This window comes from Perognathus longimembris, chromosome 3 (assembly GCF_023159225.1).
Source record: "Perognathus longimembris pacificus isolate PPM17 chromosome 3, ASM2315922v1, whole genome shotgun sequence".
Classification (NCBI taxonomy): domain Eukaryota; kingdom Metazoa; phylum Chordata; class Mammalia; order Rodentia; family Heteromyidae; genus Perognathus; species Perognathus longimembris.
The window spans coordinates 70715474-70787562 of NC_063163.1; the positions used below are offsets into that span (position 1 = coordinate 70715474).

The 72089-nt window shown below is 41.1% G+C and overlaps 2 protein-coding genes and 3 pseudogenes across 3 annotated transcripts; 2 read left to right on the top strand and 3 right to left on the bottom strand.

Moving 5' to 3' along the window:
- Positions 1-5527: 5527 nt before the first annotated feature.
- LOC125348707 (olfactory receptor 18-like) lies at positions 5528-48110 on the top strand. 2 transcript variants are annotated; one of them, XM_048342164.1, is made up of 2 exons: positions 5528-5586; positions 47240-48110. In XM_048342164.1, the coding sequence occupies exons 1-2, from the start codon at positions 5528-5530 to the stop codon at positions 48108-48110; spliced, it is 930 nt and encodes a 309-aa protein (XP_048198121.1). The 2 variants fall into 2 exon arrangements, with proteins under 2 accessions (XP_048198121.1, XP_048198122.1); XM_048342165.1 differs by lacking the exon at positions 5528-5586 and adding an exon at positions 36011-36020 and having other exon boundaries at positions 47212-48110.
- On the bottom strand, positions 23258-25251 carry LOC125349722 (annotated as a pseudogene).
- LOC125349723 (olfactory receptor 7G3-like) lies at positions 30363-41295 on the bottom strand. The gene is given in 5 exon segments (XM_048344100.1): positions 30363-30693; positions 30695-31239; positions 32288-32354; positions 39363-39491; positions 41111-41295. Coding segments are annotated over 5 exon segments (1257 nt in total).
- LOC125348708 lies at positions 46120-46465 on the bottom strand (annotated as a pseudogene).
- A 7520-nt stretch (positions 48111-55630) lies between the features above and the next one.
- On the top strand, positions 55631-56781 carry LOC125347947 (annotated as a pseudogene).
- The last annotated feature ends 15308 nt before the right edge of the window (positions 56782-72089 follow it).

Genomic DNA, 72089 nt, shown 5'->3' on the forward strand with positions numbered 1-72089 from the left:
TCTAGGAGTTTGGGGACTGAGTTTTTTTGGTTCTTCAGAGGTAAGATCATGTTATCTGTGAATAGGGATAATTTGATTTCTTCTTTGCCATTGTGGATCCCTTTGAAGTCCTCCTCTTGCCTTATTGCTATGGCTAGGGATTCCAGCACTATGTTGAATAGAAGCGGGGAGAGGAGGCATCCTTGCCTTGTTGCTGAGCTTAGGGGAAATGGTTTTAGTTTCTCCCCATTTAATATGATATTAGCAGTTGGTCTGTTGTATATGGTTTTTATTGTTTTAAAGAATTTTCCCTCTATTTTTGTTCTCTCCAGGGCTTTTAACATGTATGAGTGTTGTATTTTGTCAAAGGCTTTTTGGGCATCGGCTGAGATGATGATATGGTTCTTGGTCTTAGCTCTGTTGATGTGGTGAATTATGTTTATTGATTTGCGGATGTTGAACCATCCTTGCGTCTGTTGGATGAAGCTTACTTGATCGTGAGGTATGATTTTCTTGATCAGTTTCTGGATCCTGTTAGCTAATACTTTGTTGAGGAGCTTTGCATTTGTATTCATTAGTGATATTGGTCTGTAATTCTCCTTTTTGGTTGGGTCTTTGAGTGGCTTGAGATGAGTATAATATTAGCTTCACAGAACGAGTTTTGGATTTCTCCTTCTGTTGCTATTTCTCAGAAGAGTTTGAGGAGTATTGGTATTAGCTCCTCACTCTTCAGTGAGGAATATAGAATTCATTGGTGAATCCATCCGGGCCTGGGCTTTTCTTTGTTGGGAGGCTCTTGATTATCTCCTTTTTCTCCCTGTAAGTTATTGGTTTATTTAGTTGATTTATTTCTTCTTGATTCAGTTTGGGCAGTTTATACTTCTCTAAGAATTGATCCATTTCTGTAACATCTTCATTCTTTAGTGATTAAAGGTTCTGGAAATAGTTCCTTATGATTGTTTGAATATCGTGTTTATTTGTTGTAATTTTTCCAGTGGAGTCCCTGATCTTACTGATATGAGTCTCTTCTCTTCTATTTTTTGTAAGTCTTGCAAGGGGTCTGTCAATTTTATTTATTTTCTCAATGAGCCAGCTTTTAGTTATGTTTATTTGTTAAATGGTCTTTCTATTTTAAATCAGATTTATTTCTTCTTTAATCTTTGTGATCTCTCTCCTCCTAGTCGTATTAGATTAATTTTTTTTCTTGTTTCTCTAGTCATTTTAACTGCATCATGAGGTTATTTACCTGTTCTGAATCCATTCTTTTAATATCTGTGCTGGGGGCAATGATCTTGCCCTTCAGCACTGTCTTTGTATCCCATATGTTTCTTTGTGTTGTATTTTCATTGTCTTTGTGGATTATGAACTTGTTAATTTTGGCCTTAATTTGTTCTGTGACTCAAGTGTTAGATAACAGTGAGGGGGTTTAGCCTCCAAGTATTTGTGTAGTTTCTGTGGTATCCTTTGTTATTTAAGATTAACTTGATTCCACTGTGATGTGATAGAGTACATGGGATAATGACAATACTCTTGTATTTGCTGAGGTTCTTTGTGTGGACTATGATATGATCTATTTTGGAGTGTGTTCCATGGTCTTCTGAGATGAATGTGTATTTGGTCTCTGTAGGATGAAAAACTCTGTACAGATCTGTCAGATCCACGTGGGATATGGTGTTACTTAGGTCTTCAGCTCCCTTCATAATCCTCTGTGTCTTCGATCAGTCTCTTGGAGAGAGTGGAGTATTAAAATCTCCCACAATGATTGTATTTGGGTCTATCCTGTTCTGTAGTTCTGAAAGAATTTGTTTAACATATTTAGGGCCTCTTTTGTTAAGTGAGTATAAATTTGTCACCATAATATCTTGATTCTGGATTTTTCCTCATATTAAAATGTAGTGTCCTTTATCTTTTTGAGTTGATTTTAATGAGAAGTCTATCTTGTCTGAAGTCAGGATGGTACCCTTGCCGTTTTGGTAGGTGCGTTTTCCTGGAAGATCTTGCTCCATCCTTTCTTTGAAGCCTGTTTTTGTCCCTTGCTGTAAGATGGGTCTCTTGAAGACAACAGATAGCAATTTTTTGTTTACGGATCCACTCTGTCAGTCTGGTCCTCTTTATCGGAGATTTAATGCCATTTATGTTCAAAGAGATCATGGATAGGTGTGTTTTTTTTTCCCCTTCCATTTTCCTGTTAGGCTTTGTTTCCTTTCCCTTCTTTCTTGTCTTTATTGAGCTGTTCTTCTTGTTGGGCTCTGGCTATTGTAGTTTCTTTCTGTTTCTATCTGGAGGTCCTGTACCTTTTCTGGTGGGTGGGGGTCCCCTCTTAGAATTTGGTGTAAGCTGGATTTTTGTTCACATATTTCTTTAGTTCCTCTTTGCTATGCAAAGATCTGGTTTTTCCCTTGAAGTTAAATTCTAATTTTGGTGAATATCTAATTCTGGGTTGGCAGTTGTTGGCCTGCAGGACTTCGATTGTGTTCTTCCAGGCTCTTTGTGCATTGTTAGTTTGTGTGGAGAGGTCTGTCGTGATTCTGATCTTTTTTTTCCATTGTAATATAATTCTTTCTTTGTTTTGACTGCATTCAAAATATGTTCCTTGCTGTTGAAATCTGAGGCCTTGATGATGATGTGTCTGGGGGTGTGTCTTCTAGGGTCTGGTCTGTCAGGTGTTGTATATGCTTCTATTATTTGGTTTAGGTTTTACCTTTTGATATTGGGGAGATTCTCTGTAATAATTCTATGGAATATGTGTTCTATCCCTCTGCTCTGATGCTCCTCTCCCTCATCTATTCCAATGATGCGCAGATTATATCTCTTCTCTCTGCCCACTATTGCCTGGATTAGTATGCCCTGGAGTTTGACAGTCTCTTGTTGTGCGGTAGTCTTCTGGTCCTTTTCAGTTGAATTGTCATCAAAAGACGGACTTGAGATTCAAGATGATCAATTCTTTGTGATGTGGCTTAGAGTGTGGTTTGCATTGAGGCAAGTGAGCTGTTTATGGTTGCCAGATCAACTCTCATTATAATAATTTCTTCTTTTAATGAGTTGTGTTTTGAATCTATTTTTTCATGCATTTCACTTCTCAGGATGTTAAGGTATTCTTTAATGGAGGAGTAGACTATATCTATTTTTGCTTCTACTTCTTTCTTGACTTCCTGAAGGTCCTTCGAGACTTCCATTCTAATTCCTGGAATTGTTTGAATTCGTTCAAACAATTTTTGATCATTTCTGCTATCTTAGCCTCAATTGTTTTTTTATTCTCCATCTCCTCTTCAGTCGTATTCCTTTTTGGAGCTCGCAAGTTGGCTGGACCTTTCATAAAATTTGTAATATTTCTTTGTGATTTCTGCATCTGGAGTGAAGCATTTATGGATTCTTGCACTTCCTTTCGGGAGCCTGTAGGTGGTGGTCTTGACTTGGCTTTGTGCTGTTTCCCGCTGGTCTGCCAGCAAGGACTTATTTGTGTCCTGTTGAACCTTACTGCCCTATGGGTGAGCATGAACATTTCTGTTGTTGCCAATGCGGTTACCCTCACCGCAGTTAGGGGTGGGTAGGTTCTGTGGCTTTCTCTGTGGGACCATGCTCTGCCGCTGTATTGTGCTCACCTTTGTGGGTCTCTGTTGGGGGTTCACGGGTCAGTGATTCAACGTGGCGTGATGACTTTTCTCTTCTTTGATTCTTTCCCCACTAGTTGCTGTGGGTCAAGAGAGCTTGCCTCTCAGATTGAGTATTGCTGCTGAAGGGCAGCTTGCCCACTTGTGTGAAGTGTTCTGGTCCTGGATTGTGTGTGTGTCCTGAGATGCTGTGGGGTTTTCCAGGCTGGGGTGTGGTGATTGGCGGTGGCAGCGGCGGCCCTGGCTCTCCATATCTGCAGCGCCAGGCTCCCTTGCTTTTGTCTGGTCCTGGCTGTTTGGTCCCGCACTGCCGGTTCTGAGCCGGTGGTCCCAAGCCACCGTCTGGTTTGGTCCAGTCTGCACGTGTGTTGGAGAATTAAAGTCTCCAACCAGTGGAAAAATTTAGCCCCTGCATGGTTACTCCGATGCCTCATTAGCACACTAATAGGCCCTTGGGAACACATTCCCAGTAAGGAGTTTCTGGTGTCTGTGGGCCAAAGGAAGCCACCAGTTGTTGTGAGAATCTCCTTTTTCCCCCTGCTTAGCAAGTCTCCTCAGGGAGACTCCCTGAGGAGACTTGCTTGACCAGGTGCCTTTAGTGTTAGATTCTCACTATAAACAGCAAAGTCTCCTCACTGTTATTTTCACAAGTACTTGGAGAAGTCAAGATTGAGATAGTAGCTAGTAGATAATTATAGTTCTACCTAGGTTGTATACAGTTCCTTGCTTTGATATCAACAATCTTTGTAGTCACTACCTCCTGTAATTAGAAAGGCATTTGTATCAAGTTCCTGCCCTCACAGTAGGAAATTTCCTCCACTTCTGTATTTGAGATAAATGTCATGCTGTATTGATCTTTTACCCTGTAATTGTAAAATTGGTTTCTAACCCTATATAAACCCTGGCCCTCTTGGAATAAAGTATGCATTGGTTCACTCGCCTTTCATCCCCCGTGTCCTGATTTCGACTGCAGTTACCCAGGTTCAACACACGTGGTCTGGGGCCTGTGGCTCTCCTGCTTGTCTGGTCTCTGCACTCATGGTGGGACTTTTCTGCTGTTGCTTCTGTGGTCATTGACGATCTGTGGTCCTGTTTGCTGGCACCATGGCTGCTTTCCCAGCCTGGCCCTATTCCGGCTGGGGTGGGGGCAGGTACCCTAGAGATTTTCTGGCCTCATGCAGATTATTGGCTTTTCTTTCTTTGTTCTTTTTCATTTCCTGTGTTTCTCTGTTTGTTCTGGTTGTTGGGTTTGCCAGTCTCTTGATGGGGCATTGGGTGTTGGAGTTCCCACCTCACTATTTGGTTGGAGAGAGTTGGGGTGCCTCCCTATTGTTTTGGTGCCATCTTCCTCCTCCCCTTATTTATTTATTTCTTAAGGGACAAAGGATTTTATTTTTGCCAGTCCTGGGCTTGGACTCAGGGCCTGAGCACTGTCCCTGGCTTCTTTTTTGCTCAAGGCTAGCACTCTGCCACTTGAGCCACAGTGCCACTTCTGGCCATTTTCTATATATGTGGTGCTGGGGAATTGAACCCAGGGCTTCATGTATACGAGGCAAGCATTCTTGCCACTAGGCCATATCCCCAGCTGGGACAAAGGATTTATTCTGATTCATTACTTCAAAGGATTCTATTCTTAGTTTCCTGAGTCCTGAACTGGGCAGAACAGGATGGCAGTGGGGAAATGGAGCACACTTCACACCAGCCAGGAAAGGCAGTAAGGGAGAGAGGGAAACTCTGTGTGTGTGTGTGTGTGTGTGTGTGTGTGTGTGTGTCTGTGAAAGAGATAGATTGACAGAGAGATATTGAGAGTTTAGGAATTATTAAATCTGGATTACTTAGCTAGAATTTGTGTTTCCATTGTGTGTTCAAGAGATCTTGCAATCTGCCTTTGTCAACATTTCATGTCATCCCATATTTCCATTAGATTCACCAACAACATGAAAAGTAGAAACCAAACAGGTGTTTCACAATTCTTTCTCCTGGGACTATCAGATGACCCAGCACAGCAACCACTCATCTTTAGCCTATTCCTGTCCATCTACCTGGTCACTGTACTTGGAAATCTGCTGATCATTCTGGCCATCAGCCCTGACCCATACCACCTCAACCCCATGTACCCCCATTTATAGAATGATATTTCAATGAATCTATACTACAATGTGTAACGGACTGTGCAACTATAATAGCTACCACCCCAGTTTCTACTGGTCATGAGTGGCTTTCACTTGAATTCCTAGATATTCAGGAACCTGAGATCTGAGGATTGTGGTTCAAAGCCAGCCTGGGCAGGAAAGTCCATGAAATGCTCATCCCCAATTAACCAGAATTAAGCTAGAAGTGAAGCTGTGGCTCAGATGGTTGAGTGCCATTCTTGAGCAAAAAAAATTAGGGATAGTGCTCAGGCCTCAAGTTCAAGCCATAGGTCTGGCATAAATATATACACATAAAAACACAAATAATGGGAGAGGATAGGAGGGAAACACTGGCAGAGAAGGAGGGAAGGGGTGACATTGTCCAAAAAGAAACATATTCATTACCTAAGTATGTAACTGTAACCTCTTTTTACATCACATTTATAATAATATTAACAAAAATTTTAATGCGAATGAAGTACTGTTACTGATGAATGGAATTGTGAAATGAGTCTTGTGAGATATGGCAGTGGTTTGAAGGAGGTGGGAGGAAAATAATTGCAAATGGAAATGTGCTACTGTGTTCATCCTGGGATATCTTCAGATATTATTTTTTGTATTGTGCAATTTATTTTGATAAACTGTCAATTAATTGCTAAAAGGAATTCACAACACTGGAATCCACTCCTATTTATTTATTTTTGTTATTCATGCGCTTGAACTCTGGGCCCCGGACACTGTCCCTGAGCTCTTCAGGTCAAGGCCAGGGCTCTACCACTTTGAGCCACAGTGCTACTTCTGGTTTTCTTGTGGGTAATTGGAGATGTCTCAATCCTCAGATCTCAGCCTCCTGAGTAGCTAGGATCACAGGTCTGAACCACTGGCACCTGACTCCACTCCTATTTTTTTTTTTTTTTGGCCAGTCCTGGGCCTTGGACTCAGGGCCTGAGCACTGTCCCTGGCTTCTTCCCGCTCAAGGCTAGCACTCTGCCACTTGAGCCACAGCGCCGCTTCTGGCCGTTTTCTGTATATGTGGTGCTGGGGAATCGAACCTAGGGCCTCGTGTATCCGAGGCAGGCACGCTTGCCACTAGGCTATATCCCCAGCCCTCCACTCCTATTTTTAAGTTAGTTATTGATGCTTAAATTTTTCAGAAAGCTATCTTTCTCTGGGATTTTAATACAAAGTTTGTCTAATATAATTTTTAATACTAATTTTGCTTATGTACTCACTTTACTTTTCTATATTAGATATTCTTTGCCCTTTAGAGTTACTATGTACATAGGAAAGTAAAACAGAGACAATATTTGTACCATACTTTAGTCAAATTGTGTACTTATGTAGATGGCTCTGCATATGATTTCACATATGTTCATAATTTAGATTGAATAGACATATGAGAGAAAACATGTGTGCTTTGTCTCTCTGAGCCTGGATTACTTCACTTAACATCTTTATTTTGTCTTCAACACCATCTGTTTTGCTGCAAATAAAATAATATCATTTAAATGGATACATAGAACTTGACACAATAGTGGTGGACAGTGAAATCAGGATAGAAACATCAAGTTAAACTATGTAGAGACAAGATAACCTAAAAGATATTTGCAGAATATTCCACTTCATGAATGCAGAACACAAATGTATTTTTTCCTTCAGCACATAGAACACTCTTGTGAACTAATAATAATCATTCAGGCCAGAAATTCATTTAAAAAATCACATGTGAGGGCTGGGAATATGGCCTAGTGGTAGAGTATTTGGCTCCTATACATGAAGCCCTGGGTTTGATTCCTTAGCACCACGTATATAGAAAAAATCAGAAGGGGCGCTTTAGCTCAAGTGGTAGAGTGCTAGCTTTGAGCAAAAAGAAGCCAGGGATGGTCCTCAGGCCCTGAATTCAAGCCCAAGGACTGACAAAAAAAAGCGCGTGTGGTAACTTTCCTGACCAAAATTAAATTGAAGTAAGCACTTATGGGAGCACAGAACAAATCCAAGGAAAGCTACTGCAGCATTCCCATGAGAGTAGTGATGTATGCCCCACATGCTATTCCATAGAACAAGAAAACTGACAAGTGAACCCCCAGGTGGTAAAGGCTTTGCAATTTCTCTCTGAGGATGGCATTCTCAAGATGGGGGCTGCAACATGAATATAAGAGAATGATTCCTGCCACTGAATGTAATAGCAGATGATAGAGGAAGGTGTCTGAATAGGCCAGTTTGAGGATCTGAGTAAGGTTGCAGAAGAAGTGAGACATTTCCAGGGTCTATGCCAAAGGACAGGTACAGCAGCTGCAGGGTGTGGAGCAAGGCCATCAGGAGGCTAATGGAAAATGAGAGCAGATTCAGGAGGACACATAGTTTTAGACCCATGATGGCCATGTACTGCAGTGGATGGCAGATGGCTATGTGCCGATCAAAGGCCATGGCTGCTTTGTAGAGGTTTTCCCATCCAATAAAAACCATGACAAAGCAGACCTGGCTTAAGCTGGACTGTGGCAGTTCTCAAACAGATGTCATTAAAGGACTGCAAAGGAAAGTCAACACTGACAGCTAAGATGATGAGTAAGTTGCCCAACATGGTGATGAGGTAGATAGACAGAAACAGGCAGATGAGGACAGATTATAGTTTGGGGTCATCTGTCATTTGCTGACGAAGGAATTCTGAAACTCCTATTCAGTTTAGAGCTTATGTAATGCCAATGGTCCTGACGAGGATGATGGTTTAAAGAATACATTGGATAATGTGGACATTAAGGGCTGGTGGCTCATGCCTGTAATCCTTGCTATGCAGGAGTCTGAGCTCTAAGGATGTCAGTTCAAAGCCAATCTCGGCAGGAAAGTCCATGAGATTCTTATCTCCAGTGAGCCACCAAAATAGCCAAAAGTGCAGCTATAGCTCAAGTGGTAGAATGCCAGCCTTATGGGGATGGGAACTGCTGAAGAACAGTACCCAGGTCCTGAGTTCAAGCCCTGATTCCCCTACAAAAAGCAAACAAGCAAAAAACAACAAACGATGTGTGGGCAGCTGCAATATCACTTGAAAGGTTTGGAAATTCAAATTTTTGTTCTCCACTCCAGACCTACAGCTGAAATGCCTTGAGGATAAAGAAGAGGAATCTATGGCTCAACAATTTTGCATTTAGTTTGGACACAGTTTGGATACTGGGAACCTCTTCACTCAAACACAAGATTTTTCATGTCATTTTTGAGAACTCAGATGAACATTCAGCCATTCTCTTCTAGTGTTTTTCCCCCATTTCTTTCTTCCCACAGCTCTTCCCTCTTCATTAACCTTCATTAACCTGAATTATTGATATCCAACTCTGCTTCAATAATTGGGCTAAGTATCAAACTTTTTTTTCAAAGTAAAAAGTATGGCCTTTGATTCCATGATTTCAGGCCTCAAAACAAATAAAGAGTTGTGAAAAAAACACTTTGCAAAGAAAATCTTTCTGAGCGAAAGTTCACACACTTGAAAATTCTGTTGTCTTTTACACTTGTTAGTTCTTATTATCTATCCCACTCTATTTATCTCTGAGGACATTCAGATAAGGCAGGACCTGTAATGGATATAGATTACACAATTCATTCTTGGTACACTGGGTAGGAGATCAGACATGGGGATTGTGTGTGTGTGTGTGTGTGTGTGTGTGTGTGTGTGTTTGTGTGTGTTGGTTCTGGGGCTTGAAGTGAGGACTTGAGTGCAATCTCTGAACTTTTGTGCTCTAGGCTAGCATTCTACCACTTGAGCCACAGCTCCACTTTCAGCTTTTTGCTGGTTATTTCAAGATAAGAGTCTCATGGACTTTTCTGCCCAGGGTGAACTTTGAAACATGATCCTCAGATCTCAGCCTCCTGAGTAACTAAGATTATAAGTGTGAGCCACTGGTGCCCGGTGATTTGTTTTAAAATTCTGACTGAATAAGAGACTTTTAGCTAGCTTCCACTTGGGAAGTAGAAGAAAGAAGAAACCAAGTTAACATCCATAGCATGACTGATTAAGTATGAGGACAGCCGTTTATGTTGCTGAAACTAAGACTAGGTAAAGCTGTTGTTTACAGTAAGAAAAAAAACTCACTAGGGAACAATAACATCAGTCATCACAATATTTATTCTACACACTTACATGTTTCAACACATAGCCACTGACCTGAATTAAACAGCAAAATGGTAAGAGCTATGAAACTATCTGACCTTACTCCTTATACGTTGACAAAGGGGCATTTGTGTGACCTGGTTAGTTTCTAGAGGAATAATGTCCAAAGTAAATATCGTAAATGTTGTGTAAATATGTGTAAATATTGATGAATGAAAGAAGATATGTATTCCAAGAACACCCCAGACTTACTGAGTTTTATGCTCCTTGTCAAAGAGGAGATTCTGTCTAGAAGATTCCTGTATGGCATGGTCACAAACCTATTGTTCAGCCTCCCAATTCCCAGAGGCTCAAAGCCCACGGGTCCTTATTAGAGAAGGAACTTTACTACCCTGGTAATCCCAGGAGTGCACCAAGCAGAGATGAGGGTTACAAGAGAGAGGAGCTCAGTGAAGTTGTGCCCCTAACTCCAGAAGCCAAGGTGAAGTCATGCTATGCTCTGCATTGTTTCCACTCACCTCTGTTTCTAGTACTTTCTGCCCGTAATGGAGTGGGGGGATACCTTTTCAGTAAATTCTAAACCTCCCATAGTAGCTATGAACAACTCTATTTCTACTTCTTGTCAGAAAAAGAAGTGGACTCATTTTAGGTGTGTAAATACAGCATATCTAACCTATCTAAAATACCTTTTCTCTATCTTCATCTATATCTATCATCTATGTCTCTTCAATACATCTATCCACTTATCACCTCTCTCCTATCTGTAGCCATTTCTTTAGGTCTATCTATAATCTATGATCTATCATTTCTCTCTTATCTACATTTTTATCTATTTCTTATTTATATAAGCATCATTTATCTACCTGTTGTCTAGTTCTTTTCTGTTTATATCTATAACTATCAATATAGTTCCCTTATCTATATCTATTTATATATCAATTCATCTATCTCTCATCTATCTATATACTAGTCATTTATCTTTCCTATCTAAATCTATTTATATCTCTTCATTTATCTGTATCTACCTTTCATCTCTATCTATATCTACCAGTCTCTCCTATCTGTATCTATTTACCTATAAACATCTATTATCTATCTTTCTAGCATCTATCTCTCACCTATTTATATCTATTTATCTATCTAATCTGTGAGCATAAGTTCTTTTATCAGCACAGCTAAGACATTATAAAAACACAAACACCTCTCAATTCTGGTGGAGGATCTCGGTTCAAAGCGAGCGTGGGCAAGAAAGTCTGTGAGACTCTTATCTTCAATTACCCACCAGAAAACCGGAAGTGGCACTATGACTCAATATATATGACTCAATATAGTAGTATAATGCTAGTCTTGAGGTGAAGAGCTCAAGGACAATGCTGAGGCCTAGAGTTCAAGCCCCAGGACCAACAGCAACAACAAAAAATACAAACAGTGACAGTGTAGAGTTGAAGTAAACCCCATTTTTGAGGCAGTAGCCATTTTGTTGACTGTTTAAACTATGAGTAACCCAGGCCACCAATTATCCCGGCTAGCAGAACAAGCTTATTAGGGCCCATCTGGTCAGGAAACTCCCTGCTTAACTCTAACCACCTGCGAATGCTTAACTCTAACTGCCCTGGAATGTCTCTAGCTCTGAGCCAATCAGATTTGTATCTGTATCCTAATCTTGCTTGAACACCTGATTGCTGTAACTTTGTGGGTTTTTTGCCCTTACAAGCTCTGTGAAATTTCAGCTCAGGCCTTCCTCCTAACCTCTGCTGTGTCGGAGTGTAGGACAAGGCCCGAGCTGCACCCCGCCTGAATAAAGCCTTGCTTTTGCATTTCAGAATGTCTGGCTCTTGGTGGTCTTCTTGGTGGTCGTCTCGCGACTTGGGCATAACAAGAGGCGCATCTCTTTTTAAGTGTCATTAACATTACCTGTACTTTAACATTCATTGTGCACAAAAATGTTTAATTCAGTTCCTGTGATCACTACCAACAGTAAAATATAGTCAGGAATGTTATCACCTTTGTGTGTGTGTGTGTGTATATGTGTGTGTATAAACATATATACACACATGTATACATACATATATAAATGTCCTTTCTTACTCCATCATGATAAGAAGTACTCTTACAATTTTACATCCATTGTGGGATTGTGAGTGGAAATGATTCTACTTCAATTTAAAATGACTCTTCAGCTACCAAAGCTTCAAAAGTCAGTGGAATGAAGATATGTAAGGAGGATTATTTTTCAAAGAACACAGTTGTTCCCTATTAATATTCATTGTGATTTAAAAACATGTTATATTATTTTCTTTAAGTAGTTATGCAAAGGAATTTTAGTTCAACAAGTCAGTTTATGAGTACAATGCATCTTGTGATCCATGTCACCTCTTCCATCTTTCTCCCTCATTTCTGCCAAACCCACCAATCCCAAAAAGTTACCTAAGGTCCACTTTTACAGATGTATATTAAATATTATGACTACATTTACCTAGCCTTCTTTGCTCCATTGTCCCCTTCACATCAGATAAAACACATTTAAGCTTCCCATGGGAGGCCTTTTTTCTATGTAAGGAACCCAAGGTTTTATAAATGTAACTATTTTATAACATATGTTGTGATTCTCTGTGAGTTTATAAGTCTGTAGGACATACCATCTTAACTAAATGTGATTTTTTGTCTTTATTTCTCTCATTTGAGATATGAATAACTCATGAAATCGACAATAATAGGCTTGCAAGTGTGTTGGTACATGTCTCCGTGTACCATAAAATGAATAATAATAGAGAAAACAAAATGTTTTCCCAGATTCTTCCCCAGTACTGGGATTTGAACTCAGGGTCAAATGCTCTTGGTTGGCTTTTTAAATCAGAGGTGACATTCTACTACTTGAGGCACACCTTCCACTTTGGGTATTTTGCAAGTTAATTGGAGATGTGTCTCTTGGGATTTTCCCGCCAGGGCTGGCTTTGAACCTTGGTCCTCAGATCTTAGCCTCCTGAGTAATCAGGATTACAAGCCTGAGCCACTGGTGCTGTGCCCAGGATGAAATTCTTGTTTTTTTCAAGGTTGGTGCAACAATGAGTGATTTATTAGCTTCACAATGGTACAATAGCATTTTGGAGAATAGAGGAAAAAACAAGGATGTTAGAGAACTTTTTACATAAAAAGGAAATGGAATTTGTAAGGGGATAACTTTCAATAAAGTTACTTATAGAGATGGAAAAATGAATTTGGCTGAATGTCAGTCCTTTTTTTTTCTGAAAGAATGTGATTGTTGTTAGGTCCTCTCCCTGAGGGCTACATGCAGATGCCCCCACCTCATTAAGTCTCCACCCAGTTACCTGGGTAACCAGCAGACCTGGAGGCAGTTACCTCCCCTTTCCCTGAGGTCACCTCCTAATCCACCTGGCCACACCCCTTGCCCCTGCCCTAAATAAAGCAGGGCTGGGTGGGGGTCTCTCTCTCTCTCTCTCCCTTCTCTCCGGCCATGGATCATCTTGGCCACAGGCCAGCAGTTCAGAGTATCCCCAGTCCTGACGGCCCTTTTTCCATGAACCGAACTGCTGCGAGACGCCACGTGGCACTTTTCACTAATACCATTGCTGGCCTCCACCTCCACCTCCACCTCCACACCACTTGTCTACCCTGGTGAGTGAAACTGCTGCTGCTCGGGTTCTCTGCCGCTCCGTCCGCCGCTTCTGCCGCTTCTGCCTGCCGCTTCTGCCCAGTAAGCTCATCCACTCACCAGGAGCCTCCCTCCCGTGCTTTTTGGGTTTTGCATCACAGTCACACCCGAGCCGGGACGCTGCTAGCACGCCTCTTGACAATGAGGCCTGCTCGAAATACTCGCTCAGATACAGTTTTTGCCACTGCAATGAAGACTCTGCTAGCACGCCTCTTGACAGTGCAATGAGGCCTGCTCGAAATACTCACTCAGATACAGTTTTTGCCACTGCAATGGTAAATGGTTAGAAGTCACTTATATTCAGGCTCTCTCTCTCTCTCTCTCTCTTTCTCTTTTCCTCTCTTTCTCTTCCTTTTTCTCCCTCTCTCTCATCTTCCTGCTTACTTGCTTACTTTATAAAATTTCCAAGTTGTACCATCGTTGTGTGCCTTGCTCACAAAGCTGCCTCTTTTCACAGACCTCTTAAACTGAGGCTTGACCAGCAGTGTGCTTTGTCAGCAAAGATATCTAAAAGTTCTTTTCTCTAGCATTGACCACGTGGTGGATGTTGGGTTTAACAGTCATCAGCTCAGGCGCCATTATGCCATGCCATGTGTTCTCTATTAGAGTGTTTGTGTCCTCCTGCCTCCCCCCTCAACATGGCATCCCACTGGAGTTTATCAAAATATGGTTTCTTCATTTGATAATCTGAAAATTGTTGTTTGCTAGCAAAATTGTTTTTCTAACCGACTACGTGGTTCTAAAATATTGGGAAAAAAAAAAGAGGTCATTTACTATTGGAATTTCAAAAGAGTCTACTGCTGAAATTCATTTTTGCATGCTGTAAAACCTATGTGCACAGTGTGTATGTCTGTGTAAATGTCATTTGTTAATGTGTTCATCTAGCTATATATCTGCGCTAAAACTCATCACATCTACTGAGTTTTGTCATTGCAGAATTCTGGCAAGTATTTGGTCAGTTCTTGACAAGGTACAGGTAAGCTCTAGTCCCCTTGGTCTCCTTGTTGTTTTAATTGGAAATCAAAAGGGCTTTTGTTGCAAAGACTCCTTGGATTGCAGTTCGAAGCCAGCCCGGGCTGAAAATCTCTCTCAAACTCCATCTCCCAATTAATCAGCGAAGAGCCAGGCTGGAAGCATGGCTGAAGAGACTTATCTCTAACCAGCCAAATGCTGGAAGGGGAGCTCAAGTGGTAGAGTACTAGCCTCGAGCAGAAGTGCTCAGGGACAGTGCCCAGGCCCTGAGTTCAAATCCTGTGAATGCCATCGGGGACAAGCCATCCCAGCAACAAGCACCTAGATCCCTGGGACTCAGCCAGTTCAGGGAACAAGGATCATGGAGAGGAGTAAGAGGAGAATTATATCAGATCCTAAATGGAGTCACTTTGTCTCGCCCTTTCAAAATTAATCAGAGCCGGGGGATCAAGAGGTAGTAGCTTGTCCATCTAATGTCCATGCCTGAGTATAAGAACTGTCCAAGTCATCCAATTTTTAATTTTGTGCCCTAAACTCTTCCTTTTGCCTTAATTTTTTTTTGTCCAGCCCCTGCCTCATGAGACTTCTTCCAGGCTTCATTCAAGGACTGGCATCTACCACCAAGGGACCCTGCTGCTCGCCTTCTCCAGGAGAGCCACATTCCTGCCTTTTACCCCTAATGCCGACGCCCCTTGCCAGCAGGAAGCAGCCAGAGAGAGTCTTCGTCCTTTTTCATTACTATTAAAAGGCTGGAATGTTAGGTCCTCTCCCTGAGGGCTACATGCAGATGTCCCCACCTCATTAAGTCTCCACCCAGTTACCTGGGTAACCTGCAGACCTGGAGGCAGTTACCTCCCCTTTCCCTGAGGTCACCTCCTAATCCACCTGGCCACACCCCTTGCCCCTGCCCTAAATAAAGCAGGGCTGGGTGGGGGTCGCTCTCTCTCTCTCTCCCTTCTCTCCGGCCATGGATCATCTTGGCCACAGGCCAGCAGTTCGGTAATAAACTTTCTTTCCTGCCTGAATACCGCGTGGCGTTCTCCTTTACCGGCTACCTACTTTAAAAACCTAACAATTGTGTGTGTGTGTGTTTACATTTCTTTGTTTTTTTTTGGGGGGGTTAAGTTATTACATATATTTAACAGTATACATTTTGACATTCACAATGATGAAAATTGTTCTACTCTACATAGCTTATGAAGTCTATGATCTTTAACAATACAAACTCTTTCTCCATTGTGGGGATGCTGGCCGTATATGTAGAGGGGTGGTCCCCGATTGACCTCCCTTCCTCCCGCCCTGGGACCGAATGGCCAGAAGCCACTCCTACGCCTTCCGAGTCCAGAACCGGAAAGAGTAGTTCTGGCTTGGCCCACCTCCCGTCTCGATCTCAGATCCACGTGGATGCCTCCAAGATGGCGCCGCCGGTGCCCAGGAGTGGTCCTATTGGGGCATGACGTCAGCCCGTGGGGGGAGTCCCAAGATTCCACTCTGGCTGAGACAGCCCGGCTCAGCCAATTAGCAAAGCCTGCCTTCCCGCCTTCCCCACCATAATAAAAACCTTCCCCCGCCCCTTGGGCGAGGAGTTCGGTTCATAACCCCAGACCATCTCCCTGGAGTCTTCTTTTCTCTGCGCCACTCGCCGACATGTGAGAAGCTGCAGGGGCGGGAGATTTCAGTATTTCACTTTCCTTGGCTAAACGCAGCCCAACGAGAGCATGCCTTCACCTTCTGCGGGCAGAAGATAAGGCCTGTCGGGATCTGAACAATCCCCTTCTCCCCGATCCCATGGGGAGAATGGTGAACCCTTAAATCTATGAAAGAGCACTCGGCCTTGCCCTCCACCGGCGGAAGGCCAAAGGCGTACTCCCATGGACCTGCGCTAAGTTGAGGAAAGGTTGTTGAAGCCTCCCCTCCCCCTGTCCCCTCACATGTTACCAAGGGCGGGAGTGAAAAGGAAGGCATCAGTGACACGCTGCGGTGGTGGGATGCATCTCAAAAACTTTAATAGGGAAAGGCACTTATATAGAAGTGATGGCAGGAAAGAAAGGGGGCTGGCCAAAGGGCCAGTCATAGGCTAAGGACCATGTCCATCAAGTGACATCACGAAACTTCCTTTGTGGGCGGGACAACCCCATCATGGTGGCACGCACGTGTTCACCTCCCAAGGGGCAGAGGCCAGAAGGTGGGAGGGACTTCCATTGTCCCAAGGCTGGTGGAAGGGCAGCCTTCCCCCAAGGCCATAATAATCCCCAACATCTCCCCCTTTTTGTTTTTTTCAATGAGCAGGGGATGCTGTAAACATATGGCATGTGTGGGCATAGGGAAAATGCTGACATGAGATCTGTGGGGCCCCTTCCACAAAACTGGGGTGAGGGGTAGGTAAGGGTTCATCCGTCTGGCTTTGTCCAGAAGTCGGAATCCTCAGCTGGTTTCTGCCAAGTGCAGGAAGGTGCAGACATCAGCCCTCTTTTGCTGGTGAGGTAGAAGCTGAAACTCTGGCATTCCCGGCAGTTCACAGTAGCTGATAACTCAAACATAAGTGATTAGTAAAACATTCTTTTATATAAACATTGAAGCCAAGGTGCTAAACCTTTGCGTTTACTTTTTTAAACATTTCTATCATAAAACATTGGGGTTGAGTGTCAATACCCTCAGCTCCTATTTTCTTTCCAATGGGACTCCCCAAGTCTAGCAGCAGGGGGAGAGGAAAGGAAGAAGCATGGTGCAAAATTCCTTTAGTTTCTTTGTGTGACACTGTAGACAGTATTGCCACAGCAAAATATTGAGCCATGAGATGCTCAAGAAGGAATCTAGAAAGCAAACAAGGAAAGGAAGCTTGGTTGCCTCCTACCGTATGCAGTCCTACTTTCCATATTTTTATGGGAGAGCAGAAGTCCAACATGGTCCTCCTTTTCCTGGAGAAAACAAGAAAACATTTCTCCAGAGCGGGTGCTCTGGGTTTAATTTTCCAATCTGGAAAAACACATATACAGTACTCCATCCCACACTGAATCGGGATGATTTAAAATTTCTTGATAATTAACATAAGCATAACCATCCTTAATTAATCCTGGGGAATACCCCCCCCCCCTTTTTTTTAAAATTATGACACCAGCGGCCACCAGGCAGGGAGTATGGGTGGAGGTCTCGTCTTCTGTAGCTACTTCCTGCTGTCAAGGGGGCGACGTAAATCAAGGGCCCCTGGTCAGCCTGGCAGTCCAGTGTAGCTGGCATCATTACCATGAGGATGGTCACTGGGGCCAGAGAGTGCTATGGTTTTCTCCAGCCCCTCCTGCATCTTGGGCATACCCAGAAGTTTCCAAGGCTAGTGTCTCCAGGGTTCAGGCCTGTGTTAGGGTGACGGCTGTGAACGGCAAATTCCCAATTGGTGATCTCAGCAAGAGATGTTATTCTGTCAAAAGACACTTTTGAAAAGGTCAGGCAAAGTATTGACAAGTTCTCAGAGCTGGTTGGCATGAATGGCATAGAACATACCCTGGGCATAAGTCAGGAACGGTTCCTTTTGGAGCATAAACCCAATTGTAAAGTGAACAGATAAGGAGAAATGACTGAAAGAAGTGTTTAATGATAGAAAACTGGTTTGGCATAGCCAGTCAGAGGCAAAAAAATAAATATATATATACACCTATATACAACTGGCAGAAAAGGAGAAAATGGACAGGAATTATCTCTCTCGATTTCCCGGCTCTGATCCATTTTGAAAGGGTGAAGCAAGGCAGCTCCCTTTAGGATAATGTGGCACCATTCTCCTCTCACTCCACTCCACCTTTCCGTCTCCTGGACTGGCTAAGTCCCAGGAATTTAACGTTTGTGGCTGGAATTGCATTTTCCCACCCGCGTTTGAACTCAGGGCCTGAGCACTGTCCCTGAGCACTTTTGTTCAAGGCTAGTGCTCTACCACTTGAGTCACGGTGCTGCTTCAGCCTTTTGCTCGTTCTCTGTGGTTGAGTTCTCAATCTGGCTCTTTGCTGTTTAACTGGGAGGTGGGATTTTAGAGAAATTTTTTTCTTTTTGCCTGGGCTGGCTTTGAACTATCCAGGCAGTCATAGTCATACCTGCCCTTTTTTTATCTCCAATTGAGCAACAAGGAAAAAACAACAGAGATAATCCATTTGTAACTCATTGAGACTGACCAAAAACTGCTTGTTAAGGTTTTGCTATAACACTTAGAGAACATGAGATTTATATGCCATCAACTTGAATCATGCCATTGAATCCCACTGGCAAGTGAAAGAGAACACAGACAAATGACAACCAAGGGCAAAGGGTTAAAGCAGTGTGGAATCCTCAGTTTTGGCAGTGGCTGCATCCCTCATCCCAATTTAGCAAGTTCCATGCCATGTGATGGAGAAATCTAGGCAAGGCTGCAGTGGCATCTCTGGATAGACTGTCACATCTCGCTCTGGGTTGCCTGCAAAATTTCTATATAGATTGGTTAGGGTGTTTAAAATTTTTTCCCAGCACTTCTGGCTCTGGTATACTGATGCTCTTCTGGTTTAAGCAGGGTGAAAAGACTTTCTTAATCACAAAATTCACCTGGCTAGCTCTGTGGCCACTAACATAACTATGGTGATTTAACCTGGAGTAACTGTTAGGATGGGGCTATTCATATCCTCACAAGGCTCATAAATCATTCGAGCAGCTTCCAATGCGAGAGAGAGCAAAGAATCATTAGTAGTGAAACCAGGCAGTTTGGGAACAGACTGTGGTGGCAGCTTCCTGTACCCACAGGCTGCCACCGTCCATGTGGCTAGAACATATGTCCACCTGTATCCTATAAAGCAATATATTAATCCTGGGTCAGGAAAGTTGAGGTTAATAGTCACATTTGTATGAAGCAATCCCAATTCCTTGATCTTGAGAGTTTATGAGAACACAGGAGAGAAAAATGGGAAGGTAAAATCTTAATTTATGCCAAAGAGTTGTTAAGACTAGATGCACACTTTTAATACACTGAATATAAAATAACACACTGGTTTTGTACCATTGTACTTTTACCACATGTTGCATATTTGAACCTTATGGAATTTTTATAGACACCTTTGTTTGCATCAAACATTGGGCTGAAAACCTATTGTTATGCTTTTAAATCTTACCAACAACCACACACGCGCGCACACCCACCCACAAAAATACCTGAGCGCTCTTAAAATTGCTTTGATTGGCCATTTAAATTTTCTGGAATTCCAGTGGCAAAAGGTATTAATTTGCCCATAATAGAACCACGTGGTTGAATAAAAAACAAAAAGGAAACCTGTTAATTACACACTCCCAACATGACAATTTTTAAGTCACAGTGGACAAGCAAACCCTTTTATCCATCTAGAAAAACTCCAGTTGATTTTGTATCTTTGAACTGGTAAACATGGAAGTTTAATCAAATTACCTATTGTCGTATCAAAACTTTGTTTTTCCCTTTAATATTTTGTTTTGGTTCCCAATTTGAAGCTTTCCCTGGCTTTAACCCCACCTGCAGTCATAAGTCCGACACAGAGCGAAAACGTGCAGGCAAGCAGGCAGGGTACTAGCCCCCCCATCAGTTATCACAATTGCTGGAGGCTTGTTAAGTCTTAGTCCCCGCCCAGCCCAGAGGAGTCTGGCACGCCCATCACCTGGGGGGAATGGGTGGGACCCCGCCTTCAATATGGGGGACCCCATTGCGCTCCATGTGTGTGTTAAGTCAGAGAAATCAGGATTCAACCAACTCACCCGAATTTCTGAGCTTAACCACCATCGGCGGGCACAAAGTAGTTTCTGACCAAAACCACGGTCGCAGGGCTGTAGGACTCCGGGCTGCTGCCGCAGCTTCTGCCGCCCGCGCACACCAAGGGGGACGCTGGCCCATGGCCCTGCAGAGCCTAAACTGCACGCCGCGCCTAGCCCGCAACATGACTTCCCAGCGCTGTTCCCCAGGGGCAAAGCCCCACTCAACACTGCCCACTGTGTCCATTGACCAGCTAGAGAAAACTTAACACTAACTCCTTTAACATTAACTCCTCTTTTTTTTTTTTTTTTTTTTTTTTTGGTTTTAACTCCATCCCAAGGCTGGGGCCGCAGGCAGGCTGCTGGCTCCACCCAGCCACTGTAAGCACCTCAGCCTGGCCACAAGGCAGCAATCTCCTGAAAGCTCTGCCGCCGCCATGCCACGGCTTCCCACGTGGCGGAACCGCGCTTCCGCCGCGCTGTGCTCGGCCCACCATACTCGGCTGCCCAAATGCTACCGCAAAAGACGCCCTGTGCCACCCAAGGCCACGCGGGCCCCAGCGCACGCAGCTCGCAAACCCGGGGCCGCGCGGAGCCCAGACTGTACTCCGCGCTCAGCCCGCGAACGCCAAACCGCTCCGGCGCTCGGCCACCCACTGCTTCTCAAGCACCACTGCGAGTGCCGGGCCGTCTGGCCCGGGGTGCGCAGAGCAGAACCGACCCCAGCCCGGGGTCGCCGTCCTCTTGCTCTGGCCCCACTGCTCCACTGACATGTTTCTGCGGGAGGCACGCCCCGCTCCCTCCCCCGCCTGGCGCCAAATCGCCACAGCGGGGCAACTCTCTCTGGCGCCGCGTCCCGCGAGCCCATGCCTGGCCTGTCTTGTCTCCATGCTTCTCCCCATCTGGATGGGCTTGACCCTCCTCTAAAACCCTACTTAGCACAATCTGTGGGGATACTGTACCCCGAAATTCCCGGCCATGTGATTCGCCCCCATCTGGGCGCCAGATGTTGGGATCTGAACGATCCCCTTCTCCCCGATCCCACGGGGAGAATGGTGAACCCTTAAATCTATGAAAGAGCACTCGGCCTTGCCCTCCACCAGCGGAAGGCCAAAGGCGTACTCCCATAGACCTGCGCTAAGTTGAAGAAAGGTTGCTGAAGTCTCCCCTCCCCCCAGCCCCCTCACATGTTACCAAGGGCGGGAGTGAAAAGGAAGGCATCAGTGACACGCTGCGGTGGTGGGATGCGTCTCAAAAACTTTAATAGGGAAAGGCACTTATATAGAAGTGATGGCAGGAAAGAAAGGGGGCTGGCCAAAGGGCCAGTCATAGGCTAAGGACCATGTCCATCAAGTGACATCACGAAACTTCCTTTGTGGGCGGGACAACCCCATCATGATGGCACGCACATGTTCACCTCCCAAGGGGCGGAGGCCAGAAGGTGGGAGGGACTTCCATTGTCCCAAGGCTGGTGGAAGGGCAGCCTTCCCCCAAGGCCATAATAATCCCCAACAAAGGCCGAGTGCTCTCTCATAGTTTTTTGGGTTCGGACCATTCTCCCCAGGAATTTGGGGGGGGGAAAGGGATCCTTCAGATCCCAACACTCCATTTGGGATGATATGCTCTTTATGTTTCTTTTGTTTAGCTACCTCAGTTTCCTGCTTCATTCCTTTTTTCCTAATCCCACCCATGAGATGCTTGGTGCCCTTTCTTCAGTGTCCGATGTAGAGTTGGTTCCCTCTGCTATTTTATTGTTGTTTTATTATTGTTATTATTCTCACACACTTTCCACTCATTCTGTGTCCTCTTTGCTTTTTACTGTGTTTTGGTATTTTGAGACCTGTTTACTTTGCTCTATCTCTTTGAACTTTAATTATAACACCTGCATATCAGGGAGACCATATGTCATTTCTCTCTCTACTCTTGGCTTGTCTCACTCAGCAAGGTTTGTCCTAGTTCCATCCATTTTCCAGTGAATGCTAGGATGAAATTCTTGTGGTCCTAATCACACATTCATTTGGAAGCCATTTTCTATGTGAGACGAGATATTTTCTTTTTGTAAGCCTATACTTTATTTATTGCTATAAAATTTAAACATCGAAGTATCAAGATACTTTTTCTAGATACCCATTAAGTTCAAGTCCTATTTCACAATGTCTACTTTTTCCTTCCCTTTAGTTGCTTCAAGTACAAATCAGACTTGAAAATTTTGAATAAGTTCCATTTAGTCTCATTTCTGGAGGCCCACTCCACACAATCCCAATTTTTCTTCCCTCTTAACTTAAGGCTTATGTAAGCATGCAGCATCAGAAAGTATCCTTTTCAGACTTAAATTTGTTTGCAGTGATTCAATTCTCAACATGACTTCAGGGTTTCAGCAGACCCTTTAATTCCTATATTAAGACGACATTGACTTGCCTACTTGTGGACATTCTCTGAATTTCACATGTAGGTAAATTGAGATTCCACCTCACTCCAGTTAGAATGACTATTATCAGGAAAATGAACAAGAAATGCTCATGGGGATAAGGCCAGAAGGGAACTCCATTAGACTGTTAATGAGAATGTAAATGTGTTCAGTCACTCTGGAAAGCAGTACGGAGGTTCCTCAAAAGACTAAACATAGAGCTCCCATATGACCCAGCATTCCAGCCCTGGGCATTTACCCAAAAGACCACAAAGCCACACTAAAACCACCAGCATAGCCATGTTCATTGCAGCATTGTTTACCATAGTTGAGATTTGCTAAAAAAAACAAGACCTTTCCTGACCTCTTTCTATTTACTTCTTAGCTTTCCAGATTTTACCCCCACACAGACTTACTACACCTTGAGCCACAGCTTCAGAATCTTCCTGGGGGAATCCTGAACAACCAAATTGCATCAAGAGAATGGAACTCATGTGTGAACTGTCAAAGATATGCCATGATTAAACCAAGTTAAAATGTCTCTCAACAATTACATTACCTTATTATTTTAGAAGAATTTAGTGCCAATGAATAGTCAGGCATTCTGAATCACTATAAATCTTGTTCTAGAAATCCAAATACAAAACAAATGACACATCATGGAAGAAAAGCTATCCTACCCATGAGTTTCCCTAAGGCTTCCTTCATGTCTTTGTTCCTCAGGCTGTAGATAAAGGGGTTCAGCATTTGAGGTACCACAGTGTAAATCACTGAAGCCACTGCATTCTTCTGAGAGGAGTCAGTAACTGCAGAGCTGATGTACACCACCAAACCTGTCCCATAGAACAAGGAGACCACACACAGGTGAGGGCCACAGGTGGAAAAAGCTTTATACTTTCCTACTGCTGACATTCTCAAGATAGAAGAAGCAATGTAAGTATAGGAAATAGGATGCTAGATAGAGGAACACACCCAAACAGTCAAGCTCCACCATATATCATCATTTGATCAACGAATGTATCAGAACAGGCCAGTTTGATGAGTTCAGCAAGTTCGTAGAAGAAATGGGGGATTCTCGAGGCTGTACAGAAGGAGAGTCTCAATAGCATCAGGCTATGGAGCAGGCCATCCATTGTGCTAATGTACAGTGAGGCCAGAATCAGCAAGATGCAGACATAAGGGTTCATGATGTCTGTATACCTCAAGGGGTGACAAATGGCCACATGGCAGTCATAAGCCATCACTGCCAGGAGACATCTTTCCATGTCACAGAAAACAAGATGAAGCCAATTTGGGAGATACAACCCGCATAAGAGATGCTCTGATCCTAAGCCTGGATGTTCATTAGCATCTTTGGTATTATGCTGGAGCTTAAACAGATATCGGTGAGTGATAGATTGGAGAGGAAGAAGCACATTGGGGTGTGGAGTTGCATGTCTGAGCCAATGGCCAGGATGGTGAGTAAATTGCCCAGAATGGTGATCAGATACATGGACAGGAACAGTCTGAAGATGACCGGTTGTAGTTCTGGATTATTCTTCAATCCCAGAAGAAAGAATGATGATGTAACTGTTTGGTTTTTGGCTTCTATGATGTGAATGAATCTGAGGAGACAGGAGTGAGAATATATGATCTATCTATCTTGGTGGTAATATAGCATGGTGAGGTGCAATTACCAAAGTGATAGACATTTTTTATCTTTGGAGTTTAGATTCTAGTATCATCATAAAAATCCTTATAGCTTGTCAAGCCCCCAAACTAGTATGTTGTGCCCATATATGGGAACCACAGCAACTACAATGTCACTTTCCATCTTCCACACCAGAACAAGAATTAAAAAAAAATAAGACCATTTTGCAGACATCATCATGTTTGAGAAACAGACAATTTCTGCTCTGAAAAACAGGTGAAGGCAGGTGCTGAGGACTCACACCTGTAATCCTAGCTATTCAGGATACTGAGATTTGAGTATCCTGGTTGAAAGCTAGCCTATGCAAATAAATCAGAGAGACTCTTACCCTCGATTATTCCAGCTAAATGCCAAAAGTGGAGCTGTGGCTCAAGTGGTAGAGTAACAAGCCTTGAGTGGAAAAGATAAAGGACAACATCCAGATCATGAGTTCAAACCCCAGTGCTAGCTTGTGGGCACACACACAGACACACACACACACACACACACACACACACACACACACACACAATAAGTGATTCATTTGATGTAGAGTATGTAATCAGGAGAATGAGAGCCACGTGCCTATATGTGCAAAAGTGTATGGGAAACTATTGAGGGAATAAAAGGAAGTCGACAGGAGAGACACCAAGGACATTTTATTTCTTTTAGCTATGGACTCTCCTCTCCTCTAGGTTGAGAGCCTCCTACAATGTCCACTCCTATTTCCAAACAACTAATGAAGGAGCTTTCTGTGCCCTAGAATGAGTTCAAGGAAAATGATGTTGAACATCCTACCTGATTATTGAAAATGGAGTATTTGGTCCTCAGGAGCTATAAACAGATTGAAAGAATGAGTGTCGGGACCCCTTTCACCCTCGCGCGTTTCCCGCCCCGTCCTGCTGGGCGGAAAGCTGGAGTGGGGCCCAATGTGCAAACCTTGGCGGTGCGTAGTCGTGAGATACTCCTCCTCCCCTCGCATACCTAAAGAACGACACGGGAGTCATACAGGCTGTCTCGAGGTAAGCTTCTGGAACTTCCACCGGATTTACTCAGGGGAGGGGTTTATATAACAGTAATGGTGGCAGAAAGGGAAGGGAGTAACTGCATACTAGTGATAGGCTGATAAGCTGCCCATCACAGTGATGTCACAGAACTTCCTCTAGAGGAGGAGATCACAGCCCACAGAACCACCATCTTGGACTCAGCTCAGCGCTATTATGATATCCACATGTGGCCGAGGCAGAAGGCAGGGCTGGTTTGCTATCTCTTCTGGTTCTGGACCTGGAAGCGGGTAGGAGTGGCTAACAGCCAAGTAGCCCCAGGGCGGGAGAAGAGGCAGGCCTCTCGGGACTGCCCCTTAAAGGTATAGCCAGAGCCCAACAAATGAGTGCCTTACTCACCTCAAGGAAGGAGACCATGGGTTGCTTCCTGACTAGTGTAGGGGTGTCAGAGGAGGTGGCATGACAATTAGTGGAGTTGCTAGGATCTATGGGAGTTCAAATGTCCAAAGCTCCTCATTATATCAGCTATTCTTCTAGCAGCCTAGTCCCAAGAGTACATGTCCTGAAAGACCAAACTACAGAGAGAGAAACCAGGATAGCAGGATAGACAATCTCCTGGCTCTTGAGGACCCATTTACAGAGTGCAATTCACTTCATGTATTTCCCCTAATCTCTGTGTATCTCTCTGTCTCTATCTCTCTCCTTCTCTTTGTGCTAGAACTGGGGATTGAACTCAAGGGGCTTGCTTGCACTCTTGTTTTTTGCTCAAGGCTAGTGCTCTACCACATGAACCTACAGCTCCACGTCTGACTTTTTGCTTAGTTGGAGATAAGAGTCTCATGACCTTTCCTGTCCTGGGTGGCATCAAACTACACTATTTAAGATCTCAGCCTTCTGAGTAGCTAGGGTTACAGGCATGCACTGCTGACAGCTAGTCTTTTTATTTTATTTTTCCAATTTTGACTTCACAAACCTTGGTTATAACACATACTACCTCTACAATCATTTTTACTGTTCCATTTAAACCACAAACTAAGCCATTTCTGTCTATTTCATAATATGCACAATGCTAGGGTTTATTATAGGTTTGAAAATGCGTTCTACCCAAGAGGTTGTAATAGAAATATGTAGAAGGTTAATCATAGTCTAAGATCACAAGCACCTGGAAGGGATGAGGCCAAAGGGAGCCCTACTATATCACTGGTGGGAGTGTAAACTTGTTCAACCACTCTGGAAAGTGGTATGGAAGTTCCGCAGAAGGCTAAACACAGAGCTTCCTTATGACCCAGCAGCCCCACTTTTGGGCATCTACCCTAAAGATTACAAGCAAGACCACTCTAAAGCCACCAGCACAAATATGTTCATCGCAGCACAATTTGTCATTGCTAAAATATGGAACCAACCCAGATGCCCCTCAGTAGATGAGTGGATCAGGAAAATGTGGTATATATACACAATAGAATTCTATGTCTCTATCAGAAGGAATGACACTGCCCTATTCATAAGGAAATGGAAGAACTTGGAAAAAATCATACTAAGTGAAGTGAGCCAGACCCAAAGAAACATAGACTCTATGGTTTTCCTCATAGGGAACAATTAGTACATGTCTAATAGACCTAACAGAAGAGCACAATAGCTCAATAGCTATGCCTGTATGAACATATGACATGATGCTAAGAGAAATGAACTTCAAGTTATGGAAACAAAGGATATATCACTGTTGTAGTTATTTTCAACATGCCCTGTGAAACCATGCCATTCTACTTTATTATTAATTTTTTTGTATTCCCTTCCCATGGTTTTACTCCTGATATCACTGTAACTGATTTTAGTGCCCTGGATATTGTATATACGTGTATTGGAATTAGGAAAGGGAAAGGGAATACCCAAATTGAGAGACAAAGGATAAAAAGACAAACCATTTCAAAAGCAATACTTACAAAACTATTTGGGGTAAACAAACTGTACAACTCATGGGGCAGGGGATGGAGAGAAAAGTGGGGAGAGTGGATGTGGAGAAAATGAGGGAAGAGGTAACAAGTTGGATGAAAAATATACTCACTGCCTTACATATGAATATGTAACCCCTCTGTACTTCAGTTTGACAATAAAGAAAAAAATACAGGGGCTGGGGATATGGCCTAGTGGCAAGAGTGCCTGCCTCATATACATGAGGCCCTGGGTTCGATTCTCCAGCACCACATATACAGAAAATGGCCAGAAGTGGCGCTGTGGCTCAAGTGGCAGAGTGCTAGCCTTGAGCGGGAAGAAGCCAGGGACAGTGCTCAGGCCCTGAGTCCAAGCCCCAGGACTGGCCAAAAAAAAAAAAAAATAAAGAAAAAAAGAAAAAAAGAAAAAATACACACAGAAAAGATCACAAGCACCTGTAAGTTTTCTTTGGGGGCATTTAATTGTGCAATACAATAGACTTCATTATGATATTATTATATATGTGGATAATGTACTTTGAATATATTTATTCTACCATAGTATCTTGAGTCTCCTCCCTCTTCTTCCCAAATAGTCTCCTTTCTGCTTTTCTCTACTGTAAAATAATCTACAGTGTGCATATGAGAAAAAACATGATATTTGTCTTGCCAAGTCTGGCTTATTTCATTTAACATAATTACTTTGTCCTTGAAGATACAGGAATAGGTGATGTATTTCTTAAAGGGACAACACTCACACAAGAAGTAAGAGTAAGAACTGACAAATGAAATTGTATTAAAAAGTTCTACACAGCAAAAAAACTTTCAGCCTCAAGATCCAACCAACAGGAGGACATTTTTACCAGCTACTCATTAGATAAAATATTAATATCCAGAATATAACATAACATAAAATCAGCTCCAAAACTTAAACACCCTAAAGCACAATTTATTTGATAAATGGACACATAAATAAATTGAAGACATAGTTGTTGGAACAAATATAAATGGTGATAATACTTGAAGAAAAGTTACCCATCTTTATCCTATAAAACAAACAAACACAAAAGGCAGATGAAAATTACACTGAGCTGGGTGCTGGTGGCTCACAGCTGTAATCCTAGCTACATAGAAGGCTGAGATCTGAAGGCGTCAATTGTAAGACTCATCTCCAATTGACCAACAAAAAGGGAGAAGTGGAGCTGTTGCTCAAGTGGTAGAGCACTGTTCTTGAGGAAAAAGCTCAGGGACAGCACCTAGGCTTTGAATTCAAAGCCCAGCACACATACACACACATACACACACACACACACACACACACACACACGAAATCTCAAAGTACTCGTATATATTCACTCTCAAGATATCACAAATGTAATACTAGTAATGAAAATTAGAAGAAAGTATATTAAATGAGTTTTAATTTTATTCCTGGCATGCAGGTGTGCTGGGCTAGATTTACCTCCCCTGGTGCGGGGATGCTAAGCTTACTCCCTTATCAGTGCTCCCCTTTTCACCCTCTCCCCTGGGCACCCGACCAGCGGGCAGCCAAGGTGGAGCAAAGGGACACGGGCTAGCCTAAGGTGCACGTGGCTGAACGAGATCCCCTTTTCCTCCCTCCTTACCCACCAAGGAAGCCAGGCGCAGACGGATCTTGGAGATGCTTCGGAGAGCAATCCAACCCTTCTGAAGATGTACATTTGAATATACCATACAACAGGTAAAGAAGACAAAACCATCAAACTAAAAACTGGAACAAAAGAAAGAAAAAAAGAGGTCCCTTTTTCCCATATCTTGGAGTTCATTTCAGTATGTATATTATTTTATATAAACATTAAGAGGCACTTAAGCATTGGGCCTTTGTGTTTCTCTCCTCAGAGTATCCTTTATTTGATCTCACTGTATGTAAATATCTAGAATCCTGTTTACTTGATCATATCCTAGTGTCTTTTAGATCTAACTTCTGCATATCAGCGAGAGCATATACAGTTTGTCTTTCTGATCTTGGCTTACCTCACTTAAAATGATTTGTTCTAGTTCTAGCCATTTCCCACAAATGATGTTATTTTATTTTTCTAATGACTGTGTAAAATTCCATTGTGTAGGTAACACATTTTTTGGATCCACTCATCTTTTGTGGGGTACCTGGGCTATTTCCATATCTTGGCTGTTGTGAATAGTGTGGCAGTGATCATGGATGTGCAAGTGTTTTTGTGGTTTGTAATGCTCAGGGTAGATGCCTAGGAGTGGTATGGCTTGGTTGTAGGGAAGATCTATGCTTAGTTTTTAAAGGAACCTCTAGACTTCTGTCCAAAGTGATTGTACTAGTTTACACTCTCACCAACAGTACAGCAGGTTTCCTTTGTCCCTATAACCTGGCCAACACTTGTTGTTGTTCAAATTCACAATGTTGGCCAATATAACTAAGGTGAGATGTAATCTCAGTGTTGTTTTGATTTGCATTTCCTTTATGGTCAAGGATAATAAGAATTTCTTCATGTGTTTCTTTGCCATTCTTACATCTTCTTCTGAGAAGTCTCTTCTTAGATCCCTTGCTCATTTAGTGATTGGTTTGTTAGGTTTTGGAGGTGTTAGTTTCTTTTCTTTTTAAAAAATTAGAACAAGTTGGTCTACTTGAGGATAAGACTCTCAAGCACATATCAGTTCTTTTTAAGTTATTAGGTGTGTATAGATCTAGGATGGGAGTTGGGACATGAGGAAAAGGAATTTTGATTATTTCCACTAGTTGTGGAATTCTAGCAGCAACATCTCAATGTGTCAGGGTTGTTTTGCCTCCAATGGAACCTGATGGGAACACTATTGTATAGAGAGGGTCCATTGTTGATCAAAACCTCTCTATGCCTATCCATAGCCAAATAGAGAGTGCATGACTTTATGTGAACTGATATAATGAGCCAGCATCAGAGATGAATACACAGAGCTTGGCAAAATTGAACAGATGCTCAAAATACACAGAGTTCTAACACCCCTCTGTGCCCCTCCGCCCCCCATGCAGGTAGCATGATACCTAAGTCATCAGATCCTGAAATCCTAATCTATTCCATTTCTGGCTTTCTTCCATGCCAGGGAGTTGACCAGGCTTTCTGAATCATTTGTTATTTGTTTATTTTTTCCTAACATAATTAAGCAGTGTCAACATGTCAATGGAAGGAGACGAATTTCCTCAGAGCTCCTACCATATCCTTGTTCCTTAGGCTATAGATAAAGGGGTTCATCATGGGGGTCAGCACAGTGTACATCACTGAGGCAATGGCACTCTTGCTGTCTGAGTGAGTACCTGCAGAACTGAGGTACACCCCAAAACCTGTCCCATAGAACAATGATACAACGGTTAAATGTGATGCACAGATGGAGAATGCTTTACGCTTTCCTCCAGCTGAGGGAATTTTCAGGACAGAAGAGACAACTTGAATGTAAGAGAAAACCATCCCAGAGAGTGGAATAACACCCAACAGGCCAGTCACTAAATAGCAAAATGTTATTGATAAGAGTGTCAGAACAGGCAAGCTTGAGGATGTGAGCTAACTCGCAGAAAAAGTGAGGGATTTCTGGATGCATACAGAAAGACAATCGAAGTTCCATCAAAGTGTGGAGCAGAGCATCCAGAAAACTAATGAGAAAGGACAGAGCAATAAGCATCCCACAGAATTTGAGGTTCACTATGACATTGTATCTCAAGGGATGACAGATGGCTATAAACTGATTATATGCCATCATGACCAGAATTCCATTTTCCAACCCAGAAAAAAGTGGAACAAAGCAGATTTGCGTGAGACAGCCTGGATAACTGATGGATTTGCTCTGTACCTGGAAGTTGGCCAGCATCTTGGGGATGGTGGTAGAGATGAATCAGATGTCAGTGAAGGAGAGGCTGGAGATGAAGTAGTACATGTGGGTGTGGAGACGGGGGTCATAGCTGATGGCCAGGCTGATGAGCAGATTTCCAAGCACAGTGATCAGGTAGATGGACAGGAATAGACCAAAGAGGAAGGGCTGCAAGTCTAGCGGCCATGTGTTCTAAAAAATGAGGAAAGGATGTTTCTTCCTCATGGTATTCTTTGTTCCCATCTCCCATGTTTTCCCCTTTGTATTAACAACTCTTAGGCCTTAACGTTTAGCATACTAGATGTAAACATAACAATACGCCAGTGAGTTCTATGCAGTTTAATAGAACCGACATTCCAAGGGAAGAGCAGCTCAGAGCATGATAGTCATTGTAGTATGAAACATATGGAAACATAAACACCCCTTAATACAAATAGCTATTGTTGTGTTTTTAATGTTGTACATTAGGCATCATTAAAGTGATAGAAGAGTGGAAGTCTTGGTCTTCCCTCCTGAAGGTACAACCATGGCAATGACCTTCACAGGCATTCAGGAAGATGTTCTATAACATGACACAGCCATCAGCATCATATGCCACATTGCACATATATCATTATATATTAATAATGCATAATATATGTATGAAATTGTATATGAATGACATATAATATACTATATGGCATAATATATAATATACAGTAGGGAATATATTATGTATAATATATGTTATGTAATATAAAATAATATATAATGAATTGCATTATATTATCATATAGTATAACATTATACAATAAATAATATTGCATAAAAATATAAAATATAATACATAATATATTATAAATCTATACCATATATTATATAATCTAGTTATAGATAATATAGTAATAAATAACACATATTATATAATATATTTATACATTATATATAATATAATATATCGTACATGTCATGTTATGTATTATGTATGTTATATATTATATAAAATATATTACATATAACTATATGTTATATATAAATATGAGTCATATTTAATTCAGCTGTTGAATTAAAAGCAGTGTATTATCATGTCATATATAATACATATTATAAGCTTTGTGTAAACATTGTGCTTCTTATATTTCTCAATATTAATGTAAACAGCCCAATATTCATTGTAATAGAGAGTTTCACACTAGTGGTAATCTGTATTTGCTAAAAATATTTTTCTGTGTTGTCATCACCTGTACATCATTATCATCACCTGTACATCATTATCCACAAGTAAGCATGGAGAATTGTTAGCAAATTCCACCCAGTGATGACAGCTCCTGATGATAGGAATCAAAAATAGAATTAAAAGAAAGGACTTTAAGAGTAGTGTATTATTATTTATTTTTCTTCTAAATTTCTAAGGAAGCCAGTTGCCACTGGCTCACACCTTCTGAGATTGTGGCTCCAACAAAGTCAGCCCAGGCAGGAAAGACTCTTATCTCCAAATAACAGCCAAACAGCTGGAAGTGGAGCTGTATTTCAAGTGGTAGTACAGTGCTAGCCTTGAACAAAACAACAACAAAAACCCTGAAGGACTGTGGCCAGGACTTGAGTTCAAACCCTAGTAACAGGAACCACACACACACACACACACACACACACACACACACACACACGCACACACATATATGTGGCTATATATGTAATACACATACATGTACACACATATGTGTGGCTACATACATGTACATATGGCTAATAGAAAAAACACAGAGATGTGATTTCATGATTGAATATTTTATTGCTCAGTGCACTTTTCAGTTGGTTAAAATATTTCCTAATAGCTTGCTATTCAATTTTAAGAGACACAGGACCAAATTGTACTGTGTAGCTCCACAAAGACTCACCCTCCTCTCTTGGCGTCTTCTCAGTTAGTAGCTTCTCTTTGGTTGTACAGCAAGGAGAATATAAATATCAACAAGATTGGAATCTGTATTGCAAAAAGTTTCCTTTTTATGGAGGATGTTTACAATGTGCTTGGTAGGTAGAAGTTCTAAATGTATGTATGAAGTTCTAAATGTGTGTATGTAGTGGTAGGTTTGTAATTGTCCTAATGTGTACACAGTGTGTATTCAGTTTGAATCACCACACTCTATCCCATAAATATGTAGGTTATTTCATATCAATAACATTTAAATAAATAGTGAAACAGGCATGGTGGTACATGCCTATAATCCCAGCTCTCAGGAATCTGAGGCAGGAGGATTGAGAATTCAGAGACCACAGGGGTTGTATCACATGACCCTGTTTCACAAATACTATATACATCTACCCATAAGTGTATCTAAATGTATATATATGTATATGTATATATATATAATCCTAACATCTATATATCCCATTTTTCTGTCATCTCTCTGACTATCTGTCTATTCTATCACCTATTTAACTAATACGTATTTTCTCATCTATCCTATCTTTGAATATGTCCATCATCTTTCTATATATCTATCATCTATATGTATACACACACACACACACACACACACACACACACACACACATATAATCTAGCTGTCTAGACAATTTACCCTCTAGCTATCTATTGAAGTAAGGAGACTGGGTCTAAGCAAAAGGCCTTGATAACAGAGGACATTCTTTAATTTACAAATGTGTTTTGAGTTGGTAAGTTCCAGGAAGGTCTTAATCTCCTTAGATGATTGGTTCTTGATTTGCCTTGATTGTTTCCACATTTGATTTGTTTGTCCTTATGTTTACTATCTTTGTGAGATTTGAGTCTTCCTGTTTTTTTTTTCTTATTTACTATGATTGTGTTCACATCGCATTTGCTTTCTACTTTATTAAGATTAATTCCACCCACCTTGTGTGGTTTTGGACTATATAAGCTGTGTGTTAGTTGTATTCAGGGTGGTAGGGCTTTGTGACAGGAGACCCCTTGCTGTCCACTAGCACTCCAATAAAGACTCCAAATTCAACCTATTAATTGGTGGCTTCTCTGTTCGCATGACTGGATCTACCATTTAACACTATAATCAGAACATTCTCTCTTATCCATCTATCATCTACTTATCTTTCTGACTAGAGTTTGTTAAGGGCAAATTAATTAATTAATTAAATCCATACCAGAAATTAACTTAAAAGGCTAAACTCACTCCACGTCAATCTCTCAACACCTAAAGAAGGAAAACACCAGAGAATTCTTAAACGTTTTTAGAAGGAGACAGTTCATACTCAGGTGGGAAAAGTCTTTTGGTGTTTGGACAACAGAGCAGCAAGGTGACTCTGGCGAGAGATGATTGTACAGTGTCTGAAAGGAGGAGGGACTTTAGTAAGAACAGGATCAAAAATTAGTTGGAGACAGGTTTTTAAGTTTAACCCATGGATGATCTTGAGAAGAGAGAGAAAATGAGAGGCAGAGATAGAAAAATGAATATTAAAACCAGAGAGAGAGAAAGAGAGAGGAAGGAGGAAGAGGAGGAGGAAGAAGAAGAGAAGAAGAAGGATGAAGAAGAGGAGTAGGAGGAGGAGAAGGAAGAGGAAAGAGAAGCAACTGGGTGCTGGTGGCTCAGGCCTGTAATCCTAGCTACTCAGGAGGCTGGTATCTGAGGACTGAGGTTCGAAGCCTGCCTGGGAAGAAAACTTCATGCAACCCTTATCTCTAATTGACTACCAGAAAACTGGAGGTGGTGATATGGCTCCAAGTGGTAGAGTGCTAGCCTTGGATGTAAAAGTTCAGAGACAGCACCCAGGCCCTGAGTACAAGCCCCATGACTGACAAAATACAAAAAATAAAAAATGGAAAAGGAAAAAAGAAACAGAAACAACCTCTTACAGTAGTTTGGGGGAGAACATTGGATTGCCTTGAGTCCAGGAGTGAATAATTTACTTTTTCACTGGATCCTGAGGACAAACGTGAGGAATCTATCTGTAGGGAGGGCAGGCATGCTAGTGAGGTAGCCAGCTCCTACAGGTGGCATTTATGGTGGCTGGATTTCTGACCTGAGCATTGATTTAGAGTAAGGCAGGTGCAGTACATTATCTGCAGTGTCTGTGGCCCGGGGGCTCAATTATCAACACTTCGTCAGTCACAGGCTCGTTGCCATTTGTCTCCCAAGGGCAACACAAGTCATTGAGCAACACAGACTACAGAAGGGCAAAAAGTCCTGGGTGACTGTGTTTCTAACCTTAAATGGCCAGAGATATTCCTTTTACACATTATTCATTTCCTCTTCCCTCTCATTCTTGCATCCTGGGGTCTTATGTCCAGGGCATCTACATGTCAAAATCCCTTATTATTCTGAGTTATACATTAGCATGAGAGATTAGAGCACACAGGACTAGAAAATAACAGTAATTATCTTACCAGAGACTCAGGGAGGCAGAGAGGTTATGACAGCTTCAAATCCACAGAGTCTCCCTTTTGGAATTTTCATTCATCCAATTCCTTTGACAAATGAAGCTATAGATTTTATAGAAGAAAGGTGGCAACAGACAGTAGTCAATTCACTGATTACTTGGATAGACTTTCAGAGGTTTCATGTAAAATAGAAATCAAAGCATTTTTTTTTGCCAGTCCTGGGGCTTGAACTCAGGGCCTGGGCGCTGTCTCTGAGCTTCTGTTTGCTCAAGGCTAGGACTCTACCACTTGAACCACAGCACCACTTCCGGCTTTTTCTGTGTATGTGGTACAGAGGAGTTGAATCCAAGGCTTCATACATGCTAGGTGAGCACTTCACCACTAAGCCACATTTCCAGCCCTCAACATACTTTGTTTAGTGCTGGTCCTTGGCCTTGAACTCAGGGGCCTGGGCATTGTCAATGAGCTCTTTGTGCTCAAGGCTAGCACTCTACCACTTGAGCAACAGATCCATTTCTGACTTTTTATGTATCATTGGAGATAAGAATCTCATGGACTTTCCTTCTCAGGCTGAGTTTGAACTGGGAGACTCAGATTTCAGCCTCTTGAATAACTAGGATTACAGGTGTGGCTAAAATCAATACTTTTTTAAAGAGAATAAATCCCCAGTGGACTGTTAACTAAAACCCTGAGAGATTTATAGAAGCATTGTCTGAATTTTGCAACTCATCCAAATAACCATGACAAGAATATATCCGGGAGTAAGGCTAACCAATGGGGAAAAAGGAATAAATAAAGGCTTTTCTTTAGTAAATACACTACACTTTTTTCTGAATGCTTTGATTTATTCAAGATAACTATTATGATGATTTGAACAAACTGTAGTGGCTACATTTTTTCTTTATTGTCAAAGTGTGACACAGAGGGGTTACAGATTCATATGAAAGGCATTGAGTACATTTCTTCTTCTACTTTTTACCTCTTCCCCCATTTCCCCCCTCCCCCTTCCCTTCTCCCCCCAGAGTTGTGCAGGTGGTTTACACCAAATGGTTTATAAGTGTTGCTTTTTGAATGGTTTGTCTTTTTGTTCTTAGTATCTAGATTTTGGTATTCCCTCTCCCTTCCCTAGTTCTATTACCCGTATAGACAATATGCAGGGTACTCACATGTAATACAGTGGTAGTGAGGGTACTAGTGGCTACATTTTTTTACTGTCATTTTAGCTAAAGCCCTTCTGACTTGTAGAATTCAAGTATCTCATTAAAATGCCAAGTTCTGTTGGGCGCCAGTGATGTACACCTATAATCCTAAGATAGGAAGCTGAGATCTGGAGGGTCACATCTCAAAGCTACTCTGAGCAGAAAAGTCCACGAGACTTCCCATTTCCAGTTTACCAGAGAATGCCAGAGTTGAGGCATGGCTTAAGTGGTACAGCACCAGCCAAAAGCTAAGGGAAGAATAATACTGTACCATTTGTAAGGAAATGGAAAGATCTGGAAAGAATTATATTAAGTGAAGTAAGTCAGACACAGAGAAATAAAGGTTGCCTGGTTTCTATCTTCAGTGGTGGAGAGAATGTGCATGTAAATCTAATAAGCTGGATATGTTGTAGAGCTGACTCCATCTTGATTATTAGGTCAACCCGACCCCAAAATTCTGCTTCTGTAAATGGCTTGCTTGTTTGTTGCTTGCTCCGCTCTCTGTCAACCTCCTACATCTGTTCCATGCTTGCTCATTTGTTGCTTACTCTACTCCCTTCATAAAGCCCCTACAACTGTGCTAAGCTGTTACCTTTATAAACCCTGCTAACTGAAGGGTCGGGGCTCTCAATCCAGATCTTCTGGGTCAGTGACGGTTGTGAGCCCAAGCTGGAGCTTGCAATAAAGACTCACGTGCGTTTGCATCAGAATTGGCTCCTTGGTGGTTTTGGGAACCCCAAATCTGGGCATAACAGGTGGTATGTAAGCAGTTCCAAATAAATTAACAGAATTATAATAAATACTATAGAGACCTAAAATAGTACAATTTTCTAAATAGACTAAGTCAATGCATAACAAAATAAGCACCAAGAAATGAGTAATTGCAGGCAAGGGTATAGCCAAGGGGATAGGGGTATAAGAATAAAAAGGGGGAAGAGTGGTCGAATGTAATCAAGTATTCATTGTATATACCACAAAATTAAGAAATGCAGATTGTTGAAGGAGGTGACACTGATCAAGATGCATCGTATTGATAAGCTGCTTTGTTGAATGACAACTCCTTTGTATAACTACTTAAAGATTATTTTTGAATGAATTAAAAGTAGTTAAGTGTGGGAGAATGGTTTCTCTGACCAGTGGGGGGCTTAGCCTCAGCACAGATATTCTGATGCCTTATTAGCAAACTAATAGGCCAGTGGGGAAACATCTCCATTAAAGAGTCTCCTGTGTTTGTTGGCCAAAGGAAGCCACTTTGTCATGAGACTCTCCTCCCCTGAATAGAGTCCCTGGGGAGACTTGTTTGCCCAGCTGTTCGGGGGACCAGTCTTCATAGTAGGTGAGAAATCCTAGTACAAGATAGTTAGCATAGGGATGCAGTAGCTATAGGATAATTGTAACTTGGCCTTGATCCTTTGTTGTAGTGGTAAATACAGCTATGCCTTGATATGGATATATCCTTCTGTTTGACCTCTACTCTTGAAGTTGTAAACTGATGTCTTATGATCCTATTTCTGAAATGGTATAAAAACCCTGGCTTTCCTAAAATAAAGTGTGCATTGGTTCACTTGCCTCTGCATCCGCCGTGTCCTGACTTTTGACTGCAGTTACCCGGGTCCAACAGTTAAGGAACAATATCCAGGCTCTAACTCCAAGTCCCAGTACCAGCGCACACGTGTGTGTGCGAGCACACACACACACACAGAATAAAAGGAGAAAGAACAGAGCATGAACTGAGCCTGGTGCAGGCTGGAAAGATGAGAAAGACATTTGAAGAAAGAGTTCATAGCTTTGCTATGATGTAGAGTAAACTGATGTGAAAGACAGGTGAGCATGATGTTTCAGGAAGTATAAACCATGAGTCGATACTGCTAATGTGTTAAGTATAGGAAAATTGATAAATTGCATCGTGCATAGAAAGAGGTCGACTCACTCCATTTCTGCATGTAAGATTACATACTTGTTGCATTGACCTTGGAGACAATGGAGAGAGAAAAATTGAGGGAGGAGGTGGGTCTGGAAATTACTCCTGAGCAATTTTTCTGTAGAAGCAGTAGAAAAATGAAATTCTAGTTATGGAAAGATGACTTTTTTATTGGGGGGGAGGAGCATTTCTGAGAATTTTTCTGATATTTTATTAATACTTATTTATTGTACCTGTTAGTTAAGTTAGCACAATATTTCCACTCATTCAGAGGGATGATCAAATACCCTCCCCTTGTCCACGCCTTCCCCCGAACTCTCCCAAACCTCTAGATTCATTGTTCTACACATTCAAGTGAAAATGTTCACTCCTACCTACATGAGAGAGAGAACAAGTGAACATTATTTTTTCTTCTGTGTCTGATTTATTTCATTCAACATCATATCCTCCATTTTCCTGTGGTTTGTTGAAATGACAAGATGTCCTTCCTCTTTCCAGCTGGAGTGTCTAAATACATCCCTTGGGTGTCTAAATACATTTCTTTAGTCATTCCTCCATTTCTCTTCATCTAGGCTGATTTACTTACTTGGATATTATAAATCCAAGCCTAATACATGAGCAAATTACAGGAGTGTGGAAGTTGGGGAAAAAAAAAAGAGTTGTCCGACATCACAGGTCCAGGTAGGAAGTCAAATAACAAATCCATTATGAACTATAATTAACTTTTTTATGTCATCTGACTGTTCGAGAAGCACACGAGAAAAGAAAGTGTGGTACTCTGACTCCCCAGAAATCCTGCCACTGTGAGTTACTCTAGAAATTGACTACAAACCACCAGTGCACTTACAGAGGAACACCTGCCCTCTGGATTAATTTATTCAAGGCTCCCATTGCCTCCTTGTTGCTCAGGCTGTAGATATTGGGGTTCAGCAATTGAGGGACCACCGTGTACATCACTGAAATCACAGAAGTGTTCCTAGGTGAATCAGGTAAGATGCACAGGTGGAAAAGCTTTATACCTGCCTCTCATGGATGATATTCTCAACATAGAAGAGACAATTTGAGATTAAGAAAAAAGGATGCAAGAGAAGGAATGCCAGCAAATATGAAAGTTCAAACATACAACAGGATGTTATTGATGGAGGTTTCAGAATGGGTGAAATTGATGATCTGAAACAGTTCACAGGAAAGCAGTGGGATTTCTGTATCTGTGCAGAAGGAAAGACTCAATAGCATCAGAGCCAGGAGTAGAGAGCTCCCAATTTGAGGATCGTATCAGGAAGGAAAATTCTCATCTTTAATTAAGTACCCCCAAAGCCAGAACTGGAGCTGTGGCTGAAGTTGTAGAGCAACAGACCTAAGACAAAAGGCTAAGGGACAGCACCAAGGCCTTGAGTTCAAGACCTAGGACTGGCATAGAAAATATACTATGTATACATATATATTATATATTATATATTACATATAGTCATATATAACATACTATACATAAGACATATAGTCATATATACATATGTATATATGTTTGTGTGTGTATGTTCTTTGATGCCACATGTGTTTATCCAACCAAACTCTAGAGATAAAAATTAGCTATCTATGCCTTATTAAACTCTTCAGGTAATTTTTTAAAACTAAGATTGTTTGATTAGCATACATTAATTGTAGAAGAGGGTTTCATTTTGACATTTCCAACAACCCTTACTATGTGCACCATCAACCTTACTCTCATCATTGTCTCTCACTCCTCTTCCCCCTCACTTTAAAAAATAATTCCAACAGGTTCCATTTTCATACATGTATGTAAAGTACTTTGACTATATGTATTCACCCTAGGTCACCTTCTCCATTCACCCTAGGTCACCCTCCCACCTCCTTAGGAGGTGGCTTCCATTTAAGTTGTTGATGTCAATGCAAAAAAAATTCTCAGCTAGGCACCAGTGGCTCATGCTTATAATCTTAGCTACTCAACAGGCTGAGATCAGAGGATCCTGGTTTGAGGCCAGCCTGGGCAGGAAAGTTTGTGAGATTCTTATGTCCAATTAACCACCACAAAACAGTAAGCCGTGCTGTGGCTCAAAGTGGTACAGTACTAGCCTTGAATTCAAAAGCTCAGGGACAGCACCCAGGCTCTGAGTTCAAGCCCCAGGACTCACTCATACACATACACACATACATAAACACACACACACATTCATGTTTACGATGAACCCAAGAAAATAACTGAATATTATTCTCTGTCATCCTCCTTCTCTTATTCCTCTTCCCTCAAATTCATTTACTACATGAAAGATTCCCTTGAGGGTCAGCTATACCATCCCGTTTGTTATAGCACAATGTATAGGACCTGGCTTATTCAGCCAGCCTGATTCCCTGTATGGACCAAAAATGATGATGTAAATACAGTTACCACAATTTTCTTTCTAAACCAGTAGTTCCCTACCTGAGGGTAGTATCTCATGCCAATAATCCAATTCAAATAGCTCTAGGTCCTCTTGTGGGGAGGGATATGGTTCATGAGATGCCCTATGTGAACAGAAAATAAAAAGGTGCTGTGGGTTCAAGGGGTGGAGGCAGGTGTATCTTTCAAAGTTTTACTTGGCTCTTGAAGTTGGAAGAAGTGTCCTCTGGAATTGAAAAAGATGAAATGAGTCATCAGGATCTTTGTCACAAGGAATGGTGTCTGGGCAGAGGCTCAGTGTGGTCTGGTTGGCATAGGCCTCTTGAGGAGGAAGTGTCAGGCAGATTCCTAATGCAGAGACACCTATGACTTCCCTTAGCATCCCATACTTTTCTTTTGGCTGCCTATTTTATTGACATTCTGATTCCAGTGGAACCCATATCTAAAGACTCTTAGCTCTCCAGAAGTGAGGAATTGAGGGGAGCTAATTTTCTGGTCTGAGCCAGTGATGGCATGCTGTCATTCTATTGTATTTGTTTTCCCAGTCACCTCCATTCCCCAGACTTTGCTCAACTTAGCATATGGCATTTCTCTCACAACATATGGTGATTCCTTCAAGTTGCAAAATCATTCCTATCAATTTAAAGTGATCATGAGTTGTGAGAGAAATAGTTCCATGCATTTACCAGGTCATCCACACTGGGGGAGGAAAAAAACAAAAACAACCTTAGCTACAATAAGATTACAAGATGAGCTGATTCCATACCTTTGCTATGGTGAATAGTGCTGCAGTGAACATGGTTGTACTGATATTTTGCTATGGAATCAGCCCATCTTAAAAAAAATCTCTAAAACTGTGACAAAAAAATAGAAATATCCATGGATGAGATAGAAAGGATTGAAAGAATTTAAAATGGTATGAATTTGATTATGGAAGGATGAAAGATTTAGGGTGATTGCAGGGGGCCAATAACTCACACCTGTAATCCTAGCTATTCATAAGGCTGAGATCTGAGGATCACAACTGGAAAACAATCAGGCATGAAGGTCTGTGAGACTCTTATCTCCAAATTCATGATAGAAAAGCTGGAAGTCGAGCTGTGGCTGAAGTGGCAGAGCACTAGCTTTGAGCAAACAAAGCTCAGGGACAGCACCCAGGCCCAAAGTTCAAGCCCCAGGACCAGGGGGAGGGAAAAAAACACCTTAGGTGATAATTGGTATTGATTGTTGCACTATCAACAAACAAACAACCATGTTCAGGGAAGTGGTGAGAATGCTACACATTATGTCTATTTCACCACAAAACACAATTGCTTCAAAAGAATCCAGACTCAGAGCAATTTTACGTATTATCTCCCCTGTAGGATACATAGACTTGACCTAAGAGGGTGAGTATTGTCTGAACAAGAGGAGAAAAATTGCAATTATATGTGGTTATTATATGATCATCATATGATGTATAGAGATTTCACTCAGTCATATTAATTACTAATTAATATTAATGAATTAACAAGTCATACTAATAAATTTCCTTGTGTTAAATATACATGAGGCTGAGGGAAAAGCAAAGGAAAGGATGACATCATCCAAAAAAGAAATTATACTCAGTATCCCTTTGTACAACACTTTAATAGTAACAACAAAATTATATTAAAAATAAGTCATATTAACAAGTTTCTTGGTGTAAATAATATCCATGAGACTAAAGGAAAAGCAACTGAAGTGACTGATATTGTTCAAAAAGAAATTGTACTCATTACCTGACTTATGAAATGGTAACTTACCCCTCTGTACAACACCTTAAAGAACAATAACATTTTATATCTTTTTTTTTTTTTGGCCAGTCCTGGGCCTTGGACTCAGGGCCTTAGCACTGTCCCTGGCTTCTTCCCGCTCAAGGCTAGCACTCTGCCACTTGAGCCACAGCGCCGCTTCTGGCCGTTTTCTGTATATGTGGTGCTGGGGAATCGAACCTAGGGCCTCGTGTATCCGAGGCAGGCACTCTTGCCACTAGGCTATATCCCCAGCCCCTTTTATATCTTTTAAAAAGCCAGAGTGGAGACATGGATCAGGTGGTAGGAAACCAGCTGTGAGCAAGAAAGCCAAGCAAGATCAAAAGGCCCTGAGTTCAAGGCCCGGTACCATGAAAACAAATAAATAAATATGCAATGCCGGTTCACAATTTGAAACAAAACACACAAGAGAAAAGTGCTTATGTAGTGTTAGCTGCTTAGTAAAGAGAGAATTTATAAGCCTTTAGGGTTTTCCCTCTTTTTTTCTGTACAAAGAGTAAATAAGGGCAGCTCAGGAAACCTGTGGAGATTTGAATAATGTGAAACCTTCAGCTAATTAATGAGGTCTGCACACGGAGCACTCAAAGTCAATAAAATTGCCAAGAATCAGCTCCTGTCTCCAGACCTACAGGCAGGCAGATGTTTCCCAGGTGTACTTGGCTCCATGAACTTGTACAGAAGAATACTCTTGTCCCTTTCATATCCAACCTCAGGACAAGGCCTCCCTATAAAATGGACAGAGGCAAATCATTCATTCTTCGCTCTTACAAATGATCCAACTGAGATACAGTGTGGTCCTGTAAGTGTGAAAAGAGGTTGTTTGGATGAAGCAAAGACCATCAGTGGACAAAACATCAATGGTTTGGTGTGGTTACTTGTAATATCTATTTCATTTAGAGACATTTCATGCATTACGGGAGAAATTATTGTAGATATATTAAAAATGTTTAAGAAAATGACAGTAAGGGAGAGGTGGATTGTGACAAGATGCATTGCATCCTGAATTCTGTTGTTTCTATTATCAAATAGTGTTATTATTATAAATGTGATGTACAGAGGGGTTACCATATCATAAGTCAAATTATGAGTACATTTGGGGGGGCATTGTCACACCTTTCTTCATTCTCACCTGTCCACAACTGTAGTTCATTTTTGACACATTGTTTACTGAGTATCACTACTGCATTTGTTTACACTTTGTTCCTCTATTTCTGTGCCCTCTTGTTTTTTGTGATAGTCCTATGGAGTGAACTCAGGGCTTTTCTGTCCCTGAGCACTTTTTACTTAAGGGTAGTGCTTGGCCACTTGACCCATAGCTCTACTTCTGGCTTTTTACTGGTTACTTGGAGAGAAGAATCTCATACATGTTCCTGCAGGGGCTGGCTTTGAACCTCAATTCTCATATTCCAGCCTCCTAACTAGCGAGAATTCAAGTGAGCCACCAGCACTCAAGGTGCATCATGAATACTTATTGTGATCTCCGACATGAAGAATCATAGAGTTAAGTTTTCTCTTTGGCTTCTTTAATTCACAGGCATCATTTTGGTATAATGACTCACATCAGTGTTTTAAATGAAAGGAAAAGAAGTGTCATTTTCTTTGGAACTATTTAGGTAAGAAAATGCCATCTATCCACAATAGGCTTTCTGGTTAGTGTCAGGAATAATCTGACTTACTCCAGACAAGTTATTTCCTTGACAGCCTGAACATCTATTTCCATACTATCATCTCAGGAAGAGCCACATCATCATGGTGATCTTACTTTGTGGGATCTTGTGAGGTCACAGAGAAAGATGGTAGGTCACCCCTGCTGTATCTACTATAGGAAAGTAGTTACAGGCATAAAATACGCAGGGAGAGAATGGCCACCTGTAATTCAGGCCACAGGTATTTCCTGTTCCAATCAAGATATTATTTCTGCTGCCACTAGACTCATCATTTGCTTAATTGGATCACTTGATCTTAAAAAAAGTCCTAAATCTGGTTGGATTTCATTTCTGATTGGAAAACTAGAAGCAGTTTAAAATTATGCCTTGAAGCAGGGTGCCAGTAGCTCACACCTGTAACTGTAGCCACTCAAGAGACTAAGATCTGAGGACTCAATTCAAAGCCAACCTGGGAAGAAAAATCTGTGAGACTCTTATCTCCAAATTAACTACCAAAAGGCCAGAAGTAGAAGCTCAGGGATAACACCCAGGATGTCAGTTCAAGCCCCATGACCATCACACACACAATCACACACACACACACACCTACACCCTGTAATATTTTTAAAATTCAAATAATTTTAAAAATATTTTGTTACTTTTGAAGCACTGAGAGGTACCATATATATCAATAATGTATCCATGGTTAATGGAATAATATTATATACTCTTAATTAAATCACTTCTATGAAAATTTGAAATTAACTAGAATGCATAGGCATTGTATAATTAATCACTTTTGAGTGACAAACAAAGTGACTAGGCCCTTTGCTTCATGAGAAAGTATGAAGTATACGAATTAGTATAAGCTACAAGGAAATAATTGTCACAAGGAAAAAGTTTTCTGATTTTAAACCATAAACTTTAATTTAGAATTCAAATTACTGTAGTCTTGGCTCTAGTGGAAGATGCTTTAATAGCTTAATAAATCCTCTAACAGGAAAATAAAAATACTTTGATCATCTTTTAGTTTCCTTTGAAAATAATAATTATTTCTTAAAGTGGGAAGGTCATTCTTTATCCTACACATGTCCTTTTTTTTTTTCCTAGAACAACTCAGCAAAATAAAATTCTGGTTTATTGTTGGACAACATCGTTTCACACATACAGCAAACAGGCCCCTCCACCCCCAAAATAAACAGCAACTTCATAGACAAAAAAAGGAAAAAAAACAAACCTTTTTATCTTTGGCCTTTTTAACCATCTCATACAAACCAACTACTTTATAGTACAGCTAAGTACATACACAAAAAAAGTTACTGGAATGCTTGGAATAAGATTTTTGTTGTTGTTTTTGCTTTTTTACAAGGTTTTTTTTTTCCTCCTTTGAGATTATAATGAACATGGTCACACCACAAGTAGTCAGAAGTAGGACAGAATGCTCTGAAGGCTGGTTTGGTCATCTGTGATCATTAAAAATGGCTGACCCCTAACAATATGTACAAAAATATAAAATGCAAATAAAAAATACAAACAAATTTTCCTTTTTTAAGTACTTAAAAAAAAAGCAGGGCCTTGGAAGTTTTGGTATTTTCTTTCCCTGTTGCAAATTCTCGTTGTGGTTTTGGTGGGGTGGTGGAGAGCTTGATGATGCTGCCCGCAGAGGGTGGCGGGCCTCTCTACTCGAAGGTGACCACGTTTAGCTTCTGAGACGGGAAGTTGAGGGTGAATAGGTCACGCGGCTTTTTTTGAGTTAACTTTTCCTTGTTTGCTGTCTAGTCATCCTCATCAGTCTTCTGCTTCTTGGTATCAACATCATCATCCTCATCATCTTCAGCTGCCCATTTGCTTGTAGCTGCATTGGCCTCCCCATCTTCATCTCCATCCTCCTCCTCACCATCGCCTTCTTCCTCCTCCTCCTCTTCTTCTCCTTCTCCTTTTTCTTCTTTTTCCTCACTCATTATCAGCCTCTTGTTCCCCATTTTCCTCATTAGCTGCACTCCCGTTGGCAGGGGCGTCTCTCCCATTCTCCGTCTCCTTCACAACTTCCTTCTTCTCCTTCAAGTTCTTGGTGGTGATCCACCAAGAATGTGTCCACATTCGCGTCTGACATGGTGGTGGGAGGCACGCCCATGATCTGGTGCAGCGAGGGGAAAAAAAAGAAAGCGAGAGAGTTGGGGGGACTGGAGCAGAGGAGGCACGAGGCGGAGGCTGCCGTGAGCAGGCCGCTGAAACAGTGCAAAGATGGCTTTTCAGAGCAGCCAGTCCACATGTCCGTGTTAATAGTTGATTTACCTAATTACATTTTTTGTGTATGCAAGTGCAGAGTCTTGAACTCAGAGCCTCAAGATCTCTCTCAACTCTTTTTGCTAAAGGCTGGCATTTGCTGCTTGATCTATACCTCCACTTCTAGCTTTTTGTTAATTAACTGGAGATAAGAGTGTCATGAATTTGTCTTCCCAGGATGGGTCCAAACATTTTCAAATCTCAGCCTCTGGAGTAGCTAATTTATTAAGCTTGAGACACCATTGGATGATGGTGACCAGGGATGTGTTTTATGAAATATTCTTCATTTTTTAACATGGATCATTTGAGTGTCTCTCTGATAACTATACGTAGTAGGATAGAAAAAACACATAAGCAAATGTTTACATCTTTCTAAGATGTGAAAAAAAAATGTTACAAATGAGAACTACTGCTGAAGATGGGGGAAATGAGGTATGACTCTCCTGCTATGTTTGAAATGAAAATATGTAGCAGGTTGGATGTCTACTGTTTGTCTTTTTTAAATTTGCCTGAATCATTTTGTTTTCCAAAGGAGTGCAAGCAACATAGGACCAAATGGAACACGCTGGCCAGAGTTCCATCTCCTGGGCCTCTTAGATGTCCCTGAACTACAACTTATCCTCTTCGGGCTGTTTCTGTCCATGTACCTGATCACTATGCTTGGAAATCTGCTAATCATCCTGGCCGTCACCTCTGACCCCCACCTCTACACCCCCATGTACTTCTTCCTCTCCATTCTCTCCTTAACTGACATTGGCTTCACCTCCACCACTGTCCCCAAGATGCTAGTGAACATCCAGACTCACAGCAGGGCCATCTCCTATGTGGGCTGCCTCACACAGATGTCTGCTTTCCTTATTTTTGGTTGTATGGAGGACATGCTTTTGACAGTGATGGCCTATGACCGGTTTGTGGCCATCTGTTACCCTCTACTCTACAGAGTCATCATGAACCCTCACCGTTGTGTTGGCTTTGCAACACTGTCTTGTTTAGTTAGCATTTTTGACTCCCTGCTGCATAATTTGATTGCCTTACGATGTACCTTTGTTGAGAATATGATGATTTCCAATTTCTTCTGTGACCCTTCTCAAGTCCTCAATCTCACTTGTTCACATACATTGATGTATAACGTAATCATGTATATTATTGTTGTCATCTTTGGCTTTCTCCCTATCTCAGGCATCCTTTTTTCTTACTATAAAATAGTTTCTTCCATTCTGAAACTCCCATCCCCAGGTGGGAAGTACAAAGCTTTTTCCACCTGTGGGTCCCACCTGACCATTGTGTGTTTATTTTATGGGACAGGCTTTGGTGTGTACCTCAGTACAGCTGTCTCTCATTCTCCCAGATATGGGGCAGTGGCCTCAGTGATGTACACAGTGGTCACCCCCATGTTGAACCCCTTCATTTATAGCCTGAGGAACAGGGACATTAAAAATTCCCTGAGGAAACTCCATGGAAGAATCCTGTAATGCCATCCATTGGAAGATAGGAAAATGAAGTAACAGGGAATTTTAAAGCCAAACACCAGTGACTCACGCCTGTAATCCTAGCTACTCAGGAGGTTGAGATCTGAGGATTGTGGTTCAAAGATAACCTTGGGCAGGAAAATCCATGAGATTCTTATCCCAGATGAATCACCAAAACCCAGAAATGTAGCTGTGTCTCAAATGGTAGAGCATCAGCTTTGACCAAAAGTAAAAAAACAACAACAAAACACCCCAAAAACATGACAAACAAAAATGCTAAGAGATAGCATCCAAGCTCTGAGTTCAAGCTTCAGACACACACAAAACAAACATACACAAAAGCCACTATTAGAAATAAAAATAAATCCTTCATCATGGTTAACTGTGTAGTTTGTGGAAATAATTTCCTTGTTATGTTTCACAGGAAAATAGGAATATCCAGGGTTAGGGTAGGGACCAATATGAAGATTTAAAATGATTGGAAAGGTCAGACATGTTTGGTGATGGGTAGCACTAATTGTTGCACAGCAATGGAGTTTTAATTTAATTACTGATATTAAAGCATTCACAGAGATGCTGGCACTGGTAGCTCACACCTATACTCCTAAGTACTGTACATCTGTACTCCTAAGTACTCAGGAGGCTAAGATCTGAAGATCAGGGTTCAAAGCCAGACTGGCCAGGAAAGTCCATGACGCTTATCTCTAATGACCTATGAAAAATCCAGAAATTGAGCTGTTGTTCCAGTGGTAGAGTGTTAGCTTTGAACACAAAAAATCTCAGGGACAGCAGTGAGGCCCCGAGTTCAAGCCCAAGGATCTGCACAAAACAAGAAAAACGGGTGCATAAAGACATAGTTAGACTGCCATATTCTTTGTAGTATATTCTCCCAAAAAAGCAACTGGATCTTTCCTAAATCAAGACACCCAAAAGACAGCCAGTGACATGTATTCTTTCCCATTGATGGAAGGTGAGCAGTTTGCTGCTGGGGTTGGGATTGAGGGAGGGGGTGTTGCGGGGATCTGGGATGGGTGGTGGTAGGGACAAGAATGAAAGGGAATGGTTGAAGCTGATCATTTTACACATTCATAGAAATATCACATTGCCTCCATCATTAAGCAGGATTGACATGTGTCACACTGAATCTCATTAATGTACCCAACTAGTGCATGTGATTTCTGAAAGACAATAAAGAAGAGAATATTAAATATAAGATTCCTCCTGAGTTTAGGCTTTGCAATTTTTCTTTCTGCACTGATCAAAATAGGGGCATGAAAGGAAACCTTAGAGATTTGTGAAACTTGGACCAATTAGGCTAATGAGGAGCTGAGCTATGGAATATTCACAGACAATATATGGTCAATAATGGGCCAGACCTGCAACTTGACTGGTCTCCTTTGGTTGGCAGTGTATCTGGGCCTGCTCCATCCATGTTTGTTTGTGTCAGGAAGCAGGAAACTCCCTTGGAGCTGAGATCTGAGGATTATGGTTTGAAGCTAGCCCAGGCAGAAAAGTCCATGGCACTCTTTTCTCCAATAAAGTATTAAGAAAATAAAGCTAGAAAGGAGCTAACGTTCTACCTACCACTTAATCCACAGCTCCTCAGATCTCAGCTTCCTGAATAGTTAAGATTACAGGCGTGAGCCACCAGTGCCCAGCTCTAAACCAATATCAGTGTATCTACAGGTGATGGTCTGTGGAGTCCTTCTTATTTCACTGTTAAGACTACTTTCTTATAATATGCCATGACATCTAGAACATTTTTCATTAAGCTTAGCATTGGTAGCCCACTCTTGTAATCCTAGCTACTCAGGAGGCTGAGATCTGAGAAACAAGGTTCAAAGTGAGCCTGGGTGGGAAAGTCATGAGACTCTTATCCCCAATTAATCATCAGAAAATGAGAAGTGGCTCTGTGGCTCAAAGTGGCAGAGCACTAGACTTGAGGACAAAAGTTCAAGCACAAGTTCCCAGGTCCTGAGTTCAAGCCCCCAGAGTGGGGAAAAATTATATATATATATAAATTCAAACCCTAGACATTACCTAACCATCAGGCCCTCGGTGCAGACAGTAACATTGCTAACATTCCATCTCAATAACTAAACTTTCATCTTTGACCTTTTGGTAGGAAACTGGTGCAGACAGCCCATCCTCCATCAGCAACTCCCTCAGCACTCACCTGACCATACTGCATCCCTGTTCACTCATCTATCAGGGCCGAGGAACTAATGCTTCTGTGTGGCCGAATCTGTAGCTGAGGGAAGGGAGGTCCTGTCTCTGTCCTTCAATGCTAACAGGAATCTGTGGAGGGGCATCTGGGTTGTTTCTATATTTTGGCTATTGTGAACTGTGCAGCAATAAACATGGAAGTGCAGATGTCTTTTTGATATCTAGGGACCTGTTGTTCAGGATAGATGCCTAGGAGTGGTATGGCTGGGTCATAGGGTAGGATCTATGCTGAGCTTTTTGAGGAACCTCCATACTGTTCTCAAAGTGGTTGTACTAATTTTCACTCACACCAACAATGGAGAAGGGTTCCTCTTTCCCCGCACCCCCTCCAGCATTTGTTGTTGCCTGAGTTCCTAGTATAGGCCATTCTAACTGGAGTGAGGTGGTATCTCAGGGTTGTTTTTATTTGCATTTCCTTTACTGCCGGAGATGTTGAAAATTTCCTCATATGTTTCTTTGTCATTTTTATTTCTTCTCTACTGAAGTCTTTCTTTAGTTCCTTTGCCCATTTCATAATTGGTTTACTGGGCTTGGATAGGCTTAGTTGTTTGAGTTCTCTGTAGATGACAGATACTAGGCCTTTGTCTGTTGCTGTGCTGGTAAAGATCCTTTCCCATATGGTTGGCTGTCATTCTAGTTTGGTGGCTATGTCCTTAGCTGAGCAGAAACTTTTTAATTTGTAGTAGTCCCATTTGTGGAGTCTCTCCCCTATCTGTTGTGCCCCTGGGACTCTATTCAGGAAGTTCCTTCCTGTGCCTGTAAGTCCTAGTGTCTTTCCTACTCTGTCCTTCAGTAGTTTCAAAGATTCAGGTCTGATGTTGAGGTCCTTGATCCATTTTGAGTTGATCTTGGTGCATGGTGATAGGCGAGGGTCCACTTTATGTTTTCTGCATATGGCTTCCCAGTTTTCCCAGCATCAGTAGTTGAAGAGGCTCTGTTTTTTCCATTGTATGTTTTTAGCTCCTTTGTTGAATATCAGCTGACTGTAAGAGTGCAGTTTTATTTCTGGGTCTTCAATTCTATTCCATTGGTCTTCAGGACTGTTTTTATACCAATGCCAGGCTGTTTTTCTTATGATGGCTATAGTAGAGCTTGAAGTCTGGTATTGTGATACCTCCTGCATTGCTTTTTTTTTTTTTTTGCCTAGAATTGCTTTGGCTATTCTAGGTCTCTGTTGCATATGAATTTATGGGTTGTTTTCTCCATTTTAGTGAAGAATGTTGCTGGGATCTTGATGGAGATTGCATTGAATTGGTATAACAATTTGGGCAATATGGCCATTTTCACTATATTGATTCTGTCTACCCATAAGCATGGAAGGTCTTTCCATCTCCTTGTGCCTTCTTTGATTTTCCTTTTTAGATTTTTATAATTCTCATTAAATAGGTCTTTCATGTCTTTGGTTAGGTTGATCCCTAGGAACTTTATTCTTTTTTTTGGCTACTGTAAATGGTATTATTTCCATAATTTCCTTTTCTGCTTGTACATTGCTGGTTTACAGAAAAGGTGCTGACTTTTGTGGATTGATTTTGTATCCTGCTACTTTGCCAAAATGGTTTATTAGGTGTAGGAGTTTGGGGACTGAGTTTTTTGGGTCCTTCAGATATAACATCATGTCATCTGCAAATAGGGATAGTTTGATTTCTTCCTTGCCGATGTGGATCCTTTGATGTCCTCCTCTTGCCTTATTGCTATGGCTAGGGATTCCAGCACTATGTTGAAAAGAAGTGGGGAGAGTGGGCATCCTTGTCTTGTTCCTGAGTTTAGGGGGAATGATTTTAGTTTCTCTCCATTTAATATGATGTTAGTAGTTGGTCTGTTGTATATAGCTTTTATTGTTTTGAGGAATGTTCCATCTATTCCTGTTCTCTCCAGAGCTTTTAATAAGTATGGATGTTGTATTTTGTCAAAGGCATTTTGGGCATCGACTGAGATAACAATGTGATTCTTGATTTTAGTTCTGTTTATGTGATGAATTACATTGATTGATTTACGGATGTTGAACCATCCTTGTGACTGTGGGATGAAGCCTACTTGGTCATGATGTATAATTTTCTTGATCAGTTTCTGGATCCTGTTAGCTAATATTTTATTGAGGAGCTTTGTATCTGTGTTCATTAGTGATATTGGTCTGTAGTTCTCTTATTTATTTATATATTTATTTATTTATTGGTCTTTGCCTAGTTTGGGGATGAGTATAATATTAGCGTCATAGAATGAGTTTGGGATTTCTCCCTCTCTTTCCATTTCGCAGAAGAGTTTGAGGAGTATTGGTATTCGCTCCTCACTAAGGTTTTATAGAATTCGTTGGTGAATCCATCTGGGCTTGGGCTTTTCTTTGTTGGGAGGCTCTTGATTACCCCCTGTATCTCGCTGTAAGTTATTGGTTTATTTATTTGATTTATTTCTTCTTGATTCAGTTTGGGCAATTTATACTTCTCTAAGAATTGATCCATTTTTGTAAAATTATTGTTGTTTTAGTGAGTAGAGGTTCTGGAAATAGTTCCTTATGATTGTTTGAATATCGTGTGTACTTGTAATTTTTCTGCTGGAGTCCCTGATTTTACGGATATGAGTTTCTTCTCTTCTTCTTTTTGTAAGTCTTGCGAGGGGTCTGTCAATTTTATTTATTTTCTCAAAGAAGCAGCTTTTAGTCTTATTTATTTGTTGAATGGTCTTTCTATTTTCAATCAGATTTATCTCTTCTTTAATCTTTGTGATCTCTCTCCTTCTAGTCATTTTAGTTTCGATCATTTCTTGTTTCTCCAGATGTTTTAGTTTCATTGTGAGGTTACTCCCCTGCTCTGCTTCCATTCTTTTAATGTGAGTGCTGAGGGCAATGATCTTGTCCCTCAGTACTGTTTTACCTGTATCCCATAGGTTTCTCTGTGATGTATTTTCATTGTCTTTGTGGCTTTTGAATTAGTTAATTTCATCCTTAATTTGGTCTGTGGCCCAAGTGTTAGATAACTGTGAGGGGTTTAGCCTCCAAGAATATGTGTAGCCTGTGTGGTATCCTTTGTTATTGAGGGTTACCTTTAGTCCTCTGTGGTCAGATATAATACATGGGATGACATCAATACTTTTGTATTTGCTGAGGTTCTTTGTGTGGGCTATGACATGGTCTATTTTGGAGTATGTTCCATGGGCTGCTGAGAAGAAGGTGTATTGGGTCTCTGCAGGGTGAACGACTCTGTACAGATCTATCAGATCCATTTGGGATATGGTGTTACTTAGGTGCTCAGCTCCCTTGCTAATCCTCTGGGTGTTGGATTTGTCTCTTGGAGAGAGTGGGGTATTAAAGTCATCCACTATGGTTGTTTTTAGGTCTATCTTGTTCTGTAGTTCTGTGAGAATTTGCTTGACATATGTAGGGCCTCTTTTCCTGGTTGAGTATAAATTTTTCACCGTGATGTCTTGATTCTGAATTTTTCCTTGTTTTAGAATGTAGTATTCTTTTTTGTCTTTTTGAGTTGATTTTAATGAGATGTCCAGCTTGTCTGAGATCAGAATGGCTACTCCTGCCATTTTGGTAGGTGTGTTTTCTTGGAAGATCTTGCTCCATCCTTTCATTTGGAGCCTGTTTTTATCCCTTGCTGTAAGATGGGTCTCTTGAAGACAACAGATGACATCTTTTTGTTTGCGGATCCACTCTGTCAGTCTGCTCCTCTTTATCTGAGAGTTTATACCGTTTCTATTCAAAGAGATCAAGTATAAGATTATATTTTCCCCTTCCATTTTCCTGTTAGGCTGTTTTTCTTCTCCTTTTTTTCCTTGTCTTTAATGAGCTGCTCTTTCTGTTGGGCTCTGGCTATTGTAGTTTCTTTCTGTTTCCATCTGAGTGTCCTGTACTATTTCTGTTGGGTGGGGTTCCCCTCTTAGAATTCTCTGTAAAGCTGGTATTTTATTCACATACTCCTTTAGATCCTTTTTGCTATGGAATGATCTGGTTTTTCCCTCAAATGTGTATTCCAATTTCGCTGAATATCTAATTCTGGGTTGGCAATTGTTGGCCTGTATGACTTGGATTGTGTTCTTCCACACTCTCCGTGCGTGGTAGGTGTGTGTGGAGAGGTGTGCTGTGATTTGGATCCTTTTCCCATTGTAATAAATCTCTTTCTTTGCTTTAGCTGCATTCAAAATTTTGCTCTTTATTGTGGAGATCTGAAGTCTTGATTATTATGTGCCTGGGTGTGGCTTTTCTAGGGTCTGGTCTGCTAGGTGTCCTATAGGCTTCGGTTACCAGGGTGAGGTCCCTTGTGAGATTGGGGAAGTTTTCTGCAATAACTCTATTGAAAATTTGTTGAAGCCCTCTGCTCTGGTATTCGGCTCCTTCTTCTATTCTAATTATGCGCAGATTATATCTCTTGTCTTTGTCCACTAGCTCCTGGATTAGTCTTCCCTGGAGTTTTACCGTTTCTTGGAGTGTGGTAATTTTCTGGTCCTTATCAGCTGCATCATCCAAAAGAGAGATTTTGGATACGATATGATCAATTCTTTGTGACGTGGTTTCAAGCGTCGATTTTATGGATGTCAGCGAGCTATTTAAGGTTGCCAGATCAGCTCTGATTGTGGAAATTTCTTCCTTTAAAAAGTTGTGTGTGTGTGAACAATTTAGCCATAGCTAATTCCTAATTCAACCTTCCTCCCTCCCTCCCTCCCTCCCTCCCTCTCTCCCTCCCTCCCTCCCTCCCTCCCTCCCTCCCTCCCTTCCTTCCTTCCTTCCTTCTTTCCTTCCTTCCTTCCTTCCTTCCTTCCTTCCTTCCTTCCTTCCTTCCTTCCTTCCTTTCTTCCTTCCTTCCTCCCTCTTTCCCTCCCTCCTTCCAGTCTTCCCTCCCTTCCTTTCTCTTTTTATTTATCTATTTTTGGTCTGATATTGGGCTTAAAGTAGGGTCCTGGGCACTGTCTCTGAGATCTTTTGATCAAGACTAGGACTCTACAACTTTGAGCTACAGCGCCATTTATGGTTTCCTGGTGATGAGTTGAAGATCAGAGTCTCATGGACTTTTCTTCCCTAGCCTGGCTTCAAACCCTTAACCACAGATCTTCAGCCTTCTGTGTAGCTAGGATTACAGGTGTAGGCCACCAGTGCCTAGCTCTAATTCCATATTTGTATACTGGACAAAAAAAGGACTTGTCATAGCTGCAAAAACTGCTTGTGAGTGTGTAGAAAATAAGAGTGAATATGTTACTTGTGAATTTTTTTTTGAAATTCAAACAGAGAGATGATAGGTTTCCCTGGTTTCCTTCTTCTATTTGTCTCTAAAAGGAGTGCTGGCAACAGAGGAATTCAAAATGTAACTTGTGTCCCAGAGTTCTTCCTCCTGGGCCTCTCAGATGACCCAGACCTGCAGCTTTTCCTCTTTGGTCTGTTTCTGTCCATGTATCTCATCACCATGCTTCAAAATCTGCTCATCATCCTGGCTGTCAGCTCTGACCCCCACCTCCACACCTCCATGTACTTCTTCCTCTCCAACTTGTTCTTGTCAGACATTGGCCTCATCTCCACCACTGTACCCAAGTTTCTGTTTCTGGTGGACATCTAGACTCATAGCAGGGCCATCTCCTTTAGGGACTGCATGGCACAAATGTTCTTTTATGTCCTTTTCAGATGCTTGGATGATATGCTGTTGACAGTCATGGCCTATGACCGGTATGTGACCATCTGTCACCCCTGCAATACACAGTCATCATGTACCATCGACTATGCTGCTTATTTTTTTTTTTTTAATTTTTTTTTTTTTGGCCAGTCCTGGGCCTTGGACTCAGGGCCTGAGCACTGTCCCTGGCTTCTTCCCGCTCAAGGCTAGCACTCCGCCACTTGAGCCACAGCGCCGCTTCTGGCCGTTTTCTGTATATGTGGTGCTGGGGAATCGAACCTAGGGCCTCGTGTATCCGAGGCAGGCACTCTTGCCACTAGGCTATATCCCCAGCCCTATGCTGCTTATTTTTATTGATATCCATGTTGATTAGTATCTTGGCCTCACTGGTGCACTATATGATTGCCTTACAATGTACCATCTTGAAGGATATGGAAATTTCTAATTTCTTCTGTGACCCTTCTCAAATCCTTAACCTTACATGTGCTTATACTTTGACCTATAATGTAGGCATATATTTCATCTTCCTCCTCCTTGGCTTTCTCCCAATTTCAGGCATCTTATTTTCATACCATGAAATTGTTTCTTCCATTGTGAAACTCCCATCTCCAGGTGGGAAATACAAAGCTTTTTCTACCTGTGGGCCTCACCTGTCCATTGTGTGTTTAGTCTATGGGACAAGCTTTGGGATGTACTTCAGCTCAGCTGTCTCTCATTCTCCCAGATTTGGTACAGTGTATACACTCCTGTACAGAGTGGTCACCCCCATGTTGAACCCCTTCATCTACAGCCTGAGGAACAAGGACATTAAGAATTCTCTGAGTCAGTTTCAGAGAATATCACTGTAAACTGAGGACCTGTGTGGTTCATTGAGAGTAAAGTTTGGGGAAAAAATCAAGTGGAAGTAAAAAATTTTTACATGAGTGAATCAATCAGGGTATCTTTGTCATTTGTGGATTTTATTTCCTTATGGTGTTTCAGGGTAAAATGGAGAAGTCCATGTGTGGGATGAATAAGAATATATTTAAATGTATAAAAATTTCTCTTTGGACCAGGCACCAGTGGCTCATGGTTGTAATCCAGCTACTCAGGAGACTGAGATTGGAGGATTGTAGTTTGCAGCCAGACTGGGCGGGAAAGTCTGTGAGACTTTTATCTCTAACTTATCACAAGAAAAAGTCAGAAATTGACCTGTAGTTTAAGTGGTAGAGAACTAACCCTAAGCAGAAATAAAGAAGAAGAAATAAAAAGCTCAGGGACTGGGTTCAATCCCCAGTTTCAGCATACACACACAAAACTTCTCCTTGGGATGGTGATTATGAGGGACCTTGATGGGCATGTCATATTATGAACACAATTAAGACAACTATACAGTGCATAGAAAATCAGAAAGGGCATATCATTTATATTTTATCACAAAAAAGTATATAAAATGGTATGAGTTTTTGAAAAAAAACAACACATGTTTTTAAGAAAACAAACCATCTCCAGAAAATTACCTTGCTCCATTTTCACATATGTACATTAAATATTATGTCTTGACTATTAGGACTGTTTATACCCACCCTCCCTCTCACCATTAATTTGCTTATAGTTCTTGCTACTCAGGAGGCTGAGATCTAAGGATTGTGGTTTGAAGCCATCCCAGGCAGGCAAGTCTATAAGACTTTTATCTCCAATTAATGACTAAAGCATCAAACATGGAGTTGTGCCTCAAGTGGTAGAGCACCAGCCTTGAGTGAAAAAGCTCAGGGACAGTGACTAGTGCTTGAGTTCAAGCTCCAGGACTGGCACAAATAAAAACAACAACAAATAAATATACCTCAATAGATACTTTAAGAGAGGAAACTACTGTTGTTAATATATTATAAAAATCTCTCAATCTTTTAATAACAGAATTAAAAATTTAAAATATCCTACAGCCACTAGACTGTCAAGGCAAATGTCAATGTTTTAAATGACACATCCATTGGGTCCAACAAGTGGGAAAAGCAATTTGAACACTTAGGAAAATAATTTGGAAATACTCAGAAGAAGACAACTATATGTAAAGAGCCAATAATTTCCACTGAAATTCTCTGTCTTTTATCTACTAACATACCAGAAAAGAAACATTCAGGCCAACCTAATCACACCCTGTGAAATTACTTTACTCAATTTTAATCAACACCAGAAAGGATGTACAGTTGTTTCTCAACTACCATATATAATATAAAAATAAAAATCATTCTGCTCAATGAGGAATGGTAAAAAATCAAAAATTGAAAATTCAGCCAAGAAAACAATTTGACATTTAAACTTTAACCAGGTAAGGAACTTAAAGAATGTCAAGAACTTAAAAAAATATAGACCTCGCTAGGTGCTGATGCCTCATTGCTATAACCTATTGAGCAAGCTGAGATCTAAGATTTATGGTTGGGAGGCAGCCTGGGCAGGAAAGTTGGTGAGACACATGTCTACCTAACTATGAAAAGGTCAGAAGTGGAGCTGTGGCTCAAATGGTAGAGTCCTAGCTATGAGCACAAAAACTCAGGAACAGCACCTAGGCCTGGAGTTCAAGGCCCAGGATTGGTATTAAAAAATGTAGACCTCATGATTATGATAGATTTATGGGGCAGAAAAGAATTCCAATTTGACAAGCACATACTCTCTGTACCAATGTTTGAGGCAACTTGTTGTATTCAGGAGAGAGAAATCCAGTTGTTTCAGTAGAGATTCTAATTTCAAGTTCCTAGGAGAGAACATTCAGGTTTCTGTCTCTGAATGTGACACCTGAATTTTCTCTATTTACCTGGTGATGCTGACAGTAACTATTCCTAGTGCAATCCACCTCATATAGCCAGGTCAAGCCCTGATCCATGTTCTAGAATGTTCTTTAACTAAGAGGCCCTTGTAGTGAGATATCTCTTTTTACTGTATTGGAATATTCAAGTTTGAGTCCTTTTTGTTTGGACCCTACTGTCAGGATTCAACCATTGCATAATAGAGATACTCTTGCTCACCTAATTTAAAGAAGAAATTAGCATTGAGCTTAAATACTAGCCTTATTTCAGAAGACTATGATTTACCACTGACTCACTGATAACTCAACTGGGTGCAAAATCTAGTGACACCAAGAAACTTTCTGTGGGTATAACTGACATGGTCTTGTTCTTACTCATGCAATTTGTAAGAAACTCATCTTATCCAGATGATGGCCCCTGTCTATGATACTATCTATTCAGGAGGCTGAGATCTGAGGATTGCAGTTCAAAGCCAGCCTGGGCAGGAAGGTCTAGGAGACTTATATTCAACTAACCACCAGAAAACCTGAAGTGGCACTGAGGCTTAAAGTGGTAGAGTGCTAGCCTTAAGTGAAAGAAAGTCAAGGACAGCACCCAGGCCCCGAGTTCAAGCCCCAGGACTGACACAGAAAGAAAGAAGGACTCATCTTGCATGAGAGGGAAGCCTGTCTTGCCTTCACCTGGGCATTTCTACCCATGATTTTCTTTTTTCTCATAATGATTCCCCAAGACCTCATCAATACCAAAAGAAAATAAAAAACAAGACAAACCTCCAGACAATGCAATTTAGAAAGTCAGTCCATTATTGTAATAACATTTCTCCCAACTAGTCATTCAATTTCCAGAAAGATGTTTTTTAGTTATTATTTTGTTGATTATTTTTAAATTATCTTTCAATAGATCTGCAAAGGGGACTCAATTCAATGTTAATAGAGCACATTTGTTTTTGCCACTCCTAGGGCTTGAACTCAGGACCAGGGTGCTGTCCCTGAACTTTTATGCCCAAGGTTAGTGCTCTACCACTGGAGCTACAGTTCCACTTCTGGCTTCTTGGTTAGTTTGAATGAAAGTCTCATGGACCTCCCTGACGGAGCCCTCAGATTTCAGCCTCCTGAGGAGCTAGGATTATAGGTGTAGGCCACCAGCACAAAACATTTTGACCAGTGTCAATCCTTCTGTTATCAAATGGGATAGATTTAAAACAATTATTAAAAGGAGAAGTTCTAAAAGGTTCACACAGTAGGTGGATAGAAAAATGAATTTTTTAAAGACAGAACACAGTAGTGTCAATTTTATTTGTAAGCACATTTTAAGCTTAATAAACATTCCCAATATCTTCATATTACAGGGTATCAAAAGCAAAATGTACATATATGATCTTATGTTCCACATCTAGTTCCCAATTGTCAATTCCAGGTAAGAGAGCAAGTTACACACATAAACTACAGGCAGTATTTTAAACAAAAATGAGTTTTAGCACTTGAGGCTTTTATCAGAGACCTTTTTTTCATCAGTAATTGAATCACGTCTGATTCTAACCTTGTGACAGCTATTACAAGCAAACCAGAAAAAAGTGATTGACGCTGAAGGGGTCAATTCCAGTCTGTACTATATCCTCCAGACAAGGTCTGACTGCCTACAGCTTCCAGAACTTAGTTTGGAGTCTAAGGAAAACAGGAGACAGAGGAGCTGACTCCTCTGTCTGAGGAATGCAGCACTAACTGCTGCATTTTGTCTGTGCCAAAAGTGCACCACAACACTGATGGAGTTCATTCTCCCCTAAAGCTCACTTCAGCTACCAGAAGGATGCCCATTGTGACCAGAACAAGGTCCTGTACTTTCAGTTTTAAAAGCCCTCAATTCGGTGAAGAAGCAATTACCTGAGTATAAGGAGCTCCATTTCAGAAGTATCATTTCAGCATCATATATTTACAAAGCACACTTCATACATGAGAAACTATAAGTGGCACAAAATAAAAATAAGCCCAGGACTAACATTTGTTTCCAGTGATCCTAAAGATGACAAATTGTAACTCCCTATTTGGATGAGATATCCAGTTATTCTTACCTAGAGAATCAGAAAGTTACTTGAAAAAGAGTTTTATAGCCTTAAACCATGTGTCAAAACCCAATTTAGGTTTTACATAATTTTAAGTTGTAATAACACCATTTTTATTCAGGCTAGGAAGTGATCTTCAGGAATCTGAAGATCCCTGGCATTAGCTAGGCACGGGTGGCTCACACCTGTACTGCTAGCTACTGCAGGATTGAGGTCTAATGCCAGCTGCTGCAGCAGCAAAGTCTTTCAACTAACCAGTCTCTCCAACTAACCAGAAAAATGCTAGACTGGAGGAGCAGCTCAAATATTACAGCACTAGCCATGAGCAAGAAATCTGAAGATGGCACACAAGCCCTGGGTTTAAGCCCCAGTACTTGGTCTCAGGCATAGAAATGGCACTGTGGAGAAAATGAGAAAAGAGACAGCAACAACAGCAGCAACAAACTTCTCTCCATTCAAGGAATCTCACTACCCAGGACAGGACGGATGTGGTTTAAAGGGCTTTTGAAGATCACAGTTCTTTATTTTTGTTTTACTGAAGAGTTATAATCTGAATGCCTTTTAAAAAAGGAAGTTTTTTAATAAAAAGAATGTGCAGTAAGAGCCTTGAAGAAGTCAGGAAGGCCCTTCCCTGTGGCTTTAGTCATTTCCACGTCACCATTTTTTTTTTTAAAGAGGTCAAAACCAAATCAACTTAAGAAGCCATTCTTGTGATCTGGATTTTTCTAACTTCCAATCCACCCAGGCCCTCAAATCTAAAATATTTCACAGGAAGCATTTTTTCCATTTGCCTCAGACTGAGTTGCTCTGTTGGCCATGCTGAAGGGGTGGGCACATAAAAGCCACCGACTGCTTTCAGGGCCCACAATCCCGCCTATTTGTACCACTGTTTCTGCTTCACATGACAAACACTCCAACTGCAAATTCAGATCACCAAGAAATGGGCCAGGAAACAATCTACCATAGTCTAGTCCTTATTCTTTTCAAGTAAACACAGTCAAATTCCCAGGCCATATTCCCAGCCCATAACAATAAAATTTTATACCTATTCTTTATATATGTATGTATTCTACATATATTAACAATATTAAAAAGAATTCTACATATATTAACAACAATAATAAAATTATGTAGCTTAAGTATAGAATATATAAATATATAATGCATTATATATTGTATTACCATTTGTATATATAATATATACCTATATATTATGTATTGATATATATATATTCTCTATATATACAATATACAATATAAAGAATATATATAATATAAAATGAATATAAATAATATATAATATAAAATGGTAACACCTCTCTACAACATCTTAATATTAAAAATAAAATTATATTCTATGGAGAACATATATTGTTTCTTTCATCTATAATAGATATATCGATGTATACAATAAATTAGAAAATATAAAGCATATAGTAAATAAAATATATAAAAATACATATAAAAGTATAAAACAAGAATATATATTCTATATATCAAGAATACATATACATTATATGTAATTTTATTGTTATTATTCTATATATAATTTTATTTTTATTATTATTGTTATTGTTCTATATATGCTATATTCTACATACAAATATATAGAGAATAAATTTCACTCTTATTATTAAGATGTTGTACAGAAGGGCTACCATTTCATAAGCTGGGTAATGAGTACATTTTTTTCCTTTTTATATTTAAAATTTATTGTAAAGGTGATGTGCAGCGGGGTTACAGTTACATAAGTTATGAGTACATTTGTTTTGGAACAGTAACAACCCCTCCCTCATTTTCTCCATAATGTCACATCTTCCTTTATTTCCCCCCAGTTTCCACCTCCTGTCCCTGCTCACATGTTGCATAGTTTATTTTCCACAGTCTCTACTGAATACCATGTCTGCATTTGTTCACCCGTCCTCCCTCCATTTCTGTGTTTCCCCTTTTGCCACTCTCAAAAGGGAGCAAAAAGAACAAATAAAAAAAAGCCCAAACACACACCACCAGTACCACCAACAAAATAAAAAAAAAACCCATGTTTCTATTTCCTGGAATTTGTTTCAATAAATAGTATTTTAAAAGTTTAAAGACATTATGCCTTTGGGTTCCTCCCTTAAGAAATATCCTCCTTAACAAATGTCTGTTTGAAATTAATCCTCATTAATGGAATGGCAACAATTACAGGCTATGTAAGGAGTCCTGTGAGGCTAATTTGAAGCAAGATAATGATTATTTTGGAATCTCCAGGTATAAGAGCTTGTTAAAAATTGTCTTTAGTCAAAGCTATCTTCTCTGAGGCAAAAGTAATAGGATGTTTTCCCTTTTTCATTTTTATTTTTTACCCTAAGGGAGCATTACTGATTAGAGACCAGAATGATGACAGAACAAGTTTTTGGATAATGTAATTCTTCCCACAGTTCTGGAAGGCTTAGCTTCCAGTGTCCTCAAGACAAAACATTTTATAACCCCCAGAGGTGTAAGTGAGAAATTCCCTAACTAAAATATGTCCCTGTATTTTCTGGAAGAAAAAAAATGAATGTAGGATAAACAACTGAAGTACACAGAGGGTTCCATTTATTTTCTTTTAATTTTTTAAATTTTATGAGGGAGTTTCACCTACTTGTTGGGGTGTGACTACAAATGAAGGAATTCGGGCAGAGCAGAGCTTAAGTGAACAATGAAGGGAGATCTTGTCTACCAGACTCAAAGAACTATCCTTCTCAAATGTGTCTCAGGTCTTAGGATCACATCTCCTCAAAGTTCATTAAACATGCAAATTCCAGGCCTGGGTCTCACAACAGTTAAATTACAATTGTCAAGAGTCTGAGTTAAAAGTTGTCATTTAATTAACAGTGCATCCTGGTGACTCTTCCTTCTGTATTAGTAAAGTTTGACCAACAATTGCCCTGAAGGGTTTGTGAAAATGGATGATGAAGCTGGGTTCAATGGCTCATTCCTGCAATCTCAGCTATCCTCTGGAGCTAAAGACAAGAGGATTGTTAGTCCAAAGACCCATGTTAAAACAAAATAAAGGCTAAGGCATGAAAGTATAGTATAAACTGTAAGCTGCCTGATCAGCAAATACACAGACCTGGATTCAATCCCAGTACGATTTTGAACTGAGGAGCTCTCATAGCTATCCTAGCTATCCTGGTGCCTTGATGGGTGGAGGGGCCTTCCATCCAGCTCTGAAAAGCCTAGTGATGAGAGAGGCCAATCACTGGATTGCAGATGCCATGCTGTTTAGCCCTAAGAATGCTCTGCATATACAATGCTTTGATTCTGCCTTGATGACCTCCCTAAATGGTTTGATTTGCTTGCCTCTGAGGATACCCCTATATTAAAAGGTTGAGGCACATCCCCTCCCCAATAGCTGAACCCTGAGCTATTTCCCTAGATGGAAAAGTTCTGCTGGTGCCTGAACTACTTACCAATATGGTCTGCTTTAGTTGGGCTTGGGGGCCCCACCCATGTATGTGCTTTTTTTCTCTAAAAGCTTTGTGCTAGCTCTATTCAGGGATGCAGGTCTTTGAGACAGGAGTACACCTGTGGATGCTCGCTCTCCAATAAAGACTCCCAATCTAACCTCTCAAAATAGGACTCCTGTTTCTCAACTGAATTACCTTACAACAGTTTAACAGTAAAAAACTGGGGATTATCATCAGCTGCAGGTGAGTGTTAGTGCATTTCCCTCTAAAAGGGACTTTTCACTTAGCATCCTTGGCTTTGATCACAGAATAAGAATTTCTGGACAAGTCACAATGGTAAGAAAAGTTGGCGGATGTTGGGCTCGTTAGCCTCTTCCGGCTCGGGTACTTACTTCTTTCTATACTCCCTTTCACACCTTCTCCCCTAGTCACCCGACCCACAGATGAATCTAGGGTGAAGCGGGGGAGTCAGCACTGACCTGCCGTGCACAGGGCCTGGCTGAGAATGAGTGCCCGCCTCCTTACCAATAGACGAAGTCAGACGTGCACATGCCTCGGGGTTAGCTTCTTAGATGTAACTAACTTTATTGAGACAAGGACAACGGGAGATGATTCCAAGGGAAGGGGGTTGGCCAGGATTCCGATAGGCTGAAAGGTATCACCTGACCCCCGTGAGCTATCCTCACTCGAGAGCCCCGAGCCAGGGCGGGGTTGGTAGGCCCCGGGCTGGCTAGGCTGGGTTGGGGGCTGGGTGCAAGGGCGGGCCCAGAGAGGGCAGCTTGCTTCCGCATTCCCCCAGGGCTTGGGGGAGGGGTGGCAAGCCTAGGGGCCGGATCCCAACAGGTGGAACTTCATTGGTTAAGAAAGGAAGCAAACAGGGCTGGGGATATAGCCTAGTGGCAAGAGTGCCTGCCTCGGATACACGAGGCCCTAGGTTCGATTCCCCAGCACCACATATACAGAAAACGGCCAGAAGCGGCGCTGTGGCTCAAGTGGCAGAGTGCTAGCCTTGAGCGGGAAGAAGCCAGGGACAGTGCTCAGGCCCTGAGTCCAAGGCCCAGGACTGGCCAAAAAAAAAAAAAAAAAAAAAAAAAAAAAAGGAAGCAAACAGACCAAAAGCAGACAAACAGAAGGGCAGGGACACACTTTAAGGAAGAGTATGAGTGCACTCAAAGGGAGGTAGAGACACACAGAGTTCCTTGTTTTAGGAGTATTTATGTGGTAAAGGCAGGGTGACTGACTTCAAAGTGAGGTGAAGATAGTGTTGTACAGGAAATGAATCCATGAGTTTATTGGCGACTGTAGGAGAGTTCCTGTCTAAAGACCTGCAGCCCTACACAGAGCTTGTACAAAGCTTTTATTTATTTATTTTTAATTTTATTTCACTTAGCATAAAGGTGATGCACAGAGGGATTACAGTTACATAATAAGGTAATGAGTACATTTCTTGTAGAACATTGTTGCCCTTCCCTGGTTTTTCTCCCACTTTCACTCCTCCTGGCTTTTATATTCTTGAAGTCAGGTTTACTAACCAGTTGGATTTATCTGTGTTTTCTTTTCTAATTTTTAATTAATTATTGATAAGGTAATGTACAGAGGGGGTAAAGTTACATAAAAAGGTACATTTCTTACCATACTTGTTATACCCTCCCTTATTTTTTCCATTCCCTAGTTCAGGTAAGCACATATACAATATCCAATGTACCAGAATCATATATAGTAACCACATGGGGTATTCCAAAAGAAATTCACGTAGTACATTAACCATAACGAAAATAATAAAACCCTCCTGTTTCCTTCCCTTGGAGTTCTTTTTGCTTGGCCTCATCTTATATAATCATATGTACATAGCTGTTGCACTATTGTGATCATCTGATAGGCCTATCCTAGACCTTTTTATGTTTATTTAGTAATTGGTTTTAGATACATAATGTAAAGTCGCTGACCCAAACATGTTGAAATATCATTTGAAAAGAAGTTTGTTATTTTACAGACATGATCTCTACTGTTCTTCCCCCTTCCCCCAACAATCATATATCAAAGAGACCATGTGCCTTTGTTCTCTGTGTTCTAGGCTAGTCTTGCTCAACATTAATTGTTCAAGATACGACCATTTCTCTGCAAATGCCATTATTTTATCATTTCTAATCGCTATGTAGTATTTCATTGTGTATAGGTACCACATTTTTTGGATCCATTCATCTGTAGTGGGGCATCTGGGTTGTTTCCATATTTTGGGTATTGTGAATTGTGCAGCAATAAACATGGATGTACAGGTGTCTTTGTGGTATCCTGGATCCTGTTGTTCAGGATAGATGACTAGGAGTGGTATGGCTGGGTCTTAGGGTAGGTCTATGTTGAGCTTTTTGAGGAACCACCATACTGTTCTCCAGAGTGATTGTATTAATTTGCCATCCCACCAACAGTGGAGAAGGGGTCCTCTTTCTTCGTATCCCCTCCAGCATTTGTTGTTGTCTGAGTGCAGAGTATAGGCCATTCTAACTGGAGTGAGGTGGTATCTCAGGGTTGTTTTAATTTGCATTTCCTTTACTGCTGGGGATGTTGAACATTTCCTCATATGTTTCTTTGTCCCCAAAAAGAGTGAAAACGGAAAACAAACAGAAATGGAAACCGAACTCCAAACCAGAAGTGGAATTCGAAGCAGCAAATAAAATCCCAATGGGAAGGAGAAACCAAAACCAGAACAAAACCCCAAGGAACTGCTCTCTGGATGTTAAAATCAAATTATGAACCGAAAACTAACACTGAAACAAGACTTGAAACCGAAACCGAACTCGAAACAGGAAGTGGGATTCGAAAGCGCAAACAAAATCCATACGGGAAGCAGAAATCAAAACCAGAACAAAAACGTCAAAAGAACTCCTATCCGGAAGTGGAAATCCATATATGAACTGAAAACAACCTCCAAAACAACAGTGAAAACGGAAAGCAAACTGAGACCGAAACCAAACTCCATACAGGAAGTGGAAGTGGAAACAGCCAATAAAATCCCAATGGGAAGGAGAAACCAAATCGTGAACAAAACCCTCAAGGACACTGCTCTCCGAATGTTAAAATTGAATTATGAACTGAAAACTAACTCGAAGACGAGAATTGAAACTGAAACTGAAACCAAATTCGAAACCGAAAGTGGGATTCGAAATCACAAACAAACTCCCTACGGGAGGTAGAAATCAAAACCAGAACAAAAAAGTCAACAGAACTCCTATCCGGAAGTGGAAATAAAATATGAACTGAGAACAACCTCCAAAACAAGAGTGAAAATGGAAAACAAAAAGAGACCAAAACTGAAATCCAAACTGAGAGTGGAATTTGAAACAGCAAATAAAATCACAAAGGAAAGGAGAAACCAAAACCAGAACAAAAACCTAAAGGAAACTGCTCTCCGGATGTTAAAATCAAATTATGAACCAAAAACTAAGTCTAAAATGAGAAATGAAACCAAAACTGAACTCAAAACCGGAAGTGGGATTCGAAAGTGCAAAAAAAATCCATATGGGAAGCAGAAATCAAAACTGGAACAAAAACGTCAAAAGAACTCCAATCCGGAAGTGGAAATCCAAATATGATCTGAAAACAACCTCCAAAACAACAGTGACAACGGAAAACAAACTGAGACCGAAACCGAACTCCATACAGGAAGTGGAATTCGAAACAGCCAATAAAATCCCAAGGGGAAGGAGAAACCAAATCCAGCACAAAACCCTCAAGGAAACTGCTCTCCGGATGTGAAAATCGAATTATGAACCAAAAACAAACTCTGAAACTAGAATTGAAATCGAAAATAAACTGAAACCGAAACCAAACTCAAAACCGGAAGTGGGATTCGAAAGAGCAAACAAACTCCATACAGGAAGTAAAAATCAAAACCAGAACCAAGACGTCAACAGAAATACTATCTCGAAGTGGAAATCCAAATATGAACCGAAAACAAGCTCCAAAACAAGAGTGGAAATGGAACACAAACTGAGACCGAAACTGAACTCCAAACTGGAAGTGGAATTTGAAACAGCAAATAAAATCCAAAAGGGAAGGAGATACCAAAACCAGAACAAAAACCTCAAGGAAACTACCCTTTGGATGTGAAATCGAATTATGAACCGAAAAATAAATCTAAAATGAGAATTGAAACCTAAACTGAACAGAAACCGAAACCGAACTCGAAACCAGAAATAGGATTCAAAAGCACAAACAAACTCCACACGGGAAGTAGAAATCAATACCAGAAAATAAACTTCAACAGAACTCCCAACCATAAATTTATATCCAAATATGAACTGAAACAACCTCCAAAACAAGAGAATAAATGGAAAAAAGAGACCGAAACCTAACTCCAAACCGGAAGTGGAATTCGAAACAGCAAATACAATGCCAATGAGTAGGAGAAACCAAAAGCAGAACAAAAACCTCAAGGAATCTGCTCTTCGGATGTGAATATCGAATTATGAACCAAAAACTAACTCTGAAACGAGAATTGAAATCGAAACTAAACTGAAACCGAAACCGAAACCGAACTCGAAACTGGAAGTGGGATTCTAAAGTGCAAACAAACTCCAGGAAGTAGACTTCAAAACCAGAACATAAATGTCAACAGAAGTGCTATCCGGGAGTGGAAATCCAAATATGAACTGAAAACTACCTCCCAAACTGGAGTGGAAATGGAAAACAAAATGAGCCCCAAACTGAACTCCAATCCGGAAGCGTAATTTGAAACAGTAAATAAAACCCAAAATGGGAGGAGAAACCAAAACCAGAACAAAGACCTCAGGCAACTGCTCTCCAGATGTGAAAATCGAATTATGAACCGAAAACTAACTGTAACACGAGAATTGTAATGGAAACCGAAATTGAAACCGGAAGTGGGATTTGAAAGCGCAAACAAATTTGATATGGGAAGTAGAAACCAAAACCAGAACAAAAACGTCAAAAAAAAAACAAAAAAAAAACAAACCTGTTCTCTGGACGTGAAAATCTAATTACGAACTGAAAACTAACCCTATGACGAGAATTGAAACCGAAACTAAACTGAAACCGAAACCGAACTCGAAACTGGAAGTGAGATTCAAAAGCGCAAACAATCTCCATACAGGAATCAGAAATAAAAACCAGAACAAAAAGTTCAACAGAAATCCTATCCGGAAGTGGGAATCCAAATATCAACCGAAAACAACCTCGAAGAAAAAACTGGAAAAGGAAAACAATCTGAGACCGAAACTCCAAACCAGAAGTGGAATTCGAAACAGCAAATAAAATCCCAATGAGTAGGAGAAACCAATCCAGAACAAAAACCTCAAGGAATCTGTTCTACAGATGTGAATATCGAATTATGAACCAAAAACTATGAAATGAGAATAGAAAACGAAACTAAACTGAAACCGAAACCTAACTTGAAACCAGAAGTAGGATTCAAAAGCGCAAACAAACTCCATATGGGAAGTAGAAATCAAACCAGAACAAAAACATCAACAGAACTCCTATCCGGAAGTGGAAATCCAAATATTAACTGAGAACAACATGTAAAACTGAAGGGGGGAAATGAAGAGCCAGACTTTGAAGTCAGGCCCCACTTTACCACGTAAACCTGAGATAAGCAGACCCTGTGAGCAAACCCAGGACAAGCTTATTAGGGCCCAGCTGCTTGAGAACTGTAACGACTGGGAATGCTTAACTCTAACCACCCCTAGAATGCCTCGAGCCCTGAGCCAATCAGATTTGTACTCATAATCTTGCTTGCTTAAACACCTGATTGCTGTAACTTTGTCTTTTGCCTTTATAAGCTCTGTGTAATCGCAGCTGGGGGCTGCCTCCTAACCTCCACTGTGTTGGTGGGTAGGACAAGGCCCGGCCCGTGGCCCTGCTTGAATAAAGTCTTGCCTTGCTATTGCATTTCGGAATGTCTGAGTCTTGGTGGTCTTCTTGGTGGTGGTCTCGTGACTTGGCACAACATATGGGGGCTCATCCGGGATAGCCCCAGAGACCCCCTGAGACCCCAGACTCTGAAGGTAAGAAAACAGCGCTATTCATTTGTCTTGTCTTGTAATGTGTCTGTTTGTCTGTTTTGCTTTTGCTTATTTCTTGAAGGGGTTGTCGAAGCAGACACGCTTACTCATCAATCTTGGGGAGACTGGGGGAATGCCCCAGGCTCCCTACCCTTGAAAGGGGACGTCTGGAGCCCCGCTTACTACTTGAGTCCACTCCTTCTGCACCCTTGCAGGAGGTTGTGTGGGCCAACTTGGGAAATCTCTAGGTTTTCTTTTTCTTGTTCTTGTTCTTGCCTGTGTTTTCATCCTTTTGTATTGTTGTAGTTTTTTTGTTTTCTGTAGCCTCTTGGACTGAACATCTGATCAGAGCTATGGATAACATTCCATCATGGGAACCTCCATCTAGCCCTCTAGACTTGATCCTAGCTCACTAGAGGGAGGTTAAGGAGATAGCTCAAAACCAGAGTGTGAACATGTTCAAGACTTCAGTATGATGCAAAACTAAGTTTAAGTTTAAATTCAAATAGTCATCAAGTTTGGGCATTACCAAATGCTTTAAAGGATGATTGCATTGTTTTAAAGAGGAACTATAGTTAAAAAAATGCTTAATCAGAGCTAGGTGTCAGAAATTTGGATTTAAAAGGATATATATATTAAACTAATGGGGATAGAAGTAAACTCTCATTAACTCTATGTATGTAGGAAGAAATGGCAAAATGGGCCAATGTTTCTCACTAATATATTGGAAAGCTGAATGGATAAGTATTTCTAATAGTAATTCTTGCATTAAGGAAAAATTGTAATTTGAGTTCAAAGGTCTTCATGCCATGCAGTAACTGGGACTGAAGAAAAAAAAAAAGAGGCTCTTTTGAAACAAGCAGCCCGTAGGCAAAGGACTGCACCTGGTTTCATAATGCCTGTGAGCTTCAGTTTTTCCAGTGCAGATAAAAGCTAAAGTGTTGTGTTAGTGTTAAAAAGGCTTTGGAAATCAAGAATACATTTCTAGATAAGAAATTTGGATGTAAAATTGTCCTAAATAATTACTGCAAAGTGAGAAAAGAAGAATTATGGCTACCAAAATGTTTAATTGCCATTCCAGCTTCTTTATAGGTTTTTTTTGTAACAGTTTCCAGCAGTCCCCCAGAGAAGCACAGGTGATTCCTACAAGTTTGTCAAGATCTAATACAGGCCCTTAATAAGTTCCAGGTAAGAGCATGCTTAAAAACTACTTCTGTGTGGACCACCTTGTTTGGCCTCTAATTGGAGTAAAATGGCCTCTTGTAAGACTCACTGATCTGAAATCTGCAGTTTGAAGACAGCCTGGGTAGAGAAAGGTCCCTGTGAGAGACTTGTCTCTGATCAGCCAGCAGAGTGATGGGAACAGAGTTGTGTGGAGCTCAAAGTGGTAGAGTGCTAGTCTTGAGCTGGAGAGCTGGGGGACAGCGCTCAGGCCCTGAGTCCAAGTCCAGTGGAAAGTCACTCCACCTGGGACAAAAGTGATGGAGCATCCAGAGTCAGTAAGCCACTGCTTGGATGGCAGAGATGGTGTCAGATCCTAGAGTCACTCCTGTTTGGCCTTTCAAAAGTTAATCAAAGCTGGGAAGTCCTAGAAGAATAGTTCATAAGCATGCCTTTCCAATGCCCATAACTGTCTACTGGGCGGGAACTTGCCAGTCATCTGTGATAGTGTGTAGTAAGGGTTAATTTGTCAAATGAGAGGATAGTTTAAAATCCCAACCCCTGCATCTACTCTAAGCTCTGACTGGCAGTGAGAATTTTAAACTGATACATCTGTTCAGGAAAGAAAGCTTGTAGACCTGAGATTGTGTCCTTACTGAGATCTGTTAAGTCATCAGAGATCAGTTCCCCAGCCAGTCAGGA

Coding starts and splice junctions, on each gene's coding strand:
- LOC125348707 (XM_048342164.1), top strand. CDS start 5,528: ATGAAAAGTAGAAACCAAACAGGTGTTTCACAATTCTTTCTCCTGGGA. Junction 5,587..47,239: donor CTCCTGGGACTATCAGATGA/CCCAGCACAGCA, acceptor CCTCTTAGATGT/CCCTGAACTACAACTTATCC.